Raw genomic sequence first — 71524 nt, 5'->3', positions numbered from 1 at the left:
GCTTAGATTCACTAATTGGCTAACTTGTGCTATACTTTTACATATTTAAATTAAGTGTTGGTTACGATCCTGATATTGCAGATAGTAATAAAGTATGATACGCAAGGACACACACACACTCTCTCTCTCTCTCTCACACACACACACAGGGATGTCTACAGAGAAGACAAAGAAGCAATGTGAAAATGGAAATGATGCAGTCACTATTAATGTCTTTATGGAAGCAAAATGTCATCCTTAATGCTTTAATTTATAAGCTCGGCATCTGCCTAGGAACACATACCTAAAATTTTATAGAAATACCTGTCAACATCACCCTCTTTTTTAACTTTTTTTTGTTATTTATTTAAAGCACATATCTGATTGTAAGGCATATATGGAACTTAAAATCTAATCATCTTGAAGCATATTTGATTTTGGTAACTTTTTGCTATCCCATATAAATAAATCGTGGATTCCTTGGCCTCAAAGTATCCATGGGTGCCTGTTTATGTTTGATGGGACAATTAAAGTTTTCAAAATTGATTTCTATATTCAGGTCATGTGGTTGAAGGATATTTTCAGAGCAAAAATCGTGGACATATCAGAGCATTTTCTGACTGTTGAGGTAACAACATAACTTTTATTGGTTTTGTTTGTATTCTAAAAGTTATGCTGAAAGTCCAATTTGGTTTACTAAATGCTTTGATTTTAACGTATTTGCAATGGGAACATTGTTAGCATAATGAGGGATCCTCTGATCTGAGATAGATATCCTAAAGAAGGGCGTAGTTGGGGTTAAGATTTGGTGAGTCCAGAAGCAGAGAAAAACCATGGAAAAGTCATTTTATTGGTTTTATATTATAAGTTATTCACACAAACACTTTAGATTCAGATGAGAAACTATTTAAGAGGTATAAATCTTACTAGGACCAAAATTTTCAACATGTTGTTGCATTTTCATCACATTTTATTTAACTACGGATTTGAATGTACTATTTCAAGGTATTAAGGCTGGATTAGGTGATGGAGAATCTAGCTAATGCCATTTCTTATGTTATATTCAGGTCACTGGAGACCCTGGAAAGACGGCTGCTGTTCTAAGAAATTTTAGCAAGTTTGGAATTAAAGAACTTGCAAGAACTGGAAGGGTTGATTCTTCATTTTTAAGTGCTTAACATAGTCTTTTATGAATTGTCAACAACTTGTGTGGAGTATACACTGATTCCTGAAGTTTGCAATGGCTTTTAATCTGACTTGTGGTTCCTTAACCTGTAATATAGTGGGTTGTTAAGAATGTGTTTATTTATTCGAGATTCTATGATCTCTTCATCAAGTTAAGGTCACTAGTGATCTTCCATACAAATGATGAAGAAAATCCATAGTTACTTTGGGAATGTCTATTATATTTCTCAGTTTTTTGCCTACCAAACTAATTCAAGGATCATAGGACTAATTATTGTCACCAACTCTATGAAGGTTCCAGTCTTCATCCCTTTATTTGTCTATGTCTATTTAATTGAATTTAATAGCATTATTTGAACTTTATGCTGACATCGAAGATTGATGCTACTTGAAGATTGCTTTAAGGAGAGAAAAGATGGGTGAGACAGCTCCTTTTTGGAGGTTTTCTGCAGCTTCATATCCAGATCTTGAGGGAACAGTACCTGCTCGACCAATTTTAAAGAATAGAGATAGACTGTCCGGTGGAAACTCCAGTGACCCCCCAAGAGTACATACTTTATCACATGATTTTTGTGCTATTTGCATCGTCTTGTGTGCACAATAATTGTCTTTTACGGGGTGGTTTATAAACTTATTTCACGTCTGAAAAAATTACAATATTCAATAAAAGTAGGTGTAATATTTGTTACATTAATCCAGATTACATTTTGAGACTGCTATGTTTCAGCCTCATTGAACATTCTTTTTGTGCTGAGATTGGGAATTTTTTTTTAAAAATACTACTAAGGCCTTTGTCTTTATTTCAGATTGAAATTTGGAGTAGGAAAAGTAAGGCTTAGTGCCCTTTAATTGATGCATACAAGAGAAGCCTTGAAACTTAAGCTCATCAATTTGAAGCATTGCATATTTCAGCAGCACTTCACGTAGTATTGTTTGACCATTTCGTGTCTTTTTAGGTTGAAAGATGACTATAATGCAAATTTGAGTTCCATCTTGTTATTTCTGTATCAGGTGGTTCAATAACATAAATGGAAGATGCTTTTGTTCTATTTGTCAAGAACTGGAATTACTTTTTCATTATTAAACTTTCTTGGTTTAAGCATGCTTTACTGTTTCCCACAGGGCGATGTCTATCCTGTGGAACCTGATGACAACTACGTAGCAAATCAAGTTCTTGATGCCAACTGGGGTGTTCTATATGATGAAGATGTAAGAAACTTTCTAGTTCTTTTGATTCTGTTCTTCTCCCCCTGCTGACTTTTTTTTGGGTCATTGCAAATCATTTAAAGCAATAGACGGTATTCTCATTCATTCTTTTGTTCTTATGCATATTGCAATCTTTCTCTCATTCTATTGCTACAGTCAAATGGACTTCGATCACACACTTTGTCGATGCTTGTTAATGACTCACCTGGAGTTCTGAATCTAGTCACAGGGGTTATATCTAGGAGAGGCTATAATGTTCAGGTCTCTATTGCTTCACCTAATTCACCTTTTTGGGTGATTTTTTTTCCTTATCTATATGCAAGTATTACTAATGATTCCATTTACTGTTTGGGTTCAGAGCCTTGCTGTAGGTCCTGCAGAAAAGGAAGGGGTTTCACGCATTACAACTGTTGTTCCTGGAACTAATGAAACTATTGGTAAATTGGTGCAGCAATTCTACAAGTTGGTAGATGTCCATGAGGTGAGAATTATACATCTTCTGGCGTTTGATAACTGCCCTTTTTAAATCTGAATTGCTCAATGGCTTATTAACTTGAAGAAAGCTACTTCTTCTGATGTTCTGGAGTGCCATTGAAATATGATAAGCATGAGATATTAAGGACTTGAATGGTTTGCCTTTCAGAATGTACTATGATCGTACTGTATTTAATTAATGCTTTTAATTTTAGTAGTGTCTACCCCATATATGCCATTATATTAGTGATTTAAGTAGTATTCTATTTATTCCATGATCATCTTATTTTTCTCTAAATAGTAAGTTTAGACCTGTATATTATTGGTGGCAGCAGTATTTTTTCATCAGGATCCAAATTCTTGCCAGATTGTAGTATTATTGGTGGCTCGATGTTACAAAGTATTGTACTGGCATCTAGTGACTGATCAAATGCTTTTGTTTTTGGCCTCAATTTAAAGGCATGCTAGAATTAAGGAGACCAAGAGCCTACAAGTGTTTAGGTCGTTTAATTAAGACTTCATCTGCTTTTTTCTTTGTTTCTTTTTCTTTTTCTTTTTCTGTGAATAATCTCCTGAATGTTTACAAAAGGTTTTGAAATCCTAACACTAGGAAAACCTCAGTAATGAAAAGGTTTGATGGTGGTTCAATTGCTATTCTTGTCCATTATGAGAATTGTGTTTGCTTAGCAGTTCTCAACACCTTTTTTTTTTTGAGCTTTGGTATTGTATTTTCTTTTGAGTAGTTAATAATGATATATATTCAAGCTTAGGCACAGGATTTGCAGCTTTCAAGTCCTTGATTCAAAATTTGAACTGCAACTTTGCTTAAAGGTTTCCTTAGTTCCTAAGATTTCTTGGCCTGGGAGTTTTAAGTTTGGTCAAAATTATGAAGTGTTGTACTAGATCTTGTGTAAGAATTTTGCTGAAATTGTCTTTTCCTGATGCTCTCTTCTTTCTTTCAACTTTACTACGCATCTGATCATCTGTCTTAAATAGTTTCTACCAGAAATATTTTCTAATATCCATAATCTCTTTGTTGGTGTTGCATTGCTCAGGTTCAAGATATCACGCCCTTGCCGTTTGCGGAGAGGGAACTGATGTTAATCAAGGTTGCTGTGAATGCTGCAGCTAGGAGGGACGTCCTTGATATTGCCAGTATTTTCCGAGCTAAACCAGTTGATGTATCTGACCATACAATAACATTAGAGGTAATTTTTTTCGTTCACATTTTTGGTTATCTTTTCATTTTAGTAGTTTGCCAGGTACAGATATGTATGTATGTAGGTAGGTAGGTAGGTAGGTAGGTAGGTGTGTATGTATGTACATATGTATGCACATAATACATACATACATACATACATATGTATGTATGTATGTATGTATGTATGTATGTATGTACATATGTGTATGTATGTACGTATGTATGCACATAATACATATGTACATATGTATGTACATATGTACATACGTACGTATGTACATACATTTGTGGGTGCATACATACTTTCTCATTCACAAACTATGTGCTCTCTGTTATTCTTTTTAAAGTGTATTTTCTACCAGGAAAAGCATGTGTTTGTTGCATGTTTAAGGTCACAAAATGAAAAATAGTGGTTTGTGAGCTTTGTTTGGGATATAATGATCCTCTAGATTAGGGACATTTATGTTCCCAGTTCTACATTATGTAAATGGTTGTCAAGTTAGTGAACTTTCAATACACCATACTATTGTTTGGTAGGCAAAATAGATGCATGAAATTGAAAAGAAACCTTAAATATAGTCAGCCTACAAAAGCTAGTAACTTGTAAACCTTCTACGCAGATGTTCAACAAAAGGAGGAGAATCATGTTAGTCAGCAATTTTGCGGTTTTTTCCTTTCCTGCGGGAAGGACATAGATTCCTTGAACACATTCATCTAACTTTTGTGGATAGGAATTTAATTCATTTAACAAAACAAGGTTATAATTGCTTGGTGATCTTTAGATACTGGGTTTAAATTATTTCCTGTAGATTTTTCTGGTTGCTTGGAGTTTAAAGTAACCTGTTTTTTTTTTTTGAGTTTGTCTTGTATGCTGTAAAAGTTGATGGGATGGAGGTTAGTTTGGCATTTACAGTCTTAATTTCTTTGTGTACCATTCATTTTTTTTTTTCAATTTTGAACAAATAGTGCAACATTTAGGTGATAAAACAAGCTTTTGGAGGCTTCCTCCTCACTTTGTGATAGTTATGGCCTGCTCGAGCTTCCAATCTTTATCTGACCATTTCCTCTTGTGATTACTACCTATCTCTTCATGCTTTTCTGATACTGTTGTTTTTCAAGAGATGATTTTCTGTTGTTTTAATTTTTTTTTCTATATGATTGTTCCAGCTCACCGGAGATTTCAATAAGATGCTTGCATTGCAGAAATTGTTGGAGCCTTATGGGATTTGTGAGGTTGGTTAGCTTGTCCATGTAGCTTCTGATTCTCAGTAACAAGCTAATTTTTAAAGTATGGCCCTGCATATGTTGCTTCTCATTGGGCATGTCTAGGTTTCTCATTTTTCCATTTCTTCTTTTAACGGGTTCTGGATGAATAATGATATTCGCTGCCCTTCTTAGCTGTTAGCACACTTCTACTATGCATTTTGAAGCCAAATGACAAGGATGTTGAGTAGGCGAAATACATAGTTTGGGTGTGGAAGAAGCTAAAACGGGGGTGATTGATATCATCTCTAAATAAAATAGAAAATGATATGAATGCCCTTCAATGAGCGTAGAAACTGAAATTGATACAAGGAAATTCTATCGGCATCTGTTGCAGTCACCATTATGTCCGATCCTAAGTTGTAATAGGATTTAAGCGCAATCATCCAGGTTGTATTTGAGATGACTAATTTACTCCTACTTACCAACTAAATGAACAAATATATATTTAAAGTAGAATTTACTATAGTCATATCAATAATTTGTATTCATACGGCCTACATCTTTGCCAAACTAGATGCCTCGCTTGAGATGATATGAATAGATACTAGGCTTTGCCAGGCAGCCATTATCATTTGGGAATCATTTCACATGCTCAAGGCATTTAAAACTGTATGCTACTCTCCGAGTTCTTCGTTCAATGTATCTATAGATTTTGCTTTTTGCATAGCTGGATTCCAATGTTATGCTTGCTTGGATTTTTCTATCTTTCTCATTATCTGCCACCCCCAGTTTTACTTTGTAAAAATGCATTTCAGCACCTGCCTTTCCATGTAGAACCATATGATATAAATGCCAGTATAGCACATTATAGAAGGCCTAAATCCTCATAGGCCTTAAATAGAATTACAGAATATGACGTCTTCCTCAGTGAAAACTCAATTGTTTTTCAGGTGGCAAGGACTGGACGAGTTGCATTGGTGCGAGAATCAGGTGTGGATTCTACATCGCTTCGAGGGTACCCTCTTCCTTTATAGTAATCGTATATGATCTCATTGCAACCTAGAGAAAAAACTAGCAGTGTGGATGAAACTTCAGTCTTAGGTTTATAGAGAAGGGGCTAAGTGACAGATTTTGTGCCTTTCTTTAGTTGAGGAATCTTGTTTATCATGAAAGGGTACTTCTTTTTCCGGATAAGTCCTCCTTGTAGTGTTGTACAATTATGCAATGTTATATCAGGAACGTTACAGATAGACATTTCCAATCAAGATACTTTTCAAGAACTGGCAATATATTCCTCTTTGGATGCCATTGCTCAAGATTGCCCTCTTCTCCCCCGTGTACACAGATGCACGGGGACATGAACTTTGTTAGGATATTCTTATTTAGAGTCGACAATAGCAAAATTTGTTGAGGGATTATAGTGCCAATGATCAATCCAGCATAAAAGCTTTCTGGAAGGTACTGCACAATTCTTGCCGTAATACTTTACTAGAAGAGCAGGCTAAAGAGGTCGCAAACTTAAAACAGCTCACGGTACCCATTTGGCAGCTCACTCTTTTAACTCCTGTATTTGAAGACGTACAAGAATTGGGAGCTCATTTTTTGGTATTTCATTACTAATTGATGATCTGATCACAACGGCAGTTGTCTGGTTTAGCACTACCACCTTTTAGGGTCGTCTGTATTTTACTTAATACACGTTCCCTCTTTAAGTTTGTTCATCTGAAACTGTGTCCGATAAGATTTCCTTGCGAGTTATTTTTTGTCATCTTAACCTTCCTCTCGTACCATGGAAGATGGCATATCAAAATTGGCACAAAAGACATTGTGCAATATGTACTCTATTTTCTCACGCGAAAAGCAGCAGCTCATGCAAGATTGGTGTCTAAGTCATGGTTCACTGCATGGCAGACGTGCCATAATTTGTGTTTCGTTGAACCCACCTGTGCAAGAAGTTCAACATGAACCATTTGAATGATGAAAATAACACCCTAAAATTCCAGTTTTGTGGACAAAGTCTTGCTGAATTACAGTGAACATAACAACTGGACATGCAAACTTGAGCAGAATACGAGTTTTTCTGGATATGCGAACTCAAGCTGAATATGAGTGTTTCATATGATTCAGCTCATCTTTGTCGATGAATGAATGAAGATTGCCGCAGAAAGTGGCTTGAAAAAGCTCCAACTCCGTACATTCTTGAAACTAAATCCCTTGAAGATTTGGATTTAAAATGGTGCAAGCTTGACCAGCAAGGGGTAATGTGTTGCAATCTTCGATAATTAGTTCTCAAGTTTGTTAATTTAAGCAATGAAGTGTTTCAAAAGATAATCTCCCAAGAACCAGTTAATTGAATATCTGGAGATATGTCTGTGCAAGGGTTTGAGAAAGATTAAGGTAACTAGACTTGGAAAACTTGTTTGCTATTCTGGGATGCAAAGTCTTGAAGGTAATAATTAGAGGTGGCAATTTGTCCCAAGTCCCAATGGGTTACCCATGCCCATGGGACTTTGGGCGGGATGGGTACTGGAATTTGATATTGAGTTTAAAATGGGACAAATCCCAATTGTACCCATTAATTGATGGGAAATTTTGGAAAATACTTGGGTACCCATTGGGCTCAAATAGCAAGGGCTCCGTTTGGATTAGCTGTTTTTGGGGGGTGTTTTTGAAATATTTTATTGTAGCAGTGTATATGAAAAATTTTTACTATAAAATTTTTTTGAAATATTTGATATACTAATATGGATGAGATGTTTTTTGAGTTATTGTATATTACTGTAACATTGTATTTGAAAAACTTATTTTTTGGAAAAAATAGCCAATCCAAACGGAGTCTTAGATTCAAAAATTATCTTTAACAATTTTTATAATCATACCAGCGAATATAATCTAGTAGTCTTTCTAGTCATTATCCACAAGAATTTCCAGCATTTCAGTCAGTTTAGACCCGTCATCTTTGGACAATGATGAGGATAAATATTCAACACCTTAAGTACCTTGGCTGTCTTGATATATGTTGGAATATGGCTGTATATCTATCTTTTTCTTTATTTGTTAATCCAATTTTTGGTGGAAATCCTGAGTATAAAGCACTTGCATTTTTATTTAATAAAACTAAAAGAAATTTAATAAATCAAAAATATTAAAATTATATAAAAAATAAAAAATGAATTAAAGGAAAAAAATATGTAGAAAATAGATTTGGGTATTGGGCGGGATCAATCTAAATCCATCCCAAAGGGATTCCGCCCAAGTTAGTCCCAAAACACATATGGGTAAAGTTGAGCCCAAACCCATATGACTCGATTCTATTTTAAACCCAAGCAAATCCCGCCCATTTTGCCACCTCTAGTAATAATGTACCAAACATAGAGTTGAATGTAGTAAATAGAGAATAGATGCCGCTGTTTGTTCACAAAAATTTTGCACATCAAATTCTGAGGCTTTTAATATTACTAGCATTGGCATAACTGACACGTTTTTCGCCACTTTGACTATGAAAATGCCTCACCTTGAGGAGGACTAGACAATCAGATGCAGGTCCTTGCATAGACTCCATATTGCTAGTAATTGTGACGCCCCCACTTCTCCCAAGAGCGAACCCTAGGGTATCGGCGTGACGCCTGCCTAGCTCGCGTCAGGATTCGAAACACAAAGCTAATAAAATTATATTAAACCAAAAGAGTACTATTTACATCTTCAAAAGTATCTATTCAGACCACCATATTACATTATAATAACAATCAGCACAAGGTGGACCCTAAGGTGGGTCCTTATACAAACCACCAAAACAAAAAGGAACATCTTAACCGACCAACTATTACAACTAACCTTAACTATACTAGTGGCAGTGTCCAAAAGTTTCCCCACGTCGCCCCCTGCTAAGGAAAACAAAGGAAACGGGGTAAGCTATATGCTTAGTAATTACACGGGGGTAAACACGTAAATTTCATATTAAAATAAACAACTATTTCACAAAATGCCAAGTCAAGTGCAAAAGTAACAATACAAAGGGAGGATACAGGTTGGCTTCAAAACCAAGTCGTTTGCCATGCGTGACCTCCTGTCGACACTCCGTCGACCACGAATAAGGTCCGTAGAACTCCACTTGTACACTCACCTATATAAAATGGATCAAATCCTATACTTACCCGCACTAAAACACACACTAGCATAACTAACTTAATCACCACTCGAACTTATAATTAATACAAAAAAAACTAGGGTTTCAATCCTAACCCCAATTTAGGGTTTTCGAAATAGTCCCAAAACCAAATGTTACCGTACAAATAATGACTATAACCCTAATATCAAATTTAAGAACTGACCGGGGTCTCACAACCTCCCCCACTTAGAATAATTTCGTTCTCGAAATTGATACCTTTGTTCGTGAACCATAAATGCAGGGTTTACAAAAGTACGTGTCCTCAGGGTCTATTAAACAATTGCGGTGCGCCAATAAGGAAGGGCGTACCTTCGATGCCCGCCGAAGGGTCTAACACCTCTCGTTGACCCATTGCATAGACTCTAACTAGTCCTTTGGATCGATTTTCCCCTACACTCGACGGTTTAGCTGTGGTCCCTTCAGTCGGTGGCTTAGGTCTCTCTTTTTGCATCATAAGGCATTGGGCAATCAGATGTTCTGCACTACCACATTTATAGCATTTTCGGATCGAACTGTTCTTCCAACAGTTTTCGTCGTGTGATTGGCCCCGCAGAAACTACAGATTGGCTTACTACCTGCACTTGACCCTCTACGCTGGGCACTCCTCTGGGGCTCTTGCCCTACCTGACCTCTCCCAAAATTACTTTGGTTTAGGGTTCCTGCGGGTCGGGGACCATCTATTCCTCGACCCCTCTTAAAAGGTGGCTCACTTCCCGAATTCTGTCCGGTGGCAACGTCAGAGCTAGGTTGTTTTCTTTTTCGGTCATGAAAAGCTTTTACCTGTCCCCTAACTGTCTCAATTCTTTGTGCCTTTTCTAGTGCTTGACTAAAAGTGTCCAGTTGTGCGGCCGCTAGTGCTTCCTGAATTTTTACATTTAAACCTTGAACGAAGCGGCGGACTCGTTTTCGCTCCGTTAGCACCAACTCCGGAGCAAAACGGGAGAGCTTTGTAAACTGGGTCTCATACTCCGCTACACTAGATGTCCCTTGACGCAGGCGGATAAAATCATCTTCCCGTTTCTCTTGCACAATGGGAGGTAAATATTTTTCATTAAATTCTCGCGTAAAATTAACCCATGTCCAGGGGGTCTGTTCCCGCTCCCACTCACTAATCACCCTCCTATATTAATCACCTATACTTAATCATACTTAATCCCACATAAAAGCAATTAAACAACAACCTTTTGTCATGGGTAGTATTAAGGGTTTTAAACCCAACTTAAAAATCTAACAAATCATAACACTAGAAACTTTTCTAGTTTAGGGTTTTCTAGCTTTTAAATTCACCTAACATCTTATCACTCTCACTGGCCAGTCACCTCACGAACTTACTCGAGCGAACGAAATCACAAACTTGAACTTGAATCACAAGCTCGGGTCACAAACTTGGTTCATAACTTGAACCTACGATCTTGGTGACCTCAAACTAGGTTGGACTGGTTTCGACCAAACCCTGGCCGGCTCGAATAGTCCATCTAGGTTTTGAGATCGGGCCCACAACTTCAACATATTTCACGAACTCACGAAAGTCACCCCGAGCTCCAAGCTCAAGGGGTTCAAACCCAAAATAATTCATTTAGACATGTCCTGTATAAATATGCACGTAAATTAGGGTTTAGGTCGAGTGCGATGAAGTACACCCTCGCCTAGGTACCCTTTTATTTACCTTAAACACATAAGCAAGTTATATACAAAATGGCCCGAATACTTATCCAAAACACAAAAGTAGTACAAGAGTGGAAATCACTACGTGCGTTTTAGCTAGTAGTCGGCCCCAGCGGCTACGCCTAACTCACCACGGTCTGAAATAGAAGATTGCATCACATTATATCACAAACGGCTACTAACATGTTCAAAACAAGCAAAACGGCAAAATCGACACGTGCAAGTGCGGAAACTGCGAGTTGGACACGCGCGCGCGCGAAACGGCACACGGAACGGCCAAATCCGCCATCTCAAGCCGTTTTGATTAAAAGTTAGGTTAAGAATATCGGATCAAGGTGGGTGAGACACCGTTTCGAAGCTATGAGGAAGGGTTACAACTTTTATTTAGACATCTCAACCCAGATCTCAATAAGTATTGGTCAAAAATGCACAAAATAGTTCCAGCTATTTCATTTCGGGTTACCAAACAGGCCCTGTTTGAAAGACCGTAACTCACGGCTCAGAAATCGGAATCAAGAAATTCCAGAGGCGTTAGAAAGCAAAGACATAAGGCTATAACTTTCATGTTTGGACCAAAAGCTGAATCAATACAGAGCATGGAGGAAAACGGGTCCAAACATTCTTGTCAGAACTGTCCAATGCGCAGGCAGTTCTGACAATCGATCTTGTTTTGATCATAACTGAAGCTACGGAACTCGAATTTGGATGCACTTTATACCGTTTCGAAGTTGAGACCAAGATCTACATTTCTTATGAAGAGGTCAACATCCAGTTCGTAAGTTATCAAAATGGAAAAAACACGGTCAGAAGCTGAATCCAGAAACGTCACCAAAACCACAGTTTTGCATGACTATAAGTTTTTTAGTCATAACTCAGGATCTGCTAATCGGATTAGGCTGAAATTTTGCAGGAACAACAAGAACTTAAGAAGCTACAACTTTCATGTTTTGAGAAACTTCTGAATCAATACGTAGTATCAAGAAAAATGGAGCTTAAGTTCAGGTTCTGGGCTACCCTGTTTGGGGTTTTGAACGGTTCCGCGCAACGCAAACGCATGGTTCGTTTTCATGGTTCTCTTGCAAGTTTTCTAACTACTTTCATACCAAAGAAACACATATGTACCAGCTTCAAAATGACCTACCAAAGGTCCGAAACTTCCATCTAAGACACTACCAAATTACCCAAAAACTAACCATGATCCTTAAACTAACTTTTTGCACCATTGAACTTATTCTAACCATCTACTAACCAAACCCTAACTCACTAAACATTAACCAAGCTGAACTAACTTAAGGAAACCTAGGGTTTCATCATCCAAATCAGTTTTTACCATTCACTCACCAAACCAATGAAACCAATCATCAAACACAACCATTACAATCTTCATAGCACAACATTAGAGCTAATTAACTTGTTTAGCATGAAACCCTAATTAGGGCTCCTATGGCCGAATCATCAAGGCCCAAATTTAACCAAATTACTCCATAAAAACAAGTGATAAACACAAGTGAAACCATAATCAATCACAACTAACAACTATTATCATCATTTCCCCCATTTCAAGTATCATCAACCACTTTTAACTTTGTATAAAAGCTTTCTTACCTCAAGATGAAGGTTGTATGATGGCTAATGAACTCAACCCAACTCCAAGATGGATTCTTTATGCTTCAAGATGAAGATCTATAGCAGAAATTTGGTTGAACTTTGCCAACTTCCCTTAGTTTTTTTTCCTCAAGGTGGCCGGCCCTCTCTCTCTCTTTTCTTTCTTATTTATTTTGTTTTTTTATGGAAATCCTATGATATATACAAGATGATCAAAGCCTTGAAAGATATTTCTATTTCCACCAATCACACAAAAGCTTCATTTTTGCTCTCAAGCCCCTACACCTTCAACTTTGCATTTGATCAACTCTTGCCCTTAAACATTTGATAATCTTTCAATTAACTCCATAGGTTATAACTTAATCATACTTAGGTAGAGGGCGAGGACGAATCCCTGAAAGGGAACACGAACATGAGCCAGATCGAGTAGCTACAGCCATCAGCCATCCGCTGGATGGCTGACCTGTTAGAACGTATGGTTGACCAATAGGGTCAGGGCCATAGGAATGCTATAGGAAACCCTGAAAATAATCCAGGCAATCACGAAGGAGAGGACCGTGCTTTAGAACGGTTCCAAAAATTTGCACCTCCAAAGTTTATAGGTGGGGCCGACCCTGACTTAGCGGAGGGTTGGTTGGACTGTATGTTAGATATATTTGCCGCACTTAGGTACTCGGAGGAGCGGCAGATATCTTTTGCCGTTTTTCAGTTTGAAGGGGCCGCCCGAGCCTGGTGGAATGTGAACTTTGCCAACTTCCCTTAGTTTTTTTTCCTCAAGGTGGCCGGCCCTCTCTCTCTCTTTTCTTTCTTATTTATTTTGTTTTTTTATGGAAATCCTATGATATATACAAGATGGTCAAAGCCTTGAAAGATATTTCTATTTCCACCAATCACACAAAAGCTTCATTTTTGCTCTCAAGCCCCTACACCTTCAACTTTGCATTTGATCAACTCTTGCCCTTAAACATTTGATAATCTTTCAATTAACTCCATAGGTTATAACTTAATCTAATCTAAAACACTTAACCACACTTAATTACTTCACTAATCACCCTCCTATATTAATCACCTATACTTAATCATACTTAATCCCACATAAAAGCAATTAAACAACAACCTTTTGTCATGGGTAGTATTAAGGGTTTTAAACCCAACTTAAAATTCTAACAAATCATAACACTAGAAACTTTTCTAGTTTAGGGTTTTCTAACTTTTAAACTCACTTAACCTATATAAAATGGATCAAATCCTATACTTACCCGCACTAAAACACACACTAGCATAACTAACTTAATCACCACTTGAACTTATAATTAATACAAAAAAAATTAGGGTTTCAATCCTAACCCCAACTTAGGGTTTTCGAAGTAGTCCCAAAACCAAATGTTACCGCACAAATAATGACTATAACTCTAATATCAAACTTAAGAACAGACCGGGGTCTCACAGTTATTCTCTTAGTTTATGCCCCAAAAAACTAACAAAATGATATCAGAGCCTATATCTTAAATGCCTGAGTCTTTGTTTGGGAGTGAATGCGTTCGGTGAGAATCCTTTATAAGTTCAAAGTCACGACACGAAAGAACTTTTTGTCAAATGTTTCAACTTGTAGTGGTGAAACTTACCAAATTTGGGCCATTAAATTTTGAACTTATTTGATAGTCAATGATCTAGGAATATGGTGGAGACAAATTTTGTTTCACCAGTATTTGAAGAACCGATAGATACATAGATTAGAGACCACAGAGTTGCAGTTAGACAGAGATCTAAGGCCAGCTTTCACACATCATTTTTTGATGCTATTTTCACAAGGATAATGGCTTATGATTTGATTGAGAATAAACTATTCTCAATTAAAATGAAAAGAAAAAATTTCACTATGAATTGGTCGGATTTTGACAATTCTGAAGTGAAGCATGATGAAATCATGAATTCAGATCCTGAGAAAATTAAAGAGGAAATCATTGATAAGTCAGGTTTTGATGGTGATGACAAAATTTATAAAGAACCATGCAGAATTTCATATTTTTTGTATAATTTCAAATATTGTCGAAGCGTGTTCCACTTTGAACCTATGAAAAGATTATTTGGATACATAAAAAAACCATTTGACACAAGAAACCAAAAGAATCAGTTGTAGAGCTTCTTATAAAAGTCTTGTCCAACACAAGATCCAAAGATTTGAGAAGATAATCCAAAATCTGCAGCAAAAGTAGCAAGAAAGAGTGTTGAAATATGTCAACTTTTCCTATAGATTTTACTAGATTATGTTTGGTATCAGAAAAATTTAGTAAGTAGAAGAATAAGGATATTTGTTAACCAAAAAATCATATTGGTTTGTTAACAAATATTTTAGTTAAAATTTGCTAGATAGAAAATCACGTTATTAAGTAGTTTTTGTTGAGACTTTTAAAATAATTGTTAGTTTATTGCTTGTAACCAGTATAAATAGTGAGTCAATGAATGAATAATATAAGTTTATTTTCAGTTTTAATAAAAGTCTTTTATAAGTTTTTTTTGCAACGCTAAGGCGTTGTTTCTTAATTTATGCCCCAAAAAACCAACAAACTCGCTCAATTTATGAAGTTGGATTATAACAACATTAACAAGAACCACAGCTTGATGCTTCACAGATTGTTCGGTGCGAATACCAGGGCAACATCATCCCCCATGCACTTGTTACCGGTGCCTCTAGTAATTGGGAATCTAAATTCTCATATCATGTTCCTACCTTATAGACACTTCATGGTTCTTCAAATTGAAAGGTTTGCTAACGAATTTGATCCCATCTAAAATCTTTCTTGAGATAAAGGGTATTGTGGATGTAACATTCAATGCACGACCTGATGTTGGAAACTTGTCCGTGTACCTTAGAAGGTCTGATCCAACTATTTTCTCTGCTCTTCTGGACGGACGCTTTCGGGTTTGTCGCCTTCCTCTACGAAATCTTAACGGACAGCAGAAATCGAGACCGTCTCAATTTCAGGAAACGAAGTTTTGCTAGAAAGATTTAAAGGATGTCAAAGTTGTGAGCTTGAAGAGTACTGAAATAAATTTGCAACAGGAGCTTTTCGATTGGTCAAAGGCTTGGCCGAAGAGGAAGGGAACAGAGTGGCAGCCTGAGCTCTGGAGAAGGCTTTATCGAAGGCAAACTCTGACTGTGGTAATGCTAGAAGATTAATTCACTTCAATTTAGAATGGCGACGACCCCTTTGCAGCGGGGAAGTCATGCTATAAAGAGATAATATCAGCCATGCATGAGTGATGAGACCAAGAAAGTTACTTCTGAGTACTGGTGATGCCGGCACCAGGAATTTCAAAGATTTCTCAAGGTTCTATTTTGTTTTGCTTCCTTTTGTATATCATCAATTCTCTGGCTTGCAGCTTTCGCTTAATGTAGTCATTAGAAAGATCTCCACCGTTTTTAATGTACAGATAGACATCTGATTCATGAAGGGGCATTAGCCATTAAGTCAAGGTGACAATAAGTTAAACTAAGAAGTTTAGCCAATGCAGAAATTTTGGTAAATGCAGCCTGGTTCTTTTGTTGTAAGCATCATTATCATGTCATTTTTGCTATCAGCCTATTACAGCAATTACATGTCCAATCCCTTTTCCTCTATAGTCTATACCTTTTGGTAGTGGGCTTCATTTCACCCTTCCAAAATCTTCCATAAAAGCTAAACTCGAGATTCTAAATTGCCTCTTAAGCTCAGCAGGCCATATGGTCTGATTCACTGTGTACTTTGAATTCGCCCTCTTGCTCGGGGTGAAGGCTGCCTCAGTTAGTTGACGGTGAACCGGCAGAAGCACCTGTAACTGTACCTGTTGGATAATTTAATAAAAAATATCACGTGTTTATTTTCAATTCAAACTCAATAAATTACAAATTATTCAATGAATTTTCAGCTACATATAAAACCATTCAAAAGTATAACTTATGTCTTTAAAATGAGATTTATGTCTTGAATTGTATAACTTATGTAATGATTAGGTTTATGAATTTATTTAGTGAATTTTTTACCATTATACAATGAACCTAAACTTTGAAATTTGAGGTGTTTATTTCTCTTAATATTGGTATTTTAATACTTCTAATTTCTTAGTTTATAAATAGAGGCATCTATCAACCAAATCTGATACATACTTTGCCATCTGTAGACTATTTTCTACTTTTTCTTCCTCTCTCTACTATTAGAGTTTATAGGGCAAAGAACAGTGTTGTGTGAGGTTTCTGTCTTACTTCAATAGTGTAAATTGAAGTAGACTACAGTGACGAAAAGTTTGGACTGTTGTATCCTTGAGACGACATGTGCTGAGACCTATTACATCGGAGGATACTCTGTAGGAGCGCAAATCATCTTAAAGAAAGCGACCTAATTCATGCCTCAACCCACACCAAATTAACTTTTTACGGTACAAATTATTTGCATTTTTTACTGCAATATTGAAGTATGAGATTTTTGTTAATATCATTGTTAAATTTGATTAGAGAAATTCCTGTTACTTATATGATTTATTTTGGTCAAGAACCAACAGTGCCTGCTGAAAATGGCCAAGCAGTTAGTGCGTACTCATACTCGGCACCAACTAACACACCATTGCTCTGAGTTTCACCGGCTGGATCTGCAAAACTTTCTTTCTAATTTACAGAGTAGATCAGTAGTATGCTTTAAACGTCAATTCGAAGATGCTTGTCTATGATAAGCAAATGACTCCAACTAAGGTGAGGATAAGAAATAAGAATACAAGTAATTAATAGTAATAAGTTACAACTTATTTACAAAATGTTACATCTGAATTGAGAACAAGCCCTTTTGTCTCCATTTCTTGAAGTAGACAGTCCAAACATTAGCAGAGCCCTTGCCTGCCAGTGAGTATTGAAGTCGTGCAAGAAACTTTTGAGGATATTTATTCCAAGGATATTACTATTATGTATCTATAAATTTTTACAGAAACACCTACGGGTATAATGACATCGGCTAATTTTTGCAGCAATCCCTGCATCCTTATGCGTTTTGATATTAGAGAGAACAGATTATGTATCCCATGTGGACTTGAAGTGCCCTGTTGAGACACCATTCCACAGACAGCAATCCGGCCTTGGATTCTCATGTTGAGAAGCACAGCATCGAGCATTGCTCCACCGACATTCTCAAAGTAGATATCAATTCCTTCTGGAAAGAATCTGCTAAGTAGAACAAGAAAAGAGGTTCCTAATTGAGGACTGAAGCCTTCAAGGTGAGATAATTGAGTTTGGTTGATGATCCTTAAATTGACACTTTTTATATATGACCGACCTTTTTAAAGCTGCATTAAGGTCTTCTTCCTCTTTGTAGTTGAATGCATCATCAAATCCAAGCTTATTTCTCAAGAGATCAACCTAATAGATGTATGCAACCGATTGGTGCCGACACAAAAGGTAAATCGCCAATCAGCATGATAGATGCACAAGCTATGTCAAGTGCTCTAGACTACACACATAATATATATATGATCCAAAAATATTGGACTTACTTTCTGACTTGTTCCGGCACTTCCAACAACATAGCAACCATGCAACTTTGCAAGCTGGCCAACAACCTGACCAACAGCTCCTGAGGCAGCAGAGAAAAAGACATTATCTCCCCTTTTAGGAGCACAAACCTCGTACCATCCAGCATAAGCAGTAAAACCCGGCATACCTGCATAAGATATGTAGCTTTGTAACTAATTGATGGAAAAAAAAAATAGCCACGGTTTCGTGCTTGAGCTGATACTGTAAGAGAACAGGATATGTCAAGCAACGTTGTCATCAAGTATTAATTTCAGAGAAAAGAAAAAGTAACCAGATAGCAGGCATACAACAAAGTAAAAGATCTTTAATTACTTGTAACACATGCTTAAACAACAAGGAGCCCCACATGGTACGAGAGGGGGATATCATCATCTGGCTCAATCTTTCTCAACTGCTCAGTCTTGTGAATTAAGCTGTATTCTTCCCAACCTGTAAATCCTGAGAGCAGGTCGCCAGGTTTAAGATCTGGATTATCAGAATCCAGAACTTTGGACACACCAAATCCTTCAATGGCCTATAACATATTCCAATAAGTCAAGCTTTACTGCAGGAGGGGAGGGGCGGTGCATGAACACAAAATGATGTCAAATGCAACAAATTCATAATTAGCAGGATATCCAGTACCTAGTATCTCTCTCCCGAACAAATTAATATGACCACTGAAGTCAAATTGAGCTCAAGAAATAATCACACGTGATTACTTAAGGAGAATAGAGTATTGATCAAAGTAGCTTAACAATAATCAACTGCAGAATATCAGCTTAATCATTCCAACACATAGATGCAATCTGCAACTTTTGTAGTAACTTAAAAGTGAGATGGGCTCAAGCATTTGACGTTGACGTCTTTGACAACAAGTACACTGGTGAAGTCCAAAGTTTCGAGCCATTTTCAAAACAGCATAGCCCTTTAAAAGCTTTCTAGCTGCATGCATGACTTTACCGCACTAGTTAAAATCGCATAAAACCTCCTCGATCCCGTGATGAAAGTAAAAGTAGAACAAAACCAATTAGTATACGATCAGCAAGGATAAAATGAAAGCAAATTAAAAATAGGAGGTTTATATGGTAATGCAAGTACTGACTGAACCGGGGATGAAAGCAGGAAGGTAAGAGACATGGAAGCTGCGCATGCGGCCACGCATGTAAGGATCACAAGACAGGTACAGATTCTTGACCAAGATTGCACCTGACCATTTTGGAGCTTCAAGCTTGATCATGTTTTCGACCTTCAGTTCCATGTCTGTTTCTTCGGGAGGTCGTTCTATGTATCCCTTGAATATGACTTGATTCCTCACCATCTTTCCCCGCATCTCTTGCATTTCCATACCCCCCCCCCCCCCAAATTTTCTTCTTTTAGGATTTTGTGCTGGTTTACTACGATGCTTCTCCGAAACCTCAATGAAATTTATAGGCGGACGTAGGAACCAGCAGAAGGCCTGTTGTCCGCTGTGTTTTTGAGAACCGGACCGGACCGGACCGGCAGTTTCGATTGGCCAACCACAAATCAGCCTTGCCTCTAATCTGGTTCAATAGTTAACTCAAAAATTCAATTAAACAAGTCAAATTTGATTATAGATGGCCTTCCACCATAAACAAAAAATGAAAAAAGAAAATTGAGAGCTAATCTATGAGGGCCGAATAGATCAGAGATATTTGCCAGATTAGTATTTTTTGCTCCGTTTTATGAATTCTCATTTGTATATGACTAGTGTCGTACTGTACAGAACATTAGAGTAATATGATGTAACATGAAATAGAAAAATAAAAAAAAAACAGCTACTATTTGGATTTTACGTGGCACTAAATATGGGGAAACAAATTTAAAAGATTAAAGTAATTTTTAATCTTGATATCTGTTAAATTTTCCGCTAAGAATTAAATGATTGATTAGTAAAATTTTTATTAGTGTTATGTATCCTCTCTCTATATGTATATATATCCTTTATATATATAAGAAGCACTTGCCGCTTGTACTGTTGAGCAAAACTGTACTTCTTGTCATTGTACTTTCCCGTGCATGGTTCTGCTTGTACGGAATGTACCTGGCAGCTGTGGTTGTATATCTTGTGACAGCTACTGTCCACACGCGAAGAGTAAATATATTCCAAGCATAAAAATCCAACAACAACTTTGAGCACACGTGAATATTCTGTCTTGATCGTGGAATATCATGGAGAAATAGTAATCTTTGTTATCAAAGAATTTCTTGCGCATCGCGCTCCGGGATACCGATCGACTAGTGTGTGTGTATATAGATATATGTGTGTGTATATGTATATGTAAAGAAGTTATTTTGTTTACTCTTAGGAGATTTTCATCTACCATCTTTAGGGGCAATTTTACAAGGAGAATGATGGAATACCATTCATTTTGTTAGCTGTACAATGCTATGATGTAGACTCTCCAATGGTTTGACTATTATTATACCCTTTCTATGTAGTAATTGGTTTGCATTACAAGCGGTAAGCAGATTGTTAAATGCTGCTTATGAGTGAAAAGTGACCTGTTTACCCTCCAAAGTAGCTGCTAAGTGTACAATCAAAACAGAAAGCCACTTCATTCTATTGCAAACTACTGGCAACCTTGAGAAAAGCAATTTAACTCCTCCAATGGTTGTGGGACTGATTAAAATCAGCAATTGAAGTGGGATTAAGGCAACGTTAAAGCGTGAGAGGTGAAAAATCATTCGATAGCATGTTGCATGCGTAAGGGCAGAAATTTTCGTCTCGTTTTTCCTCAGATCAGCAGTTGAGCTCCTCCAAAGAATGGAAATGATTAAAATCAGTAATTGAAACGCATTTAAGACTACATTAAAGCGTGAGTGGTGAAGAATCATCATTTGGAGAGAGCACATTACAAATGCAACTGCAGAACCTTCCACCTTCTTCAGCATTTGATGATCAGTTTTTAGAGTTAGCTACAATAATGGCCATTGTTGGTTTAGGTGCTTATGTTTCACATTATCAGACTGGTGTTTGTAGAGGTTTGTTTATTTGCTTTCTTCTTTCTGCACTTTTCCGTGTATAGCTTCCACAATAGGTACTCCTAATCAGCCTTTGTATAATTTGTTCATTAGCTACTGCCTGAATGTTTGTCAGATTGTTCTTAGATTTTGTAACACTACTTTAAATTTCCATATTTGTTATGCATTACTAAGAGAGTTTAGATGGATGAGGCTGATTATGTTTGGCTTGAAATGCAGAGGGAAGATTTCAGAAAATTGTTGATGTAGGCAAATCCTCTTCATAAGTGTCTATGGATGGTATGAACGCCCCAATTTACTTAATTATTATGTTTTAAACTTGAAGAGCACATTGTTTATTTTGGTTTTTGGTGACATGAATATTTGATGATCTAATTATTCATGTTGTCAAAGAGGGTGGTGAGAAATGCAGGTCTGAAACTAAAGAATTGAGGGCACCTTTGATACGCTTGAGTTTATTGTCTATTATAGTTTATCAATTTCAAATGCTTTGGCAAGCTTAGTTGGACGAAGTTCTAGAATTCAAAGCAGAAAAAAGGAAAAGTCTTGAAATTTAATGATGATGGTGCTGAAAATGAAGATGTCAATGTTTGGCTTTGCAAAAGCCAAACATTGGTAAAGAGTTGTGCTCACTATATTTAACTGTTCTGTCCTTATTAATTTTTAGTTTTCCTAATAGTATAATTCTAACTTGTTTTGCTTTTTCAAGGTGAAGAAGATTTAGCTAGTAAAAAAAGTCAAGGAACATATTGTAATTTACGTTAGTTTTGTTGTGGTACCATTTAATTATTTTTTGACAAAATTTTAGTGTCTTAATTACCAAGCAATAATGGAGTGTAATCTCCCAAAGGGAAAAATAAGAAGCGGTTATTGAGAAGTTCTATTATTAAAGGCAAAGCTGTAGAATATGTATACAATGATAGATTCCAACTCTTTACCATATTACTAGGCTTGGTGCCGCGCGGCGTTCCGCGGGGTGCCTATTATTAACTGTCTTAGGCTAATGTAAAATTTATTTAATAACATAAATTTAGAGTATTTTATATGATAATGGAATTGGAATAGTGGATAGAGAAGTGATATATTGGATTGATTTATTTATAAATAGATATAGTAAAATTGATATGATTTGTATTGTGTTTTTTAAAATTAGTATGATCTAAAGATTTCATGGATAATATTGGTTTCAAAAAATTTTGTTTTTTATTTTTAATTTAGTGATAAGTAAATATTATTTAAATTAATGGAATATATATTAAATTTTTAAAGTTCATAGGATGGAAAAATAGGTGGAGAATTACATTGAGAGTGTTATAATTTATTGTACTTTGGGCATAGGTAGTTTATGTATTTTAGGATGATGATATTTTCATAATTTGGATAGCTAGGATGAAAAAGTGTGCATTGTTGCAGTGGAAAAGTCTATGGAAAGGATATAAAAGAATAGAAAGTTTGTTAAAAAATAAATGGATAATAGTTTTTTTTGGCCAAATTTGATATAGTTTGGGTGTTGTGTGATGAGATAAATTAATAATTTGGAATAATTTGATACTATATCTTGGTAAAATATGTGTTTATTCATTAAGTAGGTTTTTTCTATAAGTAAAGATGATATTGATTTAATTATGAATGAATGTGATTGAAATATATGGAAGCTGTATTTTTTTAATTAATAGAATCTAAATAGGTAAAGGATAATATTAATTTTGAGAGCTAAGAGATTTTATATTAATAGTTTAGTAATAAATGGATATTATTGAAAGTAAGGTGATGTGTATAAATTTTTTTTTTATAAGAAATAGAAATGATTGCACATAAAAATTATAGAGTCTAATCATTGTAATTTATAGTAGAATTTTTAAATATTTATTGTTTGATGTTTATGCGACTTATTTTATGGTACTCAAAGTTGTAGTGAATTTTGTATTAATATATATATATATATAGGTATACGATATATTTTGTAATATGTGTGCATATATATATATATATATATATATATATATATATATATATATATATATATATATGCGCGTGTGTGTTTAGTATTTTATTTAGGAGATATGATGGTTTAATTTTTTATCGTTTATATTTTTTGTGGTTTTGTTTGTTTGTTATATTTTTATTATTCATTTATTTATATATGTGTATATATATGTGTGTGTGTGTGTGTATATATATTTAATATTTTATTTGAGTTTGTATGATTGTTTAATATTGTTTTAGCGTGTCTATCTTTTATAGTTTTGTTTGTTTGTTATATTTGTGGTGTTCCTATTTGTCTTGTGATTCATGTGTCAATATGATAATTTTTTTTTTTGAGTTGCATCATGTATATTTTTGCTATATATATAGGGGTGTGGTTTTAAGTATTTGTGTATAAATTTCTGGTAGTTTGGTTATCTTTGCTATAGTTTTAGAGAAAAGTTTGTCTTTTTTATTTTGGTTTTCAGTGGTATATTTTTTAATTTTGAAAATTTTGAAATATTATTGAAGTAACATTTTTGAAATAGAGGGAAATTATCCTGTATTTTTTAAAACAATTAGTTGAATTAATGCAAGCAAATACAAAGCGGCACAATTGATTTATATTTATTAGATGCACACAAAATTTAATATTTGCATTAAATTTTTGAAAATTAATAAGATTCCAAAATCTAAAGATAACACAATTTCGAAGAGTCTGTTATTTCATTGATATCGAAAATTAATAATGCTTGATTGAATAGCATACATGAATAAATATCTATTTAATGATGAAGTAATTTATTTATTGATTAATCAATATCTTACTTTAAATCAACGAATAGCACATGGACTTATGCATAAGGGAAATTTAAATTACAATTAGCTGACTCGAATAACACTCATTATCTGTTAATATGAAGTAGCATAGCGTAACACAAAGAATTTGTATTGTTCTATATATATTAGATGCACATAGAATTTTTATCGATTCACATATTTTTTAGAAAATCAATATCTTTGTTAATATATATATTTTGGGAAAAGTTAATAAATATAAAAGAGCAGAGGGAATTATATTTTGAAGAAAGACACGTTAATGCAAAGTTAGGAAATTGAGATTTTTGTGAGAATTATATTTTGAAAGGAAGTTATATGTTGAAGGAAGTTAATAAATGAAATTGATAAATTAATATTTTTGTTAATAAAGTCAGATAACAATTGCAGCAGTGGGGCTAATTGATTAGAATATAGGTGTAAAAAAGAAAAGTCAGACACTTACGGATCTGATAGAGCGTGTGTATAAAACTATGGGTGCCGGGCTGTCTCAGCCCGGCACCTGACAGAAACCTTTTTTTTTTTTTAAACATGTCAGGTGCCGGACAGCCCGGCACCTGACACATTTTTTTTAAAAAAAAGATATCAAGTGCCGGGCTGACAGCCCGGCACCTGACATCCAATTGAGTGAATGTGAAATTGAGTGAATTGCAATTCACATCGAATTGAGTGAATTGCAATTCACTTTATTCATTAAGCTAGTTGATAAATGCAATTCACTTTAATTAGTTTAGTGAATTAATTAGTTTAATTAATTGAGTGAATTAATTTTAAGAGATTCGATTAAATGCATTTAATTAAGGTGATGAATTAGGTTTAATTTTTTATTTATTAAATATTCAATTATTTGTTATAAATGATTTAATTATTTAATTATAATGCATTATTTGTTGTTATTTAATTACACTTTATTTGTTGTTATTTGTTATACTATTTGTTATTATTCGTTGTTATTTAATTACTCTTTATTTGTTGTTATTTGTTATTATTTCTTATAATTATAGAATCGCACCTGACAGGAATTTTTTTTAAAAAAATCTATCAGGTGTCGGACTGTGTCAGCCCAGTACCTGACCGAATTTTTCTGAAAAATAAAAAAAAATTAATAAGTCTACCAAACAAAATGTGTCGAGTAACAAAAAATTCTTAGTGAAACTTTCCCAGTAGAATTCAAATCACTTGACTTGAAATACAATTATCTAGTTTTCATATTCTTTTAATTTTGAATTTTCCTCTTTCATTTATAGCTTCTCATTTTATTCTCAAGAAATATCGTAAGGCTGAAATTGTGATATGATTAGTAATTATCAATCGCAATTTGTGACACGTTGCATCATGCAAAAGATCAAAACCCTAAACCCTAAACTCTAAACCCTAAACCCTAAACCTAAAAACCCTAATCCCTAATCCCTAAAGCCTAAACCCTAAACCCTAAAACCCTAAACCCTAAAGATCAAAACCCTAAACCCTAAACCCTGAACCTTGAACCCTAAACCCAAAACCCAAAACCCTAACCCTAAACCCTAAACATTTTAGATTTTGTATTCATTCTCGTGTTGGTACTTATATTGAATTTTTGCATTTTACCAATTGAACATAATGCATACTAATAGAACATCTATTTAAGTTCTGAATTTTTTTCGTAGTTTGTATTGTGAGGATAATTTCATAAATCTCCCATACAAAAAAAAAATCAAAAAACCAAAACAAGAAAAAAATTTTAATAAAAAGTTGAGTCGACCTGAAGTACTAAATACTTTGAAATTTAAGTTAATTAATTTACATTTCAAAGTTGAAACGTAAGAAAAAGAAGAAAATAGATTTGTGCAAAATCACTAATTACTCCTATAGGATGTTAAACTACGAAAATGTTTTTCAAACAAAATATACCATTCATTTTGTAATAAGATGTAGTTCTCAAATTGTTGAGAAATAATTTGTTAGAATTTTTATGTATTTTTTAATGTTCACTATAATTTTATAAAACTAAATTTATTGTGCAATATATAAAAAAATGACCAAAAAAAGGGGAAAAATGCATAGCGTGACAACGGTGAAATGGCTAAATATAAAAATAACGATAAGCATTCAAATAATAAAAGGCTAAATTCCCATATTATAATATTTGATATTTAGCAAACATGTAATGAAGATTGTATATTTTGTCTACCCAGAAGATTCCGATCTAAACCCAAAAGATTATATATTTTGTCTACCAAATCATCATAACCTACCATCTCTATAAGGAACAACACTTGTTTCGGTATAGAAGGATCATATGAAATTGACCCTCATTCGTTTATAATTTTTCCACCCCAATATACTTGAATCACCAAGCAATTATTACTTGACATGTTATACCTATTAGAGACGAGTATTGATAGCATTTTAGAACCTCATTAATATGCTTATTTGAATAATTAATTAATTGAATCAAATATATATAATTTATAACAAATAAATAAATAATTGTGATTCTATAATTATAAGAAATAATAACAAATAACAACAACTAAAGTGCAATTAAATAACAACGAATAATAACAAATAGTATAACAAATAACAACAAATAAAGTGTAATTAAATAACAACAAATAATAACAAATAACAACAAATAATGCATTATAATTAAATAATTAAATCATTTATAACAAATAAATGAATATTTAATAAATAACAAATTAAACCATCACCTTAATTAAATGCATTTAATCGAATCTCTTAAAGTTACTTCACTCAATTAATTAAACTAATTAATCCACTAAACTAATTAAAGTGAATTGTATTTATCAACTAGCTTAACAAATAAAGTGAATTGCAATTCACTCAATTGACTCAATTGGATGAATTGCAATTCACTCAATTGGATGTCAGGTGCCGGGCTGACACAGCCCGGCACTTGACATCTTTTTTCAAAAAAAAAGTGTCAGGTGCTGGGCTGAGACTCAGCCCAGCACCTGACATGTTTAAAAAAAAAAAAAGCGTCTGTCAAGTGCCGGGCTGTCTCAGCCCGGTACCCATAGTTTTATACATGGACTCTGTCAGATCCGCAAGTGTCTGACTTTTCTTTTTTACACCTATATTCTAATCAATTAGCCCAGCAGTGGAAGATGCGCCAGGCAAAAAGGACAAAATGGATTGCAAAATTAAGTTAGATAACAATTGCAGCAGTGGAAGATGCAGAAGAAACAGAAGGACAAAATTGGCCACAAAATTACAAAGAAACCAGGATAAGGGCACAATCGGAAGAAGGGAACAAAAGCAGAAATGAGGAAAAGCGCACCAGGAACCAAAGTCATTGCATGGAGCCTGCCAAAAGACCAAAAAGGACGAAATGTGCTGCAAAATCACAGCGAAACTGGCACAATCCACTGTAGATGAAGCTTCCGCGCTTTATGTAGTTTAGGATACATTTCCAATCGGTTTAAAATTTTTTTGAGAACAACTAAATTATAATTTTACTATTTACAAGTATTCACAACAAATACTCACTCTTGCATCTTGCATGGGCTTCGCTCCTAGTATAAAAAATATAAGATCAAATATACAAAATATCGTTATGTCCCCCACGAGATAGTAGGGTAGGGCAGAGATGGGAGACGTGGGGGATTGGGACAGGCTCTCTCGCTCCAAATCCGCTCCATTGCCATCCTTAAACTCAGTCAAGAGCTGGTTGGATCAGTAAAAATCGATAAAAATTGAAAGGTTCAACTGAAATTCACTAAATTTAAAAAATATTTTAATTGTGTTCAAAATTTTAATACTAAAATAAATAAATAAAAAAAGATTAAACTTTTGAACTGAAGTTGAATCGGTCGAACCGATTGAATCGTGAATTGAAAGCTCTTTTGATTCACTTTCTGGTCTGGGCTTAAAACATTGGTTATCAAGAATTAACTAAAAAATTTAACCTAAGAAGGCCAAATACATACACATGTAAACTCTAGAGTCTATATAGAAGTTTTTGAAAATTTTTCGAGGAGCAAACAGATAAGCATATAAAGGAAGCTTTAAAATCTTCAAAATTTTAGGAAAAAAAAAGATGAATTTCTAAAATTTGAGAGAGGGCTGTCCCTCCCCGCCTCTCTCTAGCTCAATGCTTGCCCGTCGTTGGACTCACAAGCATGGATACATAGGGTCAATATTTAGAAGCAAGAGTTTTGCAGTTGCACTATTTCTCCTTTAACAAATTTAATAAGATTTTCAGTTCCATCTTTTAAAAGAATTCTACAAACAAGGAATTTATTTTGATGAAGAAGGAATTTATGTAAAAAAAAGATCCCATTTCCAATCAACTTCTAATTCATTAACCCATTCAAAGTACTTGTAGTCACTATAATAATTACGGATTATATTTATCATTGGTTTGTTTAATTAATACTAGTTGTTAGGAATATGTAAATTGACATCTCACACATTACTAGGGACTAATACTCAATGCACATCTAATGTACGTGCAATCAAAAAATACATAATATTTATGATTATATGTTTTAAATAAAATTTTTATTACTTAAGAAGGGATAGCTACGTTGAAAACATATATTTAAATAGTTAAAAGTAAAAATAGTCATAGGTAGTTATAGATAGTTAAAATAAAAGTAATTCATATAAGAATAAAAAAAAGAAAGTTCGTAAAATAAAAATAAATGTTAATCACAATATTAACCCTAAACCCTTTCCTCAAACTTTACATATAGTATAGACATCAACAAAATTTTTCTTAACCCCAACACCTAAATTAAAAAAAGAAACATAAGCAAGTACTCCTATTAGGTGCCCCTCCTGGGCAGCTCGGTTGGTCACGGGAAGCCTCCTAAAGTCCCGTTGTCCATTTTCTCCCACCAGGGATCGAGTCCCAGTGGTTACCGGTTCGAGGGGATGGGGCCTCTCCTCTCGGGGTTCAGGGGGATTAGTCGGGTCCGGCATACCTGAAACCCGGATACCCCCTAAGTAGAAAAAAAAATACTCCTATTAGGTACCTGAGGCGGTGGCATTATTGTTATATTTTCACCTACCCCAAAGCTACCACCGCCAGATCTTGGTTGTGCTAATAAAGACATCATCGTACTGAAGTGATAAACTGTGCTTTAAGGGATCCCCAACCCCTTTATGGTAGGAACCCGTTGACCGTTCCTACCCTAGGTAATAGGTAATGGCTGGACGGCCGATGCTTGAGTAGATTCGATTTTCAAATATTTAATAGTCTAGATTGTGTCATACTATTTTATCAAGTGATATGGTACAATTTGGATCATTGAATCTATGAAAACCAGGTTCATCTAAATTTTGGTCATGGCAAGACAGCTCGACACGTGTGACAGTATAAATGTGGTTGAATTTCAAGATGGATGGCGTGCACACATGAATAACGTACATGCAAGGAAAAAGTTAATAAAATACGCGCGAATGAGGTTTGTGAGGAACTAGAGTGGAAAATACTGCGGAACAAGTTTCTTTTTTGTGCATTCGCACAAGCACTTTTTATGTTTTATAATTTTATATTTTTTTGAACAAGAATTGTTATAAAAGAACTTAAAATACTATTTTATAAAATTTAATATACTAATTGTAAGACAAATGTTAAAATTAAATATATTAAAAATAGCTAAATTATAACAACTTAATAATTAGTTTCAGTAGAATCTTATCTAGTAATTCAATTACATATACTCTAATTAATGATGATGGCAAGTCAATATATGAGTGAAGGAAATATATCAGAAAATAAGTGCAATTAAATATTTGATTCTTTCACGACTAAAAAGAATTTAGAAAGCAAATTAATAGATGACGAATTTATTATTTGATCAAAGGGCTAATATCAGAAACCTCCCCTGAGATTTCTTCAAATATCACTTAGCTCCCCCCACATTTTAGAAATCTCTCTTACTACCCCTCAAGTGATAATGGGTCAGCAGTCAACAAGAAATCTAATCAATTGCCAATAATACCCTTTGCTTTGCTGTTAACTTATTCAGCTGATAAAATGCAAAAAATGACTGAGAGAGCAAGCATGGAACTGTATAAAGCCCGGGAAAGCATTGCCGCATAGAAGCTGAGTTCCGTACGAATTGCATGGCTCCATTTTGCTCTGATAAGACGTCTAATAGCCCGGAAAATGAAGAGGAATGAAATACTACTTATAACTGTGATTGTTATTTGATAGTATCTTTCTGGAAATTGGTCCATGGATATTGCAGAGGAGGACAAATATTGCAAAGTATTGAATTCCATGCGTTCGATTGGAGTGAAAGTGATTTTGTCAAAATTGAGCTGCACAACAGGTAAAAATCTTCCATTTCTAGTTGATATGATCAACATGTAGAAGGAGAACTTGTCGAGTGCCATGAACTGTTCTTCATCAGTTGCCTATAATATCTCTGTTTTCTTGTGTTTTTCTATTTTGTTGGACTTGCTCTAGATGAGTTCCATTGATAGTTGATATGATGAACATGTAACAGGAGAAAATGCAGGTGTCATGAACTGTTCTTCATGATTTGCCTATAATATCTCTGTTTTCCTTGTGTTTTTGTGGTTTATTGGACTTGATGGCCGAGTTTAACATCCAACCAGAGCCTTTGTATGTGATCCTTATATTAAGTATTGTTAATGTTGGATGCTGTAAAGAATGTCTGATTTGATGAACTATGCTTGACCTTTATTTTATTGGTTCAAAAAAGTTGATGAATATTGAGTTGAAGCTAAGCTGTAATACATAAGAACAGCTTAGCTTTGTAGCTTAACTTTGTAGCTTAGCTTTGCAACCTGAGTTTGACTTTGATTAAGCATGTGTGTGTTATACCATGTCCCTTGTGAGAATATGTGATCCTGATAGCGACTGATTCAAACTTTTCTTGCAAACACACTGATATGTAGGATGGAAGGAATTATTGCACATGATATTCTAGTCCATTACATGGGAAACACTGTCAGAATTCCTAATGTCGATCCAAAGAACTACCAATATATTGACCTTCTTGGTAATGTTACTGATAAGGCAATGAATGATTTGTCTGAAAATTTGAACATGCTTGTGCATATGAAATGTGCGATTCCTAGGACAACAGGCTTTATGGACATCAGTAGTGACAAATCAGTTCTTGATATGTGCAAACTTCATGAAAATGATCTTGTTATAAACTTGTACTTGCTGCACCTGGATATTATTATTCCTACTACAGAGGAGAATATGGTAGATTACAGGAATAACCAACTTATTGTGGCACAGAAAGACATAGGAATCGAAAATACTCCTATTCCTGTAGTTGACAGTGAGGGTGATGATGAGATTTATGCTTCTAGTTCTGATGACTCATGGAAGGATGACATAGATAGTGACTTGGAAGATGTCATAGCTGAAGATAGGACCTTAATTTCTAGTAGTGATAAGGAGGAAAATGACTTGTCTGATTATAAGGAAATAGAGGATGCACAAGTTGTCCCTGATTCAGAATCTGACCAAGAGACTGATCCTATGAGATCAATCATGCAGTCAAAAATGTGGACTTACAATCCAAGAGAGGACATTGAGTTTGAGAAAGGGATGCTATTTACCAATGTGGATGCATTTAGAGCAGTGTTGAAGGACTATGCTATTCAAAAAGGATTTCCATTGGTGAGGTTAAAAAATGAAAAGAGCAGGTGCACTGCCAAGTGTGGTGCTGAGGGGTGTAATTGGAGGATTTATGCATCTCCAGTTGGTGATACAATCACATTCATGGTTAAGACATATACACCTGAGCATACGTGTGTCATGAATAGGAAAAATTCAGAAGCAACATCAGATTGGATAACAAAGAAGTTAATTTCTGTTATGAGAGATCACCCAGAGATGACAAGCAAGGGAGTAAAGGCTGAAATGCAGAAGCATGGAGTCTTGCCAAGTAGAATGCAAATTTACAGGGCAAAAAAGAAAGCCTTGGAACAGATAGAAGGATCACACAGTGAGGCCTATGAAAAATTACCAAAATATGTTGAACTATTGAGGATGCACAACCCAGGAAGCATCATGAAAATTCACTATGATAGGCCAAACGTTCTGGTAGAGCCTAAATTTCTAAGATTGTTTGTCTCTTTCAAGGCACAAAGAGATGGTTTCCTGGCAGGTTGCAGGCCATTTATTGGCTTTGATAGCTGCCATTTGAAAGGTGCATTTGGGGGCATTCTGTTGATTGTTGTTGCTCTTGATGGGAACAATAGTTTGTTTCCATTAGCTTTTGCTGTTGTAGAGTGTGAAAACAAGGAAGCTTGGAGTTGGTTTTTTTATTATTTCCAGGAATTCTTTGGACCATTTCCAGCCAATATTCCACTCACCTTCATGAGTGATAGACAGAAGGTATGTTTTATATTTCTGTATTTTTCATGTTTCAGATTTTCTCCATTGCTGTTATAGTGGCTGAATCAAGTGTTTGAAGGAATTTGTTTCTGAAACTTCTGTATAGGGACTCAACCTTGCTTATGAGGAACAAATGCCTGAAGCTACTGCACGATATTGTTGTTGGCACATCTACTGCAACTTCAAAGTCAAATTTCCAAGATTACTGCTAAGGAGATTTTTTTGGCAAGCAGCTAAAAGTTATGATTTGATAGGACACAATGAGACTATGGAAAGAATAAAAAATATTAATATAGATGCTTGGAGATACTTGGCAAACATTCCTAAGTGTAATTGGGCAAGACATGCATTTTCTGTTGAAATTAAGTGTGATCATGTCACCAATAATTTTACAGAATCTTTTAATGCATGAGTTGGAGAACTGAGAGGAAAAATTATACTTGCTCTGGCTGAAGGACTGAGGCAAAAATTCATGAAAAAACTGCATAAGAGATATCAAAAAGGCTGCACATGGACATCTAGTATTACTCCACATGTTATTGGCAAGTTGAAGGATATTGCAACTGAATCAAGAAGGTGTTCACTGATAATGGCAAGTGACAACACGTTTGAAGTAGCAGACTATGATAAGTCCTATATAGTCAAGTTGACTGAGAGGACATGTGAATGCGGGGCTTTCCAGTTGACTGGCATTCCTTGCAAGCATGCTGCACTAGGAGCTATTTATAGAAGGGAGAAACTGGAAAACTACTGTGATGCAGCCTTTTCCATTGATCAATACTTGAAAATGTATGCATTCATGATCAACCCAATTTCACATATGAATAGGTGGCCTCGAATGGAAGATGTGACACCAGTAGTAGTTTTGCCACCACCACTTAGACGAAGAGCTGGTAGACCAAGAAGAAATAGAAGAAGAGCACCTGATGAAGGAGCTCCTGCACCTCAACACAAGAGATCAATCAGTTTCAGGTGCTCAAAGTGCGGCAGATTTGGACATAATAGGAGAACTTGTTAAGGAACTCCTGTTGCTGAAAAAAGAGGCAGCAGTACTTCTACAAATCAGGTAGCAAGTCGAAGAGGAAAACCAAGAAGAGGCATTGCCAATACTGGATTAGCAGGATCTGTTCTATGGGTAATTGAAGCAATGTCAAATTATAGTATCTTCATGTGTATTAATTCCTTGCAAATGAGCTTAGCTTTTGGATCTGATTTGTCAGGAACATGCACAAGAAAATGTCCCAGTCATTGTATCAAGTCAAGGCAGTAATGGAAGCACTCAAAATCATGTTGCTGGAGCTCATGTTCAACTTAATCATTCTGCCTGCACTAGTACTAATACCAGAAAGGTATAGTTAATCAGAAATTAGATTCAGCACCTATTGCTAACTATTCTAACTGTCGACCAGTCATTAGTTTAATAACATTTGTTGCATGGCTTCAGAGAGGAGGGCTAAATGCAGGGGTTGGAACTACTGTTGCTAACACTAATAAGAGAGCCAGACCTTTCATTGCTGTTGGCTCAGAACAAACTCCAGCAGTCACTGCATCTTCAATATCCACTTCTGCTGGTATGGGATCTCACATTGACAATAGCAACATCAGTATGAGGTTCTAATTAGTACTAGTATTATGAGTTTTGCTTTAGGAGACTGATCTGGTACATTTGTATACGTAGCATTCCTCATCATCTAGAATGATGTTTTTAGATGATGCTTTCTGAGATTCTTGTTGATTGCTACATACTTTTGTTTAGTTGTAAATGTGGATGCAAGTGGTTAATTGCATTCCCAGTCCTAGTGAACGACTTCAAAGACATATGTTTTGGTACTTATGTTTAGGAATTGCAGCATTCCTCAACACAAGTATGCTCTGCTGCTACCCATAGATCTTGGAGCATATGACTTATTACCTTTATGTATGGAATTTGTAAGCCTTCAAAGATGTCATGCTGTGTTTTTTTTTTTAACTTTATGACTCTGATTCCTCAGGATTACGTGTGAAACTAGTACTGTTGTTTTCCAATGAACTTAGCAGGAGAGACACATTGTACCTAAGGAACTGCACCTGATAGCTTAATGCATTTTCTGTTAAGTATGACTTTTGGTATAACACTGATAGGCAACAAATATGGAGGGCATACGTATGAAGTAAAAAATAGTTTCAACTCTTTTTCACATAGCTTAACATCATGTCCAAGTTACACATGCCTTCTGGTTCTTTCATGTATGACCAGTAAGGCTCCAAACAGCTTGGAACACATCTACTATTACTGGAACAAGAAACTGGGATTGCTTTAACAATTTGAATGAAAAGATAAATTGCTAAGAGTACAAGATTGATGATGAATAAGAAAGTGAGGCATGCATTCTATTGAGGCACAAAGTTACATTCCTGATTTGCTTTCCTCAATGGAAGCACTGCAGAATCAGCTTCATTTCTTGTACGCTGCACTTCTTCACCTCCATTTCTTTGCCTCTGCAACTCTTCGCCTTCATTTCCTTCATACCACTTGAAGTAGTTGCACTTTGAACAACTAAAATATAGCTTATCTGGATTTCTTTCACTCTCTGAGATTCGTAATGTAGCCTTGCGGTTGCATTTACAATACCGGTTCTTCATGCTTAATGATGAAGGTGAATTGTATGACTGACCTTGGAAGGATGAACTAGCCATTTCTTTGCTTGCTTTCCTCTTTAAGTTTTGCAGCTATTTCATGCGGTTCCCTCACCTTTTAATACCACTGGAAGTAGCCGTTGCTTTTCCCTCACCTTTCATGCGGTTCACTCAAAGTAGCCGTTGCATGTCCAACGGCCATGCAACAGTGCTCATACCAGGAAATTTATCTCCAATTCACATTTTCCACCTACTGCAACTTTTTTATGTCACAGGATTCAGTCAAACTAAGGGTATGAGGGGAATTAAAATACTCTCCTTCCTCCAAAACCAATATTCTAATGTTACTTTTGCTCAGAGGGGCTGACATTATTAAGAAAATGTCAATTCAAAGGGTGGTAAGAGAGATTTCTAAAATGTGGGGGGAGCTAAGTGATATTTGAAGAAACCTCAGGGGAGGTTTCTGATATTATCCCTTGATCAAATTATTAAAAACTAAAAAAAATAATAATTTGGGACAACTTTTACAACCCTGTGTTTATATGAATACTACTTTGTGGTTTGGGTGACTGTTCAATCGTCCTTTCTGATGCGTTTGTGCAGCTAACAATGTTCTTGACAAGTTCTTTGTGGTTTCATTAGTTTTGGCTAATTAATTGCTTAGTGCCCCTTTACTTGAGGGAAGCTCTTAAAAGGACCTGATGAACTTTGGATGAAAGAAGACCAAGAAAGAAAAAGAGAACAAAAAGAAGAAGTTATGACACTCATTCTCAAACTCCTTTTTTGATGTTAATGATGCTGTAAATTCAATGCGAGTTGAAAAAGATAATACACATTGCTGAATACCAGGCATGCATTACTTTTTAGCATAAAAGACCATCTATCTATACATCATATAGGAGCATTTCCAACATTTCTTCAACCTGAGGTAACTTGTACAAGTGTTCCAGAGAAACAAGACAAGTGTCTTCAAAAGAAGATCAAGAACTTTCATCTCAGTTAAAGTACTGAGAATTGTTATTTCATAATCCAATTGCAGACCAAAAAGCGTTCAATTTTCTAGGAGGGGCAGTGGTAGTGATTTGTATTAGTGATAGGCAACTCTGATAACCTGCTTGCCCACATTTTTTCCAGAAAACAAGCCAACAAAAGCAGCAGGACCACTTTCTAGTCCTTCATGCATATCCTCTATATAAACGATCTTCCCTTCCTTGTAGAGACTGATGACATTTTCCAGAAAACGAGGAAATAGGTGCAGGTAATCACTTTGCAAGAAACCCTGCATTCTTATGCGTCTTGATATCAGGGCAAGCAAATTATGTTGTCCTTCTGGGCTGGAAATGCTGTGCTGAGACACCATCCCACAGACAGCAATCCGACCATGAATTCTCATATTAAGAAGAGCAGCGTCGAGCATGGCTCCACCCACATTATCAAAGTAGATATCAATGCCTTCTGGAAAGTATCTGCTCAGTGGAGTATAAGGATATGGTTTTAGTTTAAGACATTTGACCAGTGTAATATTGGTAAATCATTAAAAGTAAAAAAAAGGTGCTTCAAGATAAAAATAATGAAGTGCATGTGATGTTTGATCTGAAACATTTTGTTTGGAAAACTTTGACATGGGAAGAAATACTACTTAAACTGACTTGTTCAAAGAAAGGATAGGTGCTTTGATAAGAACGAGACACAAAAATCATCTATTGAACTGTGACAAGATTGGACTACAGAAGGAGAAGTTAAACATATGATGAAACTAATGTAGTAGGCACAATAATCTAGTTCACTGGGAGACGCAATAAGCAACAAAGCCTTTACCTATATGCTCTGGCTTTTCCCCTGAGTAAGATATTGAAAAGTGAGAGTGCGACTTAATTCGCTTGTTAACTGACACTTCCACTCACCTTTTCAAAGCTGCATCAAGGTCTTGTTCCTCTTTGTAGTTAAAAGCCTCATCAAATCCAAGCTTATTTTTCAGAATATCAACCTAATGGTATGCAAAATCAGCTTCTACGGAAATGGTGCCAACAGTTTTAAGCAACGTAGATGAACTGTTGACATGATACACGAGTAAAATAAACATAAATATCTGAAAGAATGGTATCTTGGTACAACAAGAGACTTACTTTCTCACTTGTTCCAGCACTCCCAACTACATAACAGCCATGCAACTTTGCAAGTTGGCCAACAAGCTGACCAACTGCCCCAGAGGCAGCAGAGACAAAAACATAGTCCCCCTTTTTGGGAGCACAAACCTCGTAGAACCCAGCATAAGCAGTAAAGCCTGGCATACCTGAACCCAAATTATAGTTTCATAGCTGCTGTAAGTATTACAGTTTTTGACATAAAATATTAAAAGACTATGCTACATGGATACTGGAAAAGGAAGAAAACAATTATTTTGTTGGGAAGAGTTGAAATCTAAAACTAGGAAAGATGTAAAAGATCTCAGATCGTGTTCAGGACTAAAGTCTCACTGAATATCTATGCAGAAGTTCAAGGAATATACAACCCTCCCAAAGCTATAGCACAGTTGATTAATACTTCCAATCCAGAAATTAAGTTATCTAGATTACTACAAATGAATGCATTAGCTATAACTGGTCAAGCAGGAATTATGAATCTTCAAGCCATGATTCCATACCATTAAATCCCGGATTCTTTGTGACTGTTAAAATTACATGACCATCTATCTAGCACAGGACAAATTCAAACGAGGTTTTCCATTCACCTTAATCCCCAAAAAGTCTAATTGAGAAATTTGACTGAGGAATTGAAATTATCATTCCAGATTGACTATGGGACAATATACGGGAATAGTGGTATACTAAAGACCATCCATTTCAAACAAGTTCAACTAATGGTATACAAAGCATGTTTAACTATATCCAGATAGAGTTACAAACACAATCAAGGAAGTCTATACATGTCTGGAAGCTTTGAAATGCATGCGAGAAACACAGGTTAGGCAATTAATGATCTGAGATGGACCTACCAAGGAGCCCAACATAGTAGGAAAAGGGAATATCATCCGGCTCTATTTTTCTCAACTGCTCAGTTTTGTAAATTAAGCTGTACTCCTCCCACCCTGTAAGTCCTGAGACCAAGTCACCAGGCCTTAAGTTTGGATTATCAGAATCTAAAACTTCAGACACACCAAATCCTTCAATAACCTACAACCAAAGAAAGAGCAGTTAGCACTGCTGAGTTGGCAACACACTAAAGCTGACATCAAATGCAAAATTCATACATAATGAACAGATGACACCATATGTATTGCAGACTCTTTGCTATTTTTCAATGTCCAGATTCTAACAGAATGTCATTTCAGCAATGATTAGCACTACTGTCATTTCAGAATGTCCAGATTCTAACAGAATGTATTAGCACTACTGTGACCTGGTTAATTTCAGCAATGGAATGTGACTGTTGGACATTCCTATGATTGCTGAAGAAATAATTGTATATATCTACTTCTCAAGAATAGGCTACGGATCAGAAGAACTCTGACTGCAAATAGAAGAATGAAGAATAAAAGCAGCAACATGTAGATGCATACTTCAACTTTGATAGTCACTTGATTGAGATACCACATCAATGTCTTTCTTAGGTGATTAAAAAAAATGGTAAGAAAGAAATTCCACATAATTTATATTTTGGAATGGTTAATATATGCTTCCAAGTGAAAAGGAATCGGGACATTAAGGGCATTTTGGATGTTATTAAAAAACTAATTTTGTTGATGATCTTCAGAGGAGCTACGTTGATTGCAGTCACCCCTAATGTTCTACAGCATTAAACTTTGGGCATAATCATCCCATATACATTTAGTAATGTTGTGATTCTGTGCCTTTTCAAGTTTTAGCAACACCTAAAAATTGACAGCATAATTGGAAATCTGAAGGACTGTAGTTGTTCAATACAATCAGATAATTCTTTTCTATTTCTTGGACAGGAATTGACTTTTGCAACAAGATTTTTATTATCATTGTACAGATCAAGTCCTAAACTGGAAAAAGTCAACCATATTAGACCACTATCCAACTACTCTAGTGTGTATCAGGAATTTAGCATTTTCCTATGCCCAGAAATGAATTTTGACACAAGCAGAGAGCCTAACAACCTTCAAGTGTAGAAATCTCTCGGTACACAAAGTCCTAGTTCTGGATATTCTCAAAAATAATACTTAATACCTAAGAACAAGTCAACTTTACCTCTGCAGACAATCACAATTTACAGCAACATTTTAAAGGGCAAAGCCAGATTACAGGGCTTCCACGATCAGAGAATGGCTACGTTTGCATCAATTATTCTTAACGAAACTTAAACTAAGCATCAGTAGTAAAAAAAAGAAACAAAAGTATGACTGCAATACGAGTTAAACAAGCAAAGCATAGCACTACTTAATACTTATATTCGGGAGTTAAGAAAAGAAAAAAAAAGTAAAACGTGTAAAAAGCATATCAGTTGTAGGAATTAACTGAACCAGGGTTGAAAGGAGGGACGTAAGAGCCTTGGAAGTCCCGCATGCGGCCACGCATGTATGGATCACAGGACAGGTAAAGATTCTTGACCAAGAATGCACCTGACCCTTTTGGAGCTTCAAGCTTGATCATGTTTCCAACCTTCAATTCCATGTCTGTTTCCTTAGGAACTCCTTCTATGTATCCCTTGAATATGACTTGCTTGTTCTCCACCATCTCCCCCACCATTTTTTTACCCCAAGAAATTGATGGTATAAAGTATGGCGTATGAAGTTTGTTGTTTATGGTGTTGTTTCTATAGGCAATAATGCAAGCGCCAATCCATAAGCTGTAAAGTTTAAACAAAGGGGAAATAGTTGTCATGTATTTTGTTAAATGAATTCTTTTGTTCTTGACTTTTAAAATAATAATTTTTTATTTTTTATAAAATAAAATCGATAAAATTTAGCTTCAAAATAATAACTTTATATCTCCTTTTTTTTTTTTTTTTTTTTTTTTTTTTTTTTTTTTTGTCAACACAGGGGTGTCCGGGTCAAGACCCGAAGGCGGCCCGACTAATCCCCTGCGCCTGGAGTACAGCGCTACCCCAACCGCACCCAAGCGTTAGGTGAGGTTCGATCCCACGACCTTGCGAGTGGTTTTCCAGCCGCAGACCGGGTGATCTAACCCCGGGGGCAATAACTTTATATCTCCTAAAAGAGTGAAACTTGGGACAAAGCGTTGGGCAATGACAGTCTGTAGCCTGTACTCTGTAGGCGGGGTGGTTGGCTAGTTGCCTATCTAAATGCTGCCCTGCGTTTAAACCCAAGTTTTTTTCCCCTTTACTTATTTATTTATTGCTAACCTTTTATCTTAATTCTCAATGTCAACACGTTATTAATTATGTAATCATCTTTTCTTTTTTTTTAGTACAACATTGTTACGGTTAATTTTATATTGGATAGGTAAAAAACGAGGAAGATGAACCTATCTAATCCATTGAGAGATTCAAAGAGAGTTAAATAATTTTTAATCAGTACTTTAGAAAATTCTGGAGAGAAAACGCAGTCAAGGGGGTTTCGACCCTGATGCCGCGCCAGGGAGGGACCAGTCTCTACTCTGATGGCCAATTGGTTAATTATGTGATCATGTTGTTTCAACATCTTTGGTTTTCCTTTGTGCCTTTTTATTTTTATATTTTTATTGTTGTTAGATCGAATCATAAAGTTTTCAAGAATGGGTTCCCATTTCAATTGTTTGACTTTTGTTCTTCCCAATGTGTTAGTGAAGAGATATTTTGATCGAGCTACTAAGAGTTTCAAAATTCTTAATATGTATCCTCATCGAAAGTGTAGAAGTCAAAATGAATTTTTTTTTTTTTTTTTTTGTATAAATCCACGAGAATGCTAATTTAGCCAGCATATTGTATTATCTCAAAATGAACAAGCAAGAAAAAGCAATTTTATCCAAGTTTATGTTCTTAAATTTATTTAGCAAAATGTGAGGTACGTCAAAATATTCAGATCATCCTTAAATGATGGCTAGAAAAGTCAGGTCCAACCCATTTTTCCCATCGTTCATCAACAAAATGAAAACATTTCATTTCTATAGGGCGTACACAAGAAAATCTTTGAGCAAGTTGTCATATTGAAAAGATGGAAACTAGTGTATGGAGCTAGGTAGAATTCATGATGTTCCTGCTCCAGGTTTAAAAAGGAAAAAACAAATAAGAATGCAGTTTGAATTACATGAAGAAAAGCAAAATTTTTTTTTTAAAAAAAAGCATAAGTTATTACTCAAGTCTGACAAAAATTATTAGCATTCTTTACAAAAGATGATCCGACCCAAAATTTCTATGCTGGCGACCTTTCCTGGTCACATATTATCAGACAAAACAATTGTGATTACAATACAGCTTCAACTAAGAAGTCACATATTTTGTGGACCAAAAAGAAAAAAGAAAAAAATGAAAGGCAATACAGAGAGCTGGAAACAACTAAAAACACTTCTCGAGCCCTCACTTTCTCTGCAGATGTACAAGAAAACTAGGTATCAAACTAGGCATTTCAAAAGAGCAAACAAGTCAGTCATATACTAACAAGGTACAGCTTCGAGACACACTGGATTTTGGTATTCTATGGACAGACGGGAAGGTCCAAAAATTGGAGGGCAAAAATTCACAAGGTAGATGTATTTTCAGATTGACTCTAGTTATGAAAATATGCTCAAGGAGATCAATGCTGCAGGAGAATGGAGCGTCCCCATGTCCATATCTGCAGGTATGTACATGAGAAGAATATGACAAAATTGGTTTGAACGAGCAGAGACCAACCAGCACTTTTGGTTTACTAGAATGGCCTTACACATTCAAGGACTGTGCAGATTCCTTAGTTGGTCAACGACATCAGAGGTGCCACTAAGGCGCTGGAATTCAGATCGATAAAGGACATTGGATGGGGGAGGATTAGGATTATTTATTCTCTGATTCATACGCCTAGGCTTGCCTGAAAAGCTGTGTCTCACACGAATTCGGTGACTTTTGGCCTCAGCTGACAAGCTGCCGCGCACCTTTACTACCAATATTACTTCCTTATCCCTAGCATCTTCACACCACGAATTCTGTGGGGTACCATCAACAAACTCTTCCAGTGTCTGATATTCTTCATGATGGACTGAAATCTCAGCAATATGATCAGGTTTGATTATGCCAGCAGCTGGAGTGACCTGGTTAAACATAAAATGCAAACTAATTACTTTTCCAGCAGGCATGAAATTTTGTGATATTAAAAAACTGTAGCTATGAGAAATACAGCTACAACTTGACAATTTCCATGACCAAAAAAATAGCACACTTCCTTTCAATCAGATTCCATTGAAATTTGGTCATTTAGAAAGGAGAATATGCAACTTATAAAATGGAAAATAATTTAAAAAAATTCAGAATCAATAAGTCACTGGCTAAGTTGGACCTTGACAATTCAAAATCAATAGACAGCCAAAGGAGGACATTAAATGCATACAGCAACTACCATCATCCGCAAATCACAAGCTCAAGGATCTTAGCCTTGTAATTTTCAACTGCGCTAATCACAGCCCTAAAATATCTGAAATCAATTACTGTGATAAACATAATGCAGTAACATCATCTTTATTCTATAAGGGCCAGAGCCCCAAACTTTATACCCTGAAAGGCAGGCTACCAAGGACAATAAGCCTAAATGACACATGGATTATGTTGAAGAGATGTCAAGCACATACGAAAAGCATAACATGCTGAGAGAATCAAAGTAAAAACCACACTACCGATTAGCATATTTGTACTGAAACAAAGAAGCGAGTCTTGGAAAAATCATGATAAGTGGAAAATTGTTTTATGAGTGCCTGATAATTTCCCTACCTAGTCTAAAGAATAATGAGACCATCACTGCAACCACAAAAAGGTTTAGCATAAAAAATAGAGATGATTTCCTTGAAGACACTTAAATATATGAGCAATAGTAATAGTAAAAATAATACTAAAACAATAGGAATGATAAATAATATTAGTAACCATTATACTAATAATCATAGTAATAGTATTAGTAGCAATAATAATAATGGTAACAATAATATTAACAGGAAATTACCTCAAGCCACTGAGGGAAACCAAAAGAACCTCTAGGACGATGATCGGAAGCCTGTCCATCATCCTTAATGGTGGACTGACCTTCACATATTATTTCAAAAAGAGCTTTCGTCCTTCCAGATTTATTTGTTATACGCAAGATAGATACATCCTGGTTCTGAAGGATTATGTTGTTTGTACTCATAATTGCTTCTGGAATTCTACATAGCTCTTCTCGCAATTGCTTGATTTTCCCATTGGATTCAATGATTTCTCCAAACTCTTGTCGCCTCAAAGACTCATCAACTCGAGCAATCTCCACACTGAATATGCAACGGACAGGCTTGTGATCACTGTCTGTAACATCCATGCAAGCTTCATACCTAGACAAATGAAGAAAACTCTGTAAATTCCAAGCAGATAAATACAATGAAGACATTCGGATACAGAGCCTTCTGCATGTCACATACACGCATCAGAGAGAGAGAGAGAGAGAGAGAAGCATGTACAGTAAACCCACAGAAGTATGCTAAACGAAAAAAAAACAAGGTGATCAACATAAAAGTTGAAAAAAACTAACACCAGACACAAACCGTGAAACTTGTGTATGAGGTGACATCTTGTTTCACTCCAAAGGACACCATGGGTTTAATAAGCGGTCAAATATTAGTTATTCAGGAAGTTCAGCATACATATACCAAAGACACATGCTTCCAGAAAACTTACTGCAAAACAGATGAGACTACAGGACATTCTAAGCTGCAAGGAGACACTGGAGCTGAACGACTGTCACGGTACATAATTCTGTCACACCAGGCAGGAACGCGTTTCTTTTCACCAGAATCATAACCTTAAAAAGGAATAAGATCCAGATAAACTTCATTCTGACCATTCAAAAAGCATTTAAAATTTCTCACAAGGTACCAGGGAGCATTCAAGTTAAAAAAATGCAGCCAGGCTGCTGCTCTAAGCTAACATCTCTACTAAAAGCTACCTGATAAACCAGCCTGATGCCTCTCAAATTTATATGTAGGAGGAAATTTGATAACAGCTTCCCGCATCCCCTGGAAAACATTGCCAGCTTTCATTTCTGCTCGCAACTGATCCTTCTCTCTAAGCCAGTCAAAGCATCTTTGGGAAATAAAATCCCTTGCTTCATCATAAGATATACCATCAAGCCTATAATTCAAGTCACCCAGAAAAACAACCATGTCGGCCTCAGATAGCTCGAGCATCCCCTCAACAGAGTATATACCCGTAACCTGCCAGGTATAGAGGATTTTTACTTTTCCTTAAGCTTACCAATGAGAAGTTACTTAAAGACATGAGACTGCATCAGTCAAATAAAAAGGATATAATTTAGAAAGACACTCTGAGGATGGTCAACTAAAAAGTTAACATACACATACATTAGCATTGCGAACAACTTGAACTGCAGTTGAGACACCAGCTGCAACACGAGACCAAGGGCAAGCATAAGCAATAACGAAGCCAAAACAAGTATATCGAGTATGCGAGCAAGCAAGAGAATAACAGGTGATAATCATACCAGCTGCAGTATTCAAGGAACCAGATGGTCGACTAAAAACCATGGTTCGATATACATAATCAAAATCGGCATTACGACGACTGACAGCCTCTAAGTGCGCAGCAAAGTGGCAATTCACAAAGCAAAAAATCCGACCGTACACCCTCATCCTCAAACCAACAGCTCCCTGTACAGAGATAAAGCACCAAACTAAGAAGCAGAAAAATAAACAGACTCCTCAGAAAATGAAAGGTTAGACCCATGAGTTTCTTCTTCCAGAATTAATATTTCCCTACGAAGTTATCCTAAAGGAAAAAGGGAAAACATGCCCGTTAGATCAAAAGCATGTAATACAAGTTCAATGGAAATATCCCAAGCATTCATTGCTAGACTTCTTACTTTGGCATTCCCTATGAAATATAGACGAACTATCTAACAAATCATTATATACATAAAGGTGCAATAGGTGGCTTGCACTTTTTCATAATACACATTGTCGATTAGTCCCTACGGGACACTAAGGCACTGTTTGGATTGAAGGAAAGGAAGGGAAATGAAAGGAAAGGATACCAATGGAAAAAAAAAGGAAAGGAGAGTTGAGGAAAGTGATTTCCATCCATCTTGTTTGGATTAAGTATGGAAGGAAAAAAAAAACAAAATACTGAATTTTTGTTTGGATTGAGGAAGGAGAAGAAAGGAAAGGAAAAGATCAAGTGTTAATTTACTAGAAAGGATAAGAAAAATTGATCTTTTAAAAAAATTTACATTATTTCAATAAATTAGTTTCATTTCCCTCTGTTTCCACCCACTTTTGGGCGGAAACTATAACTCAACAAAATAACTAGACCCTCTCCCTCCCTTTCCCTCCCAACCCTTTCCTTTCACACTTCAAAAATCAAACCAACCAACAAAAACTAAATCCCTCCAATTCCTCTCCTTTCTTTTCCCTCCCATTTCTTCAATCCAAACAGTGCCTAAGGTAAATTTGCCAACATATTGGCATATGCAAGCCATCAACTATAACCAACAGCAAAAGAAAAATGAAGTGGCAAGCTTCAGAAACCATCTAAATATTAAGAATCAGGCTGATACTATAGATCCCATTAAGTGCTCATGACCTCTTCCTGATTGGCCAGCTTATTATCATAGATCAGTATGGAATCAAATTGTTCACCCTTTGCCTGGTGGATATACCAGTAGAAGGGACAAAAACAACTATACCTTGTTCCCAATAGCACGGCCCCAACCACAAGGAACCGCTGCAACATCAACATCTCCTACATGACTTCTAATGCTGTTTCTGATCCTGAAACATAATTTATTCATTATATGCAATAAGCTAGGCAAGAGAATCAAGCAAACAACAACATCAAAAAGAAGAAACACAATAGGGACCTTCGGAAAACCAGGAAAAAAATTTTCATTGAGAGAGAGAGAGGGGGGTAAACATAAGCACATTCCAAGAACTAAATTTTTTACATTCTTGCACGACACACTGCATATTCAGTTGATTATATAGACAGACAAAACAAACTACAAGAGAAAAACGATATCAATAGGAAAAGAAGACATCTTCTCTGTCACAACTGTATAACCTATCTAATGTCACATAATCAGTCCAAGATGACATAATTTCTCTCAACCAAGAGTTGAGAGTAATGTTCCCATCATATGCAGCGTGATGGAAGAACACCTCAACCCAAGCACTCAAAAACCACAATTCAAGTTCAAGAGGAGAGTATGCAATAGCAATAACCAACAGACAGAGACTTCCACACCATAAAAATAAAAAGCAATAAGATCTACAAGTATACTTACCAGACAGAAATAAGCAAGCCTGCAAGCTGCCTGGAACCAACTCCCACAAATGTTGATCCTTCATCCAAGGTTTTTCCTATCATTTCTAGCCACCATTGTCCAACAGAACTTCCCTCAAGCCCTACCTGCATTACGATACCAATACAAGTTACACAAAATCCCCATAAAGATATATATTCAAATTGATTCTAGAAAAGAAACTAGTCAGCACGTAAGGTGCCTTACAGTTTCTTTAGCAGCAGACATTGCAAGAAAACCAGCACCCATTTCCACTTCCTGCAATCCAAGGACTACAATGTCACAGTCTACAGATGCTGAACCTATCCAGGAGATAAGTGAATCATAAGCAGCTCTTCCTTGTCCAACATTCCATGTACCAGCCAATATTTTTAAGTTCTCCATTCTGGTATAGAGAAAATCCCTCCCAGATAACTCTGAAGACAATATACTATCCAGTGGCCCTGGAGATGTAATACTCCATCCACGTATACCACCATGATTAGCCAAGGTGAAAACGTAACCAGCTCCAACAGCCAAATCTATCACTGGACTTCTATGAGCTGTCCAGCCTCCCAACAGATTGCCACTGAGATCTACTACCTGGATAGTACCACTGCAATAACCTACCCATATACGTGACCCAAATGTACAAAGGGACAGAATAGAATACGAGTGATACTGGAAATCTTGCAGACGATTTCCATTTCCATCCCACTGCACAAGTAATCCATTAGTGCATCCAGTCCAAATCATTCCATCAATAGTTGCAACTAATGCTTCAGTTCTTCTATTATCCTCTCCAAAAGCTCCTTTTACTGCAGCTCGACGAACAGCGTCAGCTGCTCCTAGAATAGCGTTACGTGATCGCTGAAAGAAATTTAAGTTACTTTGTGGCTTCTCCTTCTTTAAACCAGAAACAAACCTCAACCTAATCTCCTCCTCCATCATCTGATCTTGTATACCTGACATGTTGTCAATCTGACCATCTATATTGAACACTTTCAGTAATTCCCTAGTTCGAGAATCCCTGCAAAACCATAACATTGATGATGAAGCAAATTTGTAACAACATTACAAGACAACACTTCTTGTACACTGATGATAAAGCAAATCACATGAAGATTACAAGACAACTATAAGAAGATAGTAGACACCAGACAGAAAAATAGTAAAGAAAAAATGACTTAAACAGCATCTTGGTCCACCACAAATAACAATATCAGTTAGAAAGAAGGTCAATTATAACTTGCAGCAAATTTGAACATGAGAACAGTAAGAAAAATGAAAGGAAGAATTTACAACAAACTAAACTCTTTAAGACTAGGTTCTAACTCAGTATCATATGAAAGCAAGCAAAAGACCTCGTTTAATTCTAGCCATCATTCCCCAATTACAAGTTTGCACATTTCATGCATGCTGAAAAAAGTTATAATCATCATCCAGAAATAGGTTAAAGCCTACATTAAAAAACACTCCACAGCAACAACTTCAACTTTTGGGTAAGACAGTAGTTCAACTTCATACACTCATTATAGGAAACTATGGTTTAAATCCAAATAAATGAAAAAGCTGTCATAGAAATTGAAGAACCCGAAGCATCGACCTATCATCAATAGTATCGCCAGCATGACATGCAAACACAAGAATATAGAAATATCAAATGCATATAATTTGCTGTCCAAATAAGCAGTTGCTTATAAATTGATATGTAAGGTCTCATGAAACAGCTCATTAACATAATACATGATGCAGAAAAGGGATAAATAACTGAATTATGTTAAAACGGGCAGTTGATCCAGATAGGGAAAAAGTGAAAACTAACCAAATCGCAAATGAAAGATACCCAGCAGTCCACACTTTTGCTCTGCAATGGTCAGACAACATAAACTTTATATCAGTGGTAAATATGCTATTGCAGCTACCATTCAAGGTGGCTTGGCTCCTCAGGTCAATATATGACCTCTCTACCAATAAAGAAGCCATATGCCTTTCCTCTGATGTTAGAGAAAGTGACTTTTCAATAGCTTCCCAAGGCCAAGTCTTAATCACACCACCTTCAGACCCTGACCACAGATCCCCTAGATGAAAGTAAAACTAAGAAAATTAGCACAGAATGACCAGTATGCCTAATTATAATGGTGCAATGAGAAATCTGTCAAATTCTATAATCAAATTTCAGTACCCAACCTATACCAGAACAAAGCAAATTCAAGTTCACATGCTTGACAATTGCAGTTTAAGCAGAATACATAGCAACAAGAAGGGGAAAAAATTTGTCTTCCACAAGTAGTAAAGTGCCCTGGCGTCATGAATTCAAACGGGTAAAGAAAGTACAATCAACTGCCCAATCACATGTCATATACCATAAGAGGTAGGGACAACACACAATTTAAGGCCTAAAGTGTATCAAACACATCCATTGTCAGGATATTGAGGCTGGATTGTAGCATTTTAGTCCTTTGTTCAAAATAGTTTCAGATACTTCTGGCAGATTGTGTCCTAATATTGCAGCTTGTCTGACACCCCCGCCCCCCTATGTTGGTCTTCATTAAAACCAAATGCACATACAGAATATGAGCTAGAGGCCAGAAACACTAGCAAGAGTACAGACATAGAGGTCAGTACAACAAAGGACAAGCAGATTTTCATGTTTGATCCATGCCCAAATTAGAAGTTTAGAATCTCTTATTCCTAAACCCCCTTAAGTATGGTACAACCATCAACAAAGAGGATGATTCCTTGAAAGCATTTTGCTTTTATACTGGCCAAAAATTCTCAGCAACTCTCCATGCTGGGGCAAGGTAAAACATTTTGTTTACCAATTATATTTGAGTACATATAAGATTAACAACATGACAACACAAAACAAAGAAGATCATGGGATTGCAAGAAAACATCCTAGTTTCATGACTCCGAGTTAAATTTGCATCCAACATATGCACTCTTTCATACAATAAGTTCAATGTAATTAACTTAATCTTACAACATGTAAAGCACAAGGCAAAGTTTTGGTGTGATATCATATTTCCTGATCTCCACAACTACCATTCAAAATCAAAAGAAATGTCAGTATTTTTTATTAAACCATTGGGTAAAACATATAGGGTTTGTTTGGATTGAGATGATTTCAGATAAAATAATTTACTTCACAAATTCCAATCACCTTTTTATCTTCCCAATCACCTTTTTAGCTCATATACATCACAACACAAAAAGTGCTACAGTAATTATCTCAAATAAACTCCTGTCCAAACAAACTCATAATTTCTAAAGTAATTTGGTAAACTACCCACCCACCCAACCAATCCCTCTTATAAGCACATTTATGGAGTATGTACCCAGCACGAGTTATATACTAACCATATGACAGATCCAAGTGTTAGCTAATCTCACATCACCATTAGGAAGAAGCAGATCATTGAAAGCATGACAAATAGGTGATCATGCTCATTTATGTGTGCCAACGACTGGTATAAATCCAGTGCGTGAATGTGGGCTTATTTCAAGAATAATTTTTTCTTTGGATAATTTTACAAAACCAATTGTGTGCCTTCAATAAACTAGAATCCAAAAGATTATATGCTCCTTTCCTTCTTAAGAGCTTGAAGCATTGGTGGTCTGATATGGTCTTTTATGTACAAATCCTAGCAAGCAAATGTCAAAGTCAGGCAAAGCCAAAACGGTGTTGGATTACAAATACACAAGTAAACAGAGGCAAACACATAACTCAAGGGGCTATGACACAGGATATAAGCAGTTACTAGCGAAAGCGCATCCTTTTCTGGTAGAATGGAAGTCCAAAAGTCTGTTAAGTTTCTACATGAAACCTCTATCGACTGAATTTTTTCTTTTTATGGGTGCTTCAGGAGGGAGGGAGCGGTAAGGAGACAGTTGTTTCTTAATTCCTACCATTTCCATGACTCTTTCTCTTCAAGATTACCTACAAAGTTTATTGATTTCTTCCATTTCCATGACTCTATCTTTAAAACCATAGACAGAAAAAGGTTTGCAAATTGCAATATTAAAGATTAATTACTCTCTATCAAATAATAGTCAAATGTACAAAATGAGACCAATTAATTTCAAGCTCTCAATGTCCCTACTAAAATGTGTAAAGAGCCAAAACATCTAAGCCAATACATTCTCGAGCATTCATATAATCCAATTACAATTACCCAAAAATAGCAAAATTTCAAATATAACAATCATGATCCCAAGTTTACCATGAGAAGTCGTGACCATCGAAAGCACCGGACCACGATGAGCCTGCCAAGAAAGTCCTTCTTTAAACCGACCTCTACTGTTGTTATTGATACCATCCATTTTCCAACACCTAATTTTTCCATCTTTATGCCCACTCCATACCAATCTATTCCCATCATCTCCCACAACACACAGCGCTCCCACCGTCCTTACAGACTCAACATAGGGCGCCGCATCCTCCTCCACAAGCCCCTCAAGTTCACCCCATTCCTCATCGACGTCGAACTCCTCCTCCACCTCTCCTTTCGCCACCCCAGCTCCATATACATTCCCCAAATCCCAAGCCCGAATCCCGCACTCCGACCCAGCCAACATTTGCCTCCCGTCATCAATACACGTAATATTCCTCAAAAACCTCCCAATTTGCTTCTCCCTCAACGGATGCGGACGCACCTCCAAGCTCGGGGGCCGGACCGGATTCACAGCAGACCTCACCGGAAGCTTGAATATCCCCGTCCCACCGCCCATGGCAATAAACTCCGGGAGCGGCTGCCGAGTCTGAGGATGTCTCTGACTCTGACTCTGATCAGGACTCTGAGACTGACCCACCTTGCCGACGTCAGCAGGATGATCCGCGGACATGGAGAGCTTCCGGTCGAGGTAGTCCATCATGTAATCGAGCCGCTTCCGGACGGCTTCGTGCTGGGCGTCGGAGCAGTAGAATTCGTCATTGTCGTCGGACGAAGTGGAGGAGTCGTCAAACCGGTCAAATATCTTCGGGGCACATTGGTAATTTTGGGAAGTGGAAGCGGAGGTCGGCTGATCATCATCGTCATCGTCAACGGGGATGAGTCCGTCGGAATTAGCAGTAGTGGTGGTCGGCGGAGCAGTGAAGACGTCGCCGTATTGGGGGAAGTGATCGGGAGGTGAAAAGGGAAAGTTCTGCGAGAAGGATGAGTGAGGAGGCGATTGGGCAGTGGGTCTAGGAGGACTGGTGGTGAAGAAAGGGTTTAAGTCGTCACCGTCTTCGTCTTTGATCCGACCGTCCATCGCTAAAATTAAAATCTAGAGAAATGGCGTTTTGGAGGCCGAAATGGATGGTAACAGCGGGAACTTCGGGTTTCGCCGTCACAGAAAAAAAAAGATAAATACAAAAATGGACCGCTGTTGTCAAAATAAATTTTTTTTTTTTTGGGGGGCGTTTTCTATAATGGGATTTATGCCTTTATTTTTGTGGGAGAAGGGTCAAATGTCGCGCCAAAGGAGGCTGGTCAACGACCTCCGCCGTCCACGTAATATATATTTTTTTTAATAAGTGTGGACTTTAAAAGAATATACATTATTAATAGATGGGTTTAAAAGAATATACATTATTAATAGATGGGTTTAAGGTCCCCAGCCGCATCTCCTGTCACCAATTGGCTGGATGGTGTTGGTTTGTGAGTCCCTCTTAGATTAGTCTCTGACTCAATTTGGAGATGACTTCTTGAGTGTTTCTAATCTAATTAGGTGTGTGTGTTTATTGCCGTCTCTGGGAAAAAAAGAAGAAGATGAGAATGCATGTCAAATTTAATGTTTAAATTTAAATTTAAATGATGTGATTTTCATTCCATCTGGGCCATCTCGTCAATATATACAGTGACAGTATAAGAAAAATACAAAACATTGTTATTATTCTTTTTCCTTTTTACAAAGGGGTTGTATACCAATTTTAAAAAATAAAATTAAAAAATTTGCTGACAATTTCTATGACAATACACACACACATAGAAACTTAGCACCACATCTAGAACAGCTATCATTGAATGAGAATTTAGACATAGGAATGAAAAATAAATAAATAAATAATATTAGTACAAAATAAATTAAAAATTTTTAAAAAAATAATCAGATCAAATCAGATATATAGGGATCACAAAAATTGTGATTTGTATTTGATCCACATATAGTTTGGCGAGTGGGATATTCGCAAAAAAGTGGATCAATGTGAATCATAAGGTAAGGATTTTTGGATCTTTTGATCATTTTGAACACCCCTAAAATCATTTTTGGGTAATGTTATTTGCAAAGCACTTCTTTGCTTGAGTTCTTCGAATGATAATTGATAGTAATATATAGTCCGTGTTCTTGTTTGTTTTAGATTTTATAAAATTTAATTATAGACAGTGATTATGGTAAATAATTAGAATACGCAAAAGTTACTCTTTGCTTGATTATGAATTTTAATTTTTTTTGTCTATTAAAAAAATATATAATCTGAATACAAAAGCAAATGAGAATATTAGAAAATTTGATTATTTATAATCAGAATCTATAAATAAAACTAATTATTATTGCTGATTTAAGTTATAGTAGTATTAAAGATTGTTAAAATTTATTAGATGAAAAATCTATTTTATAGATGAGTACTAAATTGTAGCTTCTTTCAAAGTTGTTGTCAAGTAAAAGATGGACTTCTATTTGGTAGAATAGAAGAGCTGTTAGCAGCATCCAAACAAAGTCCAAAATGTGTGCATTGACAGGAATTAGTCAAAGAAGCACATTTTGCCTCCATTTGGAAACACATCCAATGACACTTAAGCGAAATGCAATTGTTTTGCACAAATGTGAAGATTCACACCATTAAACCTTTTTCTCTTTATTTTTTGTCCAATATCTTCTTTTTTTTGTCGTAAAAAAAAACGGGGGAACCTGACGGAGACTGACCTATCATCAGACCAGACGAGTGCACCACACACTTGTATGAATTTAGAATAAATCTCATATTGAGGCACATTAATTAAAGACAAGTTTGAACCCCTCACCCCTGACCTCTCACCCCTACAATTAAAGTAATAGTCAACTACTTTAGAGGGAGTTGGTTTTATTTTTCGCCCAATATGGGATGAAGAATTATCATCACAGGTTCAGAAGTTCTTCTGTACATCCCCCAATTTTTTTGACTTGTCTGTCTTATTACCTCATTTCATTTTAACTTGTCCAAACAGTCCACCAATCAAATATCCTCTTTAATGTGGACTGGTAGTTCCGCTTCAATTTCACCCGCATCCCCACCAAGAAAGAAAGAAAGGGAACTTGACGAGCAACTTTAATGGAGAATAATTAAGGCATAAACGCCCCGTGAGTAGTCCGACTGATATATCGCAGCTTGATAGTTATTAAGAGGTCCCGTGATTGACTTTCATGTATTATCTCGCTGTATATTTTTTAGGTAAAGATTTACACAATCTTAGAGGATTAGTCTAATAAAAAAGTTAAAATACCCCTAAGTAAAAAAAAAAAAAAAAGGCGTAAACTCTACAATTGGTTGTTTGGTCAAAAGGTTGGTGTGGCAATAAAACCCAAGCCCAACCGTTGGGATACCCCTAAGTGAAAAAAAAAAAAAAAAAAAGAAGGTGTAAACTCTACAATTGGTTGTTTGTGATTTATACTTTATGTTATCTTTAAATTCTTCACAACTCTTAAATGTGCTATTGATTTAATTTTGGGTAAATAGGTTCTCAAAGGTGGGGGTAAAAAGTGATGGGCACTAAAAAAAAAAAAAGTGTTTGGTATATCACTTAATTATAATAATTAGTATGAGCTCTATTTTTTGTTTGTCTAACGGGTGCTCATTGGACACGTGGTAAGATATATTTCAGGTATCATATTTTTTAAAATATAAGATTAATTAGAAATAATAAATAAATATAAGGGAGGATAAATAAAATTAATTTTAAGTATATTAACGAATGATCAACGGTATCTGTTAGAAAAACTCATTGACAAGTATTCATGGAGTACTTGCTTGATGGACCCTTGCTTTATTAATAAGATTAATAGTATCACTTTATTCTGTAGTATAAACAAAGCAACGTTCCCATTGCAAGAATAGAGAACGATCCATGAATTGTTGTACTAAAATTTGCGTATATTTCAAGCCTGGTACAGCTTTTGTAACTACTAGTTAGAATCTTGCCGATGGATAGCCGTCACTATCTTGTAGGAGTTGTTGCTCTTAAAGATTTTTGTTTCGACTCTTCCAATTAGATTTATCCAACCCAAATTCAATTATGTATTAGTAATTTATTACTAATATATACTAGAGTAAGGTGCCTGTTTGGATTGTAATTTTTCGGAGTTTTTGTAGAAACTACAGTATTGTAGCGATATGATATATGTGAGATAAAAAAATAATTGAAAAATCTGTTCACAGAAAACGTAGAGAGTTTTTGGTGAAAAATCCCTTTCCAAGCAAGAAAGTTCACAATGTGGAGATGGGAGCTATCTAAATGAAGGAGGGCTTCAAAGGATTATAGTTTTACTTTTGATAGAAGACAAGGGAACCAAGTTAGTCACAGTGTGACAAAATTTGCCTCAAAATTGAAATATGATGTAAGTTGGAAACAGTATACCCATAATTGAATTTTGTTTGATTAATTTTAATAATTAAAATTTTGCAATCAAGAAAATGTCGTCACTTCTTGTCAAATAACATGCAAAAAAAAAAAAGAGTAGAATTTTAAGTAAGTCATGAATGAGTAATTGAGTATCCCTATATTTATTTTTTAGATTTATTTTTTAGATGAGCATAAATGAATTGATTTATTTTGATTCATTTATTAAATAAGTATAAATAAGTTGGCTCAATTATACCAATTATAATTCTTTTAAACTCGTCCAAATCACCTATTTTCACACCTTTGATTCCAATTTGAGCTTTCAAAGACTCGATGGGAACCAAAGGAGGGGAATGGTTATGAGGCCCTGAATAATCAATGGTGGGAGAAGGTTAAAAAGATGACATCAGGATTGGAGTAAGTGGGCCGTTAAGTTATAAAGGCGGGAGGAATCAGTGGTATTTCCCATCCCGGCCAATTAAATGCGGACAAAGAAACTTCACGTACTAATTTAAGGGGTTCCAAAAAGTGGCAAAAGAGAACATCGAACGTTTGTTTCTATTCTGCAGCAAATCCAACCAGACAAGCACTCCAATTTGGCACACAAAACACGCAAGTCCATTCATGGGACCTTAATCATGGTTTTCAACAATCATCACTCAATATATTTATAAGTTTTTTTAACAGAACAGAACAGATAAGGATTACATCATCATCTAGTTCATTTTTCTTGGTTGTTGAACTATATAACGTAGCATATCAATTCCACAATCCAATGCTTTAGGTGCAGTAGATATTTTCAGATTCTTTTCTTCCTCATTGTTGTCCCCATTACTGAACAGCAGTGGGGTTTCAAGAACATTGGTTCAGAAGCTTTCCTGCATTTTATAATCTGACTCTGACAAAGAGGTAGGCCATTTTTGGAAAATTAAGGAAAGTAACGTGTGTCTGTTGTGCTTTTTCTTCTGCATTGGGTGATGACTGCAGAAGGGTACATATTGGAATTCTTTCCCTTCCTGATTTGGCATTTTAATGATTTAACTTTTGCTGATATCATGGTATAAACTGATTGTTGTTCCAAGAAATTCAGATTTTTGGCCTCTAGATGGTAATGCAACTTATAATTTACAATTTGAACTGTCTGTTAATTAATACATCAGACTAGTTTAAATGAAGAAGGTCGGATGGATGGTTGGAACTGAATCTTTTTCTTTATTCTTTTCTTGTCCATACGGTTTAAGTGAATTGCAGGTCATTCAATTCGCTCCATTTTTTCTGTAGGGGGTAGATACTGTAATGGGGAGAAAAGGGATTTTTCTTGGGCTTTTGTTGGTCCATATTCTTGTGATATCAGTTGCTGATACTCAGAAGAAGAACTTGTATATATGGCCAATGCCAGTGTCGGTAAGCCATGGACAACATACACTTCATCTCAGCAATGAGTTCGAGCTCAAGACTGATGGAAGCAAGTATAGTGATGCTTCAGGAATTCTCAGGGATGGCTTCTCCAGTATACTTAAAATTATTAAAGGAGATCATGTAATTGAAGATGCTCCCCGTTTTGGTTCCTATCTTGTGATCAAGGGAATTCATGTTGTCATTCTTTCGCCAAGCGATGAGGTGAAACATTTAGTCTTTAAAACTTTTTTTTTGGCTCTCTTTTGTTTTTATTCAATTGGACCAAGAAGAGTTAGAAAGATCATCTATTATTTAGAGTTCCTTTTATTCATTGCTGCCACTTCGTTTTATCTGGTCATTGCTAATTGATGAGTTTGACATTCGTTACAACTTTCTGTGTGTCTGGGTATCTTCTTTTAAGAAATGACTTTCTAGTGCTAGGTTATCAGAAACCAATATATATATATTTTTTGATCTGAATAGCCCTGCTAATTCAATAAGAGCCTTAGGTAAATTTTCTTTAATTCTTTTCCTGTCAGATGAACTAGTCATTTGAGGTTCGAAGGTCAAAAAAAAAAAGAAAAAAAATTCCCTTTTGAGTATCATTACGAGGACTGGTTTAAAAGTTGCATATGTTGATTTGGTTGCTTCTAAGAGCATCCCTGAAGGTCTTGACTCAGAGGCTCCATAATGGTGCCATGCAAAAGAAGCTACTCATCTGATACTGAATTCCTAAGAGTAGACTATCAGTAAAACCTAATGATAAATCAGAAGGAAACCCTAATAGGCTAGGCGAGTAGAAGATTCACGCGTTCTGCATCAAGTAGAAAAGGAGGACATTTCAGGTATGCAGAAATATCTGCATAAAGTTTCGCTGATATTTATGTTCTAGTCCAGTCATGGCTTTTTAAAAGTTCTTCTGTTGAAAGTATCTTTTAACATGGACCACTGTCATGCTGCTAGTATTTTCCAGAATGCATATTTTCTGTCTCTTTGGCTGATGGATAGAGTGAAATCCATTAAAAAAAAAAAGAAAGAAAAAAAGAACTACAGAGTGCAATATAAACAACAAAAATCGTTGTAACTTAACATTGTGTAGCACAGTGTTGATCTACCATAAAATGATAAAATCCTTCATTGCAAGCAACTCTTCTCCTGCAGGTTTTGTCCAGCAGATTGAGTGATTTGCTTCTAGTTTTTCTTTCACTTCACTGTTCTTAGATACTAAAATAGGATGGTTTGGAATGCAGTTGCAGCATGGAGTCAATGAAACGTACAGGTTATCAGTTCCCGTTGATGGTAATCCAATTTATGCACATGTTGAGGTGAGTTTCGCTGAAGTCTCTTGCACTCATAAGTTGGTGACGCAATAGCATGGAATTCTGGTTTTGCAAGAAAATTTTGCGTCAAATGCAGGCTTAAAAAATGAAAACAAGATTATTTGCTCAAATGAGATGACAAATTTGCAGATTTTCAGGCTTAAATATGACTAGTCAGTGGAATTTTAGCATGATTGTAGTTTTCTTCCTTAGAAATAGTGAATTGTATATTATGTATTTATGCAGGCACAAACAGTTTATGGGGCATTACATGCACTGCAGGTACCCTTTTTTCACTCATGATGCTAAAAAAGGACTTTTTCCCTTTTTTTTGTTTGGGGTGTTGGCCGGGGGAGGGGGGAGGAAGCAAACTTATCTGACATAAAATTTTTACTTGGAATACTCTGCTACAGACATTCAGCCAACTTTGCTATTTTGGATTTGAAACCAGAGTGATTGAAGTTCATCAGGCTCCATGGACCATTTTTGATCAACCAAGGTTTTCTTATCGAGGGCTTCTAATTGGTGAGATGACTTACAGTTCATGGTTAAGTCGGCTATTTAATGGCATTTCATTTTGTACTAAAAGAAATAAAATGATTATCCATCTATGTGCTCTTTGTTCTTCTTCTTCTTTGTTGGAACACATAGTAGAAGAAAAAGAAGTATGTTGTTTATGCAAGCACACACTAGCAAGTACATCGCCACTTTGGAACTATTGTAAAGTAGGGAGGAGCTGAACACCTGTGGGTGGTTCAGACGTTCCTAAATGCATATTAAAGTCCATTCTGAAAAAATATCTGAAGAAAAGGAAGCCCAGGTTGACGTTTTCGTGGGATGAAGAAAGGTAGAAATGTAATGCTTTTTCCCCCAATCTTAACCTTTCTGTCCAAGAATTGACAAGCAAGTTAAGCTTGTTAAGTGGTATGAAAGTGTTTTCTACTTTAAAGATGGTCTTTGGCAAACTGAGAATTGATCAGTAAGATTTTGGTGACCTCCAGGAAATTATTAGTCTAGTTTTTAGGACCCAAATGTGGTCGGAAATTCTTGCCATTGAAATCTGCTGGTCCAAATACAATTATTATCTCTTTTAATTGGAACATTTGGATTGCCCATGTCTCCACCTTCTTCTGGAGGTACAACGATTGCCTTCTATTTTGTAGTGGCTTGATGTTGGTCCATGGAGTGCCTGCTGTTGTTGTAATTATGCCTCAGTTAACGTTTCTTCTTTTTGTTGGTTCTTTCAGCATGATCATGTACTCAAGCATGAACTCTGCATTGATTGCTTAGTTTCATATTTGATCAAGTTATCTGAAGCAGTGATATCATCCATAAACTTTCATAATTGCTTTAGTTTCTTTCCGGGATTTCAGCACTACATCATGGTTCAAGATGCTAATGCTTATCTTCTGCCTTAAATGGTACCTTCTGCAGACACATCTAGGCACTTTCTGCCATTGCCTGTGATAAAGAAGGTCATCGATTCTATGACATATGCCAAGTTGGTAAGTAAAACACCAATTTCAGTTTGACTGTGCGAACCAAGGGTCGACCTATTAGTTTCTTTATCTCGATCATTATCATAAACCGTATCCTTAGTTTCATAGGCTCTCATTTATCTCAAATGTTGAGTAAGAGGGGGCGGCGAGGGACAAAGTACCACATCCCCAAGGACTTTGATATAAGAAAGACTGCTCCACTCACAGCCAAATAGTTTTGAGTTGGATGCATAAGTTCTTTCACAGTACCCCTTGGAACCAGATATTTAGCTGAAAATGTTTACAAGAAAATTCTAATGTATCCTTGTCTCATTATAGCAATTCAAAAACACACCATCTCTCTCATCTGCTGCCAAGAATGTGAAGGTTGATTGCAGAAGAAATAATTTGGTCAGTAACAGATACTAATACTATTTGATGGTACTTATCTGTGCTGCAGAATGTGCTGCACTGGCACATAGTAGATACGCAATCTTTTCCTCTTGAGATACCTTCATATCCCAGATTGTGGGATGGTGCTTATTCTAGATCAGAACGATACACTATGGCAGAAGCTGCTGAGATTGTAAAGCAAGTTATTCTTATATATCTTCCCTGGTTTTCTTTTTAGGTCTTGTGAGATCTTTTACTACTTCATCTTTCTGAATTTCTGAGCTCTGATGTTGCAGATATGCTCAAAGGCGAGGCATTCATGTATTAGCTGAACTTGATGTGCCAGGGCATGCTGAGTCTTGGTAATTTAAAACACTTTCCCTGCTACAACTTACTCATGATCTTCTTTTTCATGCTAATGGGACTTGATGAATTTCAAAAATAAGCAAGCACGTTATTTAGGTCTTTTAGAATTATCTGATGATGTTATTCCAGTTGTATAATTCCTGCTATGCCACAGCTAAGCAGTAGTTCAATTTTTTGGACTAGTTTTAGTTTCGAGTGCTTGTTCATTCTACAGAGATTTAAAATTTTCATACTTTTTTTTTTTTGCTTTGGACTTTTTGTTGAAAGATCATTGGAAAAGTTACTGCAGGTAAAACCAGAGAAACATGCAGGCTCAGCATCTTTTTGGTATCGATACATCTAATCTTCACAATAGAGGGCATATGGTTAAATTTGATGTGGAGGGTTTTATTGGTAATCCTAGACCTAGTTCACGAAGCTCAAGAAACTGGAGTTTATTTTACATGTTCTTGGTGAAACATTTGCGTGTTATCAATGATTTAGGGACTTGTTTTGAAATTTAAGACTTCACTCAGTTGCCTTCTTTCTTCATTCTGTTTCTGCTTTTCTGCAATTTAGTCTTTACAACTATGAATTTTCATTTTCCAGGGGTATTGGTTATCCTTCAATTTGGCCGTCAGAAAATTGCACACAGCCCCTTGATGTTAGCAATGATTTTACTTTCAAACTTATAGATGCAATTCTCTCAGGTAATACCTCTTTATGATGTTAACTTTCTTCCAAGGCTAGAAGGAATTTAACAATTTGAAAATCTTCATTGCAGATTTCAGTAAGGTCTTCAAGTACAGATTCGTTCACCTTGGGGGTGATGAAGTGGATACGAGTGAGTTCTGGATTTTCCATTGGGTTAATGCTCATATTGTTGTACAAGTTATTGTCCTCATCAGGCTACATGCTTCGAGATGCTAATCTTCTGCTGTGAATTAGATATTCTCTGCTGGTTGAATGAATTCAATAACCAATTAATTCCCTTTTCTCCGATGAAAGTTCGGTTTCTAAATGCAACTGATGTGGATTGCAGGTTGCTGGACTTTTACTCCTCATGTTAGTGACTGGTAATGCTTCTAAACCTTTGGTTTCTCCTTTTGTGTCTTTGTCATTGAGTTTCTTAACCCTCTTTTGAAGGATTTTGTTGGTTTTTCCTGGAGCATGAAACCATCTATGTCTTGTTTGGGCAGATGATGTGACAGAGTTTCAGCTTTGTACTGTGCATTTATATATTTCTTGTCAAGAAGATTGAGCTCTCTCATTTGTTGTTTCAGTTGACAAACTATTGATAGAGATCAATTCATCTCATGAACATTACAATTATCTCTGAGTTGACAGGTTAAAAAAGCGAGGCCTTAATGAATCTGGAGCTTACCAGTATTTTGTCTTGAAAGCACAGCAAATAGCTCTATCCCATGGTTATGAAATCATAAACTGGTATGAACTCATCTACTAAAGAAAAGCTTTTACCGATGAGTCCAATCCAGTCTAAATTTACTTGAAATTACAGGGAAGAGACCTTCAACAATTTTGGTAGTAAGTTGAACCCAAAAACGGTGGTACACAACTGGTAAGAATCAACCATCATTTTCACATTCAATTGCCTATTTTTTTCTTACACCTGTAAAACTATTGAAGAATCAAGAAGAGCAGAATAGGTGCTAGCATTAACCAATTAATTTGATTCACTTAAGTGGACATAATCAAATTCTGTGACAGGCTTGGGGGCGGGGTTGCTCAGAAAGTAGTGGCAGCTGGTTTGCGGTGCATTGTTAGTAACCAGGACAAGTGGTACTTGGACCATCTGGATGCAACATGGGAAGGTTTCTATTCAAACGAGCCCCTTACAAATATAACAAAGCCTGAGGAACAAGCTTTGGTTATAGGGGGAGAAGTATGCCTGTGGGGAGAACATATTGATGGGTCAGACATTGAACAAACTATATGGCCACGAGCAGCAGCTGCAGCAGGTAATCTCATAGTTTATAACAAGGCACTATCTTGGAAATCTTGCTGATATTTTGTCATTAACCTTTTGTCTTACCTCCTAATGAAGAGAGACTATGGACACCTTATGACAACTTAGCCAAGAACTCAAGCGAAGTTACTGCAAGATTAGCAAATTTTAGGTGTCTGTTGAACCAAAGGGGAGTTGCAGCTGCTCCATTGGCTGGACCTGGTCGCGTGGCACCTGTAGAGCCAGGTTCTTGCTACAAGCAATAGTCTGCTAAAATTTTCCAATTGATGGTAATTGCATAGGGAATTCTGTACGTGGAAGTGAGATCTGAATGCATGAGGCAGCACTCAACATTTTATTCCTTGGAAAGTGTTGAAAATGAACCTCAATTGGTAATCTTTTCAGGTCCATTCTTTTAATTTGTAAGGATTCCTGGAATAAAAATATAATGGCTTCAACTACGGTTGATTTCAGCTAGTTCGATTTTGATGTTGGCATAATAGAGTAGGATACAAACATCCAGTTAGAAGTATCAAATCATCGCTGCTCAATTCTATCTTGATTCCCTCAAACTTAATCTACTCTTGTAAGAATGTTCTGGTTTACAATGCACTGTCCAGTACGAAAGCTACCGAAACAATGCAATGTGGAATCACTAAGCGAAGTGGGCACTTAAACTGAATTTTGTTGTTATAGTACATTGATCATCATCTGTGAGTCAATGTACCAAGCTCGGTCTAAGTCTCTCTTCCTCCCCGGTGGGGAGAGGGAGGGGAGGAAGCAGACTCTGTAAGCATTGAATAACATATTTACTCAATTGCAGTAAACTTATGCTGGTAGCTTTAATCAGTTTATTGTGCTCTTGTTCACTGCAAGTTCTCGGTCAAATGATTGTATCAGATGTATCATAACGTTTTTGTACAATAAGTAACCAAGACATTATCAAGTAAAAGAAAATTTGAGGTGACGCAGAACATCTGTTTCCATTAATCTTTTAGGGCCTCCATGGTGGGGGTGGTGGTGGGGTAGCTGGATAAAGTGGTGGAACTGCGGAGAAAATTGTGTTTTTGTCGACTCCATTCCCAGCAGTGCTTGTCAGGGACACCAATGCAGCAACTAAGCCTGCATTTCCTGCAAGTGTGGGCTCTGTGTAGCTGTAGCTCTTACGCACATCCTGGAACTTGTCAAACTTATCCGGCCCTCCAACCATGGCACCCGTAATGGTGTTGGGATTTGGATTCCGGCTGTCACGCCACTTCCATCCGCCGGTACATGAAGTTTTTACATTGTCATGTGGTATTGATGCACCACGATGGTGTACATGTTTGGGGAACTTCTTGCCATATCCAACCACATAGCTCATATTTAGGGGGTTTTTGCCGAGAATGTAGTCCATCTGTATTTGCAAGGAAAACCAAAAAAAGAAGTGTTATGAACGCCTTGATCATTCTCTGGTAGGAGAGCTCGATAGCATAGATTATAGCAATAACGTTCAGCTTTGAAATTTAGAAGGCTTTTGCAGCAAATTGTTGCTAGCTAGCCTGATAGTTCTTCTCGTATTAAAGATAATCACTCATCTTTTGCATCATTTGTTTCTATTTTTAAGCATTTGTTATGCAGATGTTGTGAGGAGAAATATAGAAACAAATACAGATAGGTGGATGAACAAACCTGAGAAGCAGCAAATTCGCGGATTACATCCTGAGACATGAAGGAAGAGCCACAATACCACCCTGGAACATTAGTGGCATTCATATAATCAGCAAAAACAGATGCCAAGAAGGCGGCGTTGGCCACATATTGCAGAGGCTGTCCTCTCCCATGATTTAGCTGAATCATTCCCCCTATATATTTTACAGGAAAAAATATTGTCACCGATGGGATAGTTGGGAAGATGAGAGAATTGGGAAGATGAGAGAACTGAAGCTGGCTAATAAAAAGTTCAGAATACCTTTAGTCCAGTTAAATACATGGAACGTTTGAAGATAAGAACACATGGTGAGACCAGTCAAGTTGTGATAGCTCCCCAGCATTTCCTCGTACGGATAGCCCGGGTTCAAGAACATTCTCATTCTGGTCAGGAGCAGCATAGCACCAGGTAACTTGTTGTCCCAACTGAATACACTTAAATCTGGAATCATCAAGGCTGCTTTTACATGCTTAGACAAGCGCGAGTCTGTTGCAAATGAGATGTAGCTACGGTTCCCTGTAGCATAGTACATCCAGGCTGCACCCCACATGTAATCATCCCAGAATCCGGTGGAGTTGTAGAATGGCTCAATAACAGGATTGCCTCGACTATATGGAACCCTTCCTCCAAACCTCCTGGCAAAGTTAAACACTGTTGTGGCACCTTGAACAAGCTTTCTGGAGTAAAGATTGTCGTCGCGAAAAACTATGGATGCTGCTGCTAATGCTGCTGCCATTTCAGAACCAAGATCTGGAGCTCCAGTTGCCATTTGTACATCTCGAGTATAATCCATGTCTTCTGGCCTCTCCCAACAGTAATGGTCATCTGGTGTGGTGGAATTCAATCTTGCCCCACCCACCTTGCCATCAAAAGGATAATTTTGAGTTAGTTCCCAACTGAATTAATTTGCAGTCCCAAGTAACTAATCCAATAAATCTATAAGTTCTTGATTTGATGAGGGGTAGTAGTTAATTACCTGACTGTAGATTTTGTCAATTCTAGTTGCAGTGGAGTTGAAGGTGAGGAGCAAGTAATCAGTGCCCCATTTGATAAGGTCCCTGATATGATCATACTCTCCAATTGCTCTATATTTTTGTTCATACTCAATAGCACTCCAACTTAACATGGTCATGGCAAATGACATGGGAAAATGGAACTTTATGTTATCTCCAGCATCATAGTATCCTCCCACCAATCCTCCTTTAACATCAGTCAATTTTGATCCATCAGACAATCCTGAATTTCCTCTCCAAGGTATACCATTGTTCTTGGGCAATTTCCCAGCTGCATTACCGAATTAAAAAGAAAGCAAGAGGCTAAGTTAAATCAACATATTTTTTTGGGTATCTAAATGAAAGAAATTTCTAAGACCACAAAAGAGCAAGATCAGTAAATTTTTGTCAAGAACTGGTGTAATTTTTTCATACTAATTCAAAATTAGTAGTAAATAGTATTAGGAGATGTGGGCTCTTCATTTTATCTTATTTTATCGTAGTATTTTTTTTTTTTTTGGGGGGGTACGAAGAACAAGTAAATGAGAGGGACGTCGATGGAGGCGACGTGCCAATATGGGAAGCATGACTTCAAGAAGTGCTCACCTAATGGCTTTACTAAAATACTACTACTAGTACTAGCATACATTATTATTATTCCAAGCTCCAAAGTCAAATGTCCCTTACTATAATGTCCACCAATGCTAATCCCAAACTAGTTTGACGAATTCCAAATTCAATTAATTGCATGTTGATGGGAATTTGGATGTCCCCTTCCTTGTTTCCTCTCTAAATAATATCTTGAGAATTTTGGATTCTTTATGTATGTTTATCAATATATGCATATTGGATTCTTTTAATATCATAGTGCTCCGTGTGGTTCGAAATGCAATTTTTCTTTAAGAAATTTTTACGTTCTTAGCAAACACATTTTACAATCACTTTTTTACTTCACATACATCAAATCGTTATATTACATTTTTTTTATATATAAAAAGTCTAAAAAATAGCAATTCAATCGACTATAAACGCCTCCCTTTGAACGGATTTCATTCCTAGATTCAACCATCACTTTAAACAAAAACAAAAAAAAGAGGAGTATTTCAAATGGCTTACATTGGTACATTAGAAAATTTTAACCAGCATATTAAATCATGTGAAGGACTTTAGTCTATATGCTCATTACTAAAGGTATAAAAACGTTTTATAAGTATATTTTAATTAGATTAATGGGTTTGAAGTTTGTGAGCTTTTTTTTTTTTTTTTTCTCTCAAGACGTCAAGAACACACGCACACAGTTAGATTAACATTCAGGGAGTCACCAAAGAACGGTCCAAAGGACAATCTAAGGGGAAACCACAAAGCAACTCTGTTCAGCCAATTGGTAATTGAACAGGGCATCTGTGGACTTTAAATCCAGAGTAACTATTCCATGATCTTTCGACGTGGAACGGGAAGTTTGAAGTTTGTGAGCTTTTCAATCAACAAAATCTACCAAACCTATACAGACGCTCACATGGAGAAACAAAAGCCAGCAAAGCTACAAAAGCAGCCCATGAAACATGTCAACTATAAAGAACATGTAAACATGCATGAACATTCTCTTTCTCTCTCTTAATAGTGTACTTTTTCCAAGGAGCAAAGCCGGGATTATTGGCGGCTTATAAGGTTAGAACTTACCTATTATAGCTGGATAGTCAAAGTCGTCACTCGCCAGTCATCATAACCCTCGAGCCAAGCAACGACTTCACAGTCATTTGTTTAATACTACAATTTTATTTTAATTTATAAGGTCCAATTAAACCCGGTATTGAAATAGTCCATTTTCTAGTGTAGCTTCGTAGTTGCTGTTGCATCTTCAATTAGAGCTCCAGCTCGGTTTAGATTAGCCATTTTTTCAAAAACAAGTTTTTCTTCAAGTACAATGCAATAGTAATATATAATAATTTAAAAAATATTTCATTCATACAATATATCAAATATTTCAAAAAAATTTTATAGTAAAAATTTTTCATATACACTGTTGCAGTAAAATTTTTTAAAAACATCCCTAGAAACAGTTAATTCAAACGAAGCTAAGCCGTCCTTGTTACCAAAATGAAAATGTGGACCTTTTCCTTTCCTTCTCCCTTACCCTTTACTTTTTAAAAAAAATATTTTAAAAATATGAGACATATATATATATATATATATGTATATAAAATGTGTGTGTGTGTGAAAATAGAGGTGAGACTTGACTATTGATGAATTAATAACAGGAATAGTTGATAGTGCAATCGTTTCGACGTCTATAGATGAATAACTAAATACTACTTGAAACTTACATATGATGTTAAATATTTTTTCAAGGTTTAAAATTTGACCAATCATGACATTAACATTTGGGAACGCATGATACTTGACAACTGATTTTACTTACTAAAAGTATACTACTACTAGTCCCAACCATTACTAACAAAAACAACAAAAAGTCTTCTCGTCCTTCACTTTCATTGGCAAAAAGAATACGTCTTAGTCTGTGTAATGGTGACACTATACTAGTTTTGCTTTTGATAAACTATATGTGAAGTTAATACATGATTGATGGAAAACCATCTTTTAACATAGAATTTGACTTGGTCAAGATAATGCTAAAAGGGTTCATTTATCATCCCACAAACAATCTAATTCTACATTGTGAATCAGTAGTATATAAAATAAAGAATAAGTCATATATATACTGTTAACACGTTGAATTCATGACACCTGTATAAAAATTAAATTTTAAATTTACATAATTATGATTCATTCAATACTAACAAACAGTGTATACACTGTCAATGTAAAAATGATTAATCCTAATATAAAGCGTAAATTTTCTGTAACACACTTATATTCACAGGGTAAATTTTCTATGACAGTTTTACTCACAAATATGAAGAGTGTGAATCTACTCTTTCCCTAAATACAGAAGGTGGATTCCATAACCATGGACTATCATGCCGCCTGATCAAACTCCGCGGATTGCTATAACAAACCACTGTATGACCAATTTTAACGCGTAAACTAGTCAGCCAACTTAGTCCCTTCAGTTCCCATTTTTCTCTATGCATTTTTTCAATTTTTACTCTCTCTCTTCCAATCCATGTACAGCTAGCTTCCATACTCAACGTATCAAATTCTCCAAATTCAAAACTCATCCATGCAAGTCAAAAACACACATAAACTCAAAGAAGAAGGGCGATTAACTAAATAGGTAGGCTTTTTTATATTCTGTGCTCCAAGTTCACAAAATAGAGGTGGACTTGTCATAAAATTCAATAGTTATATTCTACTTCTTAATGAAAAATATTAATAGTAATCCACTTTTTTTGTTAATCGCATTTCTACTGTTTATTTTATTATATAGTCTAATAAATAGAAAAAACATATGACAAAATAATAAAAAGGGAGGTGCAATTAATAATATTTATCCTCTTTACTTGCTTAAAATTTAACTTACAAAATATAAACTTTTTTTTAAATAGAGAACTAGCTATTCGAGTGCACCTCTTGTCTTGTGGCTTAAAATGTAGAGAATAGAAGAATTTTAATACCCAATGGGAAAAAAGAATGGACATTTTGACTTGATCAAAAGAGAAGAAACAGCAATATATATAAAGATAAGAAGAAAAAAAAATGATTCATTATGGAAAATGAAAAAAAAAAAAGGAGTTATACGTACATTTTTGGGCGTTGAAGAAGAGGAGGGCCTTGTGGAGTGCGAGTGTGTAATTATCAGGAGGGGAAGGATGATGTTTATGCTTAGGCACCAGCTTGACTATCATGACCGGCAAACCAATCACAAAGAACGCAATCAAGATTCCATAAACGGTCCATTTCAGGGCTTTTGTGCTGCAAACGACGCAGCCCAAGTCGACGTACTTCTTCTTCTTCCTCTCCGGCGGCCCCAACAGCCAACTTTGTTGTGTCTCGTCCAAGTGTTGATAGTGTTGGTATGAGACGGAAGCCCTGTCCCATTCCATGTTCCTGCTCTTTTCATCTTCTGTGGCTGAATCCGTCGTACTTATCTCCAACGATCCTCCCCAGTGGTTATGCATTTTGATTTCTCGAGTAATAGAGATTGATTCTTGTGTATTATGTTTACACGAGGAGGGAGGAAATCATGAATTGCCTGATCATAAATGGTCAAGAATACAGGGAAAGTGGAATCATCGAATTTGGAAATGTTGAAAAGCAGTGCAAAGATTGCTATTATTGATGAATCAGAAGAGAAAAAAAAAAAAAAAAGAAGTTTCCGTTTGAATCTATAGCTGGAAGGGAATTGAAATGTATACGGCCAACTGGAAAATGAATTCTTCCAGCTAAAGCTAGAGCCGCGTAGGTGGTCACAAAACTCAAAAAACTCTACTGCTATTACTTATACATGTAACCCTTATAGCATCATCTATGGTTTGTGTTTGGCGTAAAATTGGGAACAGGGATGAGAAAAGAAAGAAGGAATCTTAGATGAGAAAGTTGACTAGGAAACTGGTTAGAGAAATGAAAATCGCCTCTGATTTGTTGGTTACCTCATGGTGTTCCAATGGATTTTGATGGTTTGAGAAAGGGACTTGAAAGCTGGAATGATAGCGAAACCTTCACGACCAGTTTACAGCTACACTAGTCACACACACACACACACACATATATATATATATATATATATGTAATAGTAGAATGTTTAATCAAATGAATGGGAGTTTCTAGGAAGGTTTTCAACTAAAAATGCAAGAAAGTGGTGTTATAGTTGATGGAGCGGATGTGTGGAACGGAGATTCAGATTGTTTTTGAATTTTTTAGCCACGCCCTTTATTTGGTCACATTTTGCATATTTTTAGGTTCTGGTTTCAATTTTGACCAGCTACTCTCCTTTTCTCATTTATTCATCCACTCATTCATCTATTTTTGATTGAACTACATATGGAAATCCTAACAATAAATTATATTGTTTTGATCTCCCAACCATTATGTATCTAAAAAACAACTTATACGTGGTTACTTGTTTCTACTTAACATTTTAGTTGGATAAAACTGAATTGTGAAATTTGAATTTTAAAATCTGAAAATTAAACGCTGAAAGTATTAAGTTGATGAATGCGTGTATTTGGAGCGAAAGAAGTGTGTGCGTGTGTGTGTATGAGAGAAAATAATGAAACAATTTAGAGAAAACTCGTGTATAATTAAGAAGTGTAGTGCGTGTAGTCAATTCAGAAAATTCAATAAAATTTTCAATTAAAATTTTGTACACAAATTAAGTAGTGCTTAATATATGAAATATTAAGACATTTTTATTATCAAATATATTGAATTCAAAAAAGATTTGAACGAATTATTTTCGGCATTAAGTAGAGTTATCAACCAGACTCTTAGATGTATTGAGATGGACATTATTGAGTTGTAATTTATTTGTATTGATTCTCTATTATGGAGTAACTCTAATCTCATATTAAAAAAAATAATTTTTCTAACAAGTGTCTAATGAATCCTCATTAACACGTCTAAATTTGGTCCAGACTATTATGTATATATATAAATTAACAATTATTACCTTTTCACATAATTATACACCTTTCTTAATTACTTTTACTTTCTTAAAAATTCAATACTTAAAATACATTTTAACGAGTGTCTGTGCCTATTTAGACAGGCTAAAAAAAAAGTTGTCCAATTTGAAACTTTATACAAAAATAAAACTAGGAATCCAAGTAATGTTTTATCATATATAAGGTTAAAATATCTCTATTGATGAACAGCAACTGAACAATCTTGACCGTGAAACCTGTCATCATGTCTGCCATATCACTAAACCCAAGAAATAAATGTATCCCGTGAAATTAATATAGCTGTTAATTCAATTATTTCCTAGTAGATCAATACGGAAAATTCATTCTAGTGCACAATTATCCCACCGGCTGTGGCCTCGGCCTTGTTTGGATTGTTCGTTTCCGTCGAAAAATTACGTCTTTTCCGTGATCACATTTCCCTATTATCTTTTTTCCTCACATACATCAAATCGTTACAGTAATTTTTTCATGAAAAATCACGGAAAATGCAATCCAAACACAACCATTTCAGAGGCATCTGGGGAAGTTTACAAGTACTTACTTACTTCTCTGTCTCTGATCTCAAACTTGAGAATGTCAAAGCACGTGAAAGTATCCAACTCCTTGATAAAGTTTTTTTTTTTAGGGTACTCCTTGGTAAAGTCAATTAACGTTTTTACTTTTTAGATTAGTCACCCTCCCATTTGGACTGCTATTTTCTCGATTTTTTGCCAAAAAAATATATTATAGTAATTTGATATGTGCCAGACAAAAATAGTCCTACAATGAAGAAGGAGTCTGTTTAACAGGCGCTCATAGAACACACGTTAAAATATATTTCAGGTATCATATTTTTAGAAATGTAAGATTAATTAGAAAAAGTAAATAAATAAAAGGGAGGATAGGTAAGATTAAATAGAGAAAGTATATAAATGCATGGGAGAATAATAATTGTTAGTATATGTATAAATATGGTAGGTTGGTGAATGTTAGGTGCGTTAACGAGTGTCGTAGGGCAACTATTAAAAAAACCCATAAAGAAATGATAAGGAGGTTTCAAATATTATTTGTTTGGGAAGAGATGATTTGAGATAAAATAATTTGCTTCACAAATTTCAATCATCTTTTTATCACACATACATCACATCACAAAAAGTGTTACAGTAATTATTTTAAATAAATCATCCAAATAAACTCCTATCCAAACAAACAAACTGAGACACCTATCTTTTGGACCCTAAGAAGTGATTGTCTGGGAAGCGAAAAAGGTAGTATACCCCATTTACAATGAAGCAGGCAAGTATAAGTTTTTGTTGAATTCTTTTTTTCGTCCTTTTCGGTAAGAAAAGAATTTGGATAGATTCGATTTTGATCACTGCTGCGAGTCACGATATGCC

The 71524-nt window shown here is 35.8% G+C and overlaps 6 protein-coding genes across 6 annotated transcripts in view; 2 read left to right on the top strand and 4 right to left on the bottom strand.

The window, feature by feature from the left end:
• Window positions 1-6567, top strand: part of LOC113709354 (acetolactate synthase small subunit 1, chloroplastic-like) — a 9644-nt gene extending 3077 nt beyond the window's left edge. Inside the window, exons 4-12 of the mRNA XM_027232101.2 lie at window positions 539-607; window positions 1047-1130; window positions 1559-1711; window positions 2287-2373; window positions 2527-2631; window positions 2729-2851; window positions 3900-4052; window positions 5213-5278; window positions 6202-6567. Of these exons, the coding sequence (XP_027087902.1) occupies window positions 539-607; window positions 1047-1130; window positions 1559-1711; window positions 2287-2373; window positions 2527-2631; window positions 2729-2851; window positions 3900-4052; window positions 5213-5278; window positions 6202-6285 (924 nt within the window). The 3' untranslated portion in view covers window positions 6286-6567. The remainder of the gene's footprint in view (window positions 1-538; window positions 608-1046; window positions 1131-1558; window positions 1712-2286; window positions 2374-2526; window positions 2632-2728; window positions 2852-3899; window positions 4053-5212; window positions 5279-6201) is intronic.
• Window positions 6568-16337: 9770 nt separating this feature from the next.
• On the bottom strand, window positions 16338-19567 carry LOC113710691 (2-alkenal reductase (NADP(+)-dependent)-like). Its single transcript, XM_027233811.1, has 7 exons — window positions 19331-19567; window positions 18581-18760; window positions 18207-18398; window positions 17990-18072; window positions 17655-17877; window positions 17227-17331; window positions 16338-16514 (listed from the first exon to the last, which is right to left on the bottom strand). Exons 1-7 carry the CDS (start codon window positions 19565-19567, stop codon window positions 16338-16340), a joined length of 1197 nt encoding a protein of 398 aa, XP_027089612.1.
• Window positions 19568-35751: 16184 nt separating this feature from the next.
• LOC113707617 (2-alkenal reductase (NADP(+)-dependent)-like) lies at window positions 35752-39768 on the bottom strand. Its single transcript, XM_027229880.2, has 5 exons — window positions 39469-39768; window positions 37983-38160; window positions 37114-37280; window positions 36892-36974; window positions 35752-36453 (listed from the first exon to the last, which is right to left on the bottom strand). Exons 1-5 carry the CDS (start codon window positions 39697-39699, stop codon window positions 36075-36077), a joined length of 1038 nt encoding a protein of 345 aa, XP_027085681.1. The 5' UTR covers window positions 39700-39768; the 3' UTR covers window positions 35752-36074.
• Window positions 39769-41288: 1520 nt separating this feature from the next.
• LOC113708566 (type II inositol polyphosphate 5-phosphatase 15-like) lies at window positions 41289-51784 on the bottom strand. Its single transcript, XM_072065574.1, has 11 exons — window positions 50624-51784; window positions 48223-48478; window positions 46626-47427; window positions 46401-46525; window positions 45804-45888; window positions 44604-44769; window positions 44464-44504; window positions 44049-44316; window positions 43781-43904; window positions 43077-43437; window positions 41289-42174 (listed from the first exon to the last, which is right to left on the bottom strand). Exons 1-11 carry the CDS (start codon window positions 51651-51653, stop codon window positions 41818-41820), a joined length of 3615 nt encoding a protein of 1204 aa, XP_071921675.1. The 5' UTR covers window positions 51654-51784; the 3' UTR covers window positions 41289-41817.
• Window positions 51785-55601: 3817 nt separating this feature from the next.
• LOC113708055 (beta-hexosaminidase 3-like) lies at window positions 55602-62358 on the top strand. The gene is made up of 15 exons (XM_072065942.1): window positions 55602-55891; window positions 56264-56602; window positions 57631-57705; window positions 57946-57981; window positions 58113-58224; window positions 59134-59204; window positions 59638-59768; window positions 59867-59932; window positions 60525-60625; window positions 60700-60759; window positions 60958-60991; window positions 61263-61361; window positions 61435-61494; window positions 61644-61894; window positions 61981-62358. Exons 2-15 carry the CDS (start codon window positions 56279-56281, stop codon window positions 62145-62147), a joined length of 1587 nt encoding a protein of 528 aa, XP_071922043.1. The 5' UTR covers window positions 55602-55891; window positions 56264-56278; the 3' UTR covers window positions 62148-62358.
• A 360-nt stretch (window positions 62359-62718) lies between these two features.
• LOC113708054 (endoglucanase 12-like) lies at window positions 62719-69120 on the bottom strand. Its single transcript, XM_072065941.1, has 5 exons — window positions 68267-69120; window positions 64548-64855; window positions 63833-64430; window positions 63553-63725; window positions 62719-63277 (listed from the first exon to the last, which is right to left on the bottom strand). The coding sequence occupies exons 1-5, from the start codon at window positions 68640-68642 to the stop codon at window positions 62876-62878; spliced, it is 1857 nt and encodes a 618-aa protein (XP_071922042.1). The 5' UTR covers window positions 68643-69120; the 3' UTR covers window positions 62719-62875.
• Between the last annotated feature and the right edge of the window lie 2404 nt (window positions 69121-71524).

Source organism: Coffea arabica, chromosome 9e (assembly GCF_036785885.1).
Source record: "Coffea arabica cultivar ET-39 chromosome 9e, Coffea Arabica ET-39 HiFi, whole genome shotgun sequence".
Lineage (NCBI taxonomy): Eukaryota > Viridiplantae > Streptophyta > Magnoliopsida > Gentianales > Rubiaceae > Coffea > Coffea arabica.
The sequence above is the reverse complement of the archived record's forward strand: the minus strand, read 5'-3'. Positions and strand labels throughout refer to the sequence as shown.

Excerpts from the sequence above, each read along its gene's own strand:
- LOC113708055 (XM_072065942.1), top strand. The coding sequence starts at position 56,279 with ATGGGGAGAAAAGGGATTTTTCTTGGGCTTTTGTTGGTCCATATTCTT. Across the intron at positions 58,225-59,133 it reads TTATCGAGGGCTTCTAATTG|ACACATCTAGGCACTTTCTG; the intron begins GTGAGATGACTT and ends TACCTTCTGCAG. Across the intron at positions 61,895-61,980 it reads ACGAGCAGCAGCTGCAGCAG|AGAGACTATGGACACCTTAT; the intron begins GTAATCTCATAG and ends CTCCTAATGAAG.
- LOC113707617 (XM_027229880.2), bottom strand. The coding sequence starts at position 39,699 with ATGGTGGGGGAGATGGTGGAGAACAAGCAAGTCATATTCAAGGGATAC. Across the intron at positions 38,161-39,468 it reads CTCCTTTCAACCCTGGTTCA|GTTATTGAAGGATTTGGTGT; the intron begins GTTAATTCCTAC and ends CTTTGGTTGTAG. Across the intron at positions 37,281-37,982 it reads CTACTATGTTGGGCTCCTTG|GTATGCCAGGCTTTACTGCT; the intron begins GTAGGTCCATCT and ends ATTTGGGTTCAG.
- LOC113708566 (XM_072065574.1), bottom strand. The coding sequence starts at position 51,653 with ATGGACGGTCGGATCAAAGACGAAGACGGTGACGACTTAAACCCTTTC. Across the intron at positions 44,505-44,603 it reads TTCCTTGAATACTGCAGCTG|CTGGTGTCTCAACTGCAGTT; the intron begins GTATGATTATCA and ends CTCGTGTTGCAG. Across the intron at positions 43,438-43,780 it reads GTAGTCTCATCTGTTTTGCA|GTATGAAGCTTGCATGGATG; the intron begins GTAAGTTTTCTG and ends TCATTTGTCTAG.
- LOC113708054 (XM_072065941.1), bottom strand. The coding sequence starts at position 68,642 with ATGCATAACCACTGGGGAGGATCGTTGGAGATAAGTACGACGGATTCA. Across the intron at positions 63,726-63,832 it reads TGTATTTAACTGGACTAAAG|GGGGAATGATTCAGCTAAAT; the intron begins GTATTCTGAACT and ends TAAAATATATAG. Across the intron at positions 63,278-63,552 it reads GCGAATTTGCTGCTTCTCAG|ATGGACTACATTCTCGGCAA; the intron begins GTTTGTTCATCC and ends TTGCAAATACAG.
- LOC113710691 (XM_027233811.1), bottom strand. The coding sequence starts at position 19,567 with ATGCAAGAGATGCGGGGAAAGATGGTGAGGAATCAAGTCATATTCAAG. Across the intron at positions 18,399-18,580 it reads CGTACCATGTGGGGCTCCTT|TTACAAAGCTACATATCTTA; the intron begins GTTGTTTAAGCA and ends TCCATCAATTAG. Across the intron at positions 16,515-17,226 it reads GGCCATTTTCAGCAGGCACT|GTACAGTTACAGGTGCTTCT; the intron begins GTTGGTTCTTGA and ends ATTATCCAACAG.